Raw genomic sequence first — 71,926 nt, 5'->3', positions numbered from 1 at the left:
CTTTGTCAAGAAACCCCATCCAAAGGGTATGGTGGCACTTGAAGAGTACCCCTCCGATGATGATGATGATGATGATGATGATATGGTGGCAACTGCGACTGTCGCCATTGCCACTCCTTCTTCCAAGAAGGTGTCCCTCTTCAACGCCCCCAACGATAATCACATCGCCAAGTGCCTCATGGCTAAAGGTATCACTCAGCTAACACCCAACATTAAGACCAACATCACTAGTGCTCCCTCATTGTTGAACTGTGTTGATGATAGTGATGTTGTGGAACTTAATGAGCATGATCTTGACAAATTTCTGTGTACTATCAAAGGAGAAACCAAGAGGCACTTTGTTGCCCTTTTGGAGCAATTGGGTGAGGCTAATGACCTCATCGAGTCTCACGAGGAGACCATCTCCGAGATGCAAGGTCATAGTCGTGACTATGCCGATGAGATTGTTGAACTTTCTATTGCTCTAGAAACAGAGCGCACTCTTCGTTTGGCTCCTGAGGAGTCATACAACGATGACTGCGCTAAATTGCAAAAGAAACTAGATCATGCTACTGTTCTTACTCGTATGCTTAAGTCTGAAAAGGATGCTCTTGGGGTTGACCATGACAGACTCAAAATGGAGTTTGACACACTTGACAAGGCTCACAAGGCCTTGAAAGGTAGTCATTTCTCCCTGAAAGAGTCTCATGATCAACTTCAAGCAAAGCTTACCAAGGAAATCTCTACTTGTCCTCCTTTTGTTCTAATTGATAATGCTTGTACAACTAACCCTTGTTGTGAGCATGTACATCTTGTGGAGGAAAATGCCAAGTTGAAGGCTAAACTTGAGAAGGGCCTTGTGTCATGCATCCAAGGCAAGAAGAGCCTGGACGACCTTTTGAGCAATCAAAAGGGTGTGGTAGGAAAGGAGGGGCTTGGACTTACATCTAAGTCTAAGAGAAAAAGAAAGAACAGGAACAACAGATCCCCCACCCTCATGGACATCTTTGTCAAACAGGGCGAAGGGACTCAGGAGGTGAACAGGAACAAGGTGGAAAATGGGAGCATCAAGAAGGGCAAAACCATTCCTACCAACACGGCCGGCAAACTAAATCCTTCCTATGTTTTATGTCATGCTAGTGATGGGCATGTTTATGCCAGATTTATTGGTTCTTACTATGAGTACATTGAATGTGCTATTTGGGTTCCTAATACCCTTGTCTCTAACATTAAAGGACCCATTCAAAAATGGGTACCTGAAACCAAGCCTTGATCTATTGCAGGAGTTTGCTTCCGGAGGGGTGTCATGGTTGCTCGATAGTGGAGCAACAAATCATATGACCGAAAGCAAGGACTTAGTAGTGGATGTGCATCCTTCCCCATCTATGCCCACCCATGTCCAATTCGCCGATGCATCATTGTCAAAGGTATTGGGATTTGGTAAGGTGGTCATCTCTCAAGAGTTATCTATTGAGAAGGTCATGCTTGTTGAGTCCCTTGCTTATAATTTACTTTCGGTTCGTCAACTTGCAATCATGGGCTTCTCCACGTTCTTTAATCTTGATACTGTGCTCCTTTTGTGGAGCAAGACTCTTAAAGTAGCCTATGTTGGACATGTCAAAAATGGTCTCTATGTGGTGAACTTTTCAAAGCGACCCACTAAGACTGTGACATGTCTAATGGCTAAAGTTGATGTGGGCTGGCTTTGGCATCGCCGACTAGCCCATGTCAATATGAGATCTTTGCAAAGTCTCCTTAAAGGGGACCATATTCGTGGACTAACAAATGTGAGTTTTGCCAAAGATCGTGCTTGCAGTGCCTGCATTGAAGGAAAAATCCATGAGACTGCTCATCGTCCAACGACTCTCATTTACACTAAGAGACCGTTGGAGCTCCTTCACATGGATCTCTTCGGTCCTCCATCATTTGATAGCCTTGGGGGCAGAAAGTACTGCTTGGTGATTGTTGATGATTACTCAAGATACACTTGGGTATATTTCTTCAAGAGGAAGAGTGAGACTCAACAGACTGTTATCAACTTTGCTAATGAAGCTCAACGTCAACATGAAGCAAAGATTTTGATGATCAGAAGTGACAACGGCACTGAGTTCAAGAACTACACCTTGGATGAGTTTCTAGGTGATGAGGGAATAAAACATCAATATTCGGCACCATATACCCCTCAACAAAATGGTGTGGCGGAAAGGAAGAACCGGACACTGATAGACGCTGCAAGAACTATGATGGCAGAATACAAATCTCCATATAACTTTTGGGCCGAAGCCATCAACACAGCATGTCATGCGTCAAATCGGCTCTATATCTGCAAAGGCTTGAACAAGACCCCATATGAGATTCTCACCGGAAACAAACCCAATCTCAAGTACTTCCCGGTATTCGGGTGTACGTGTTTCATTCTCAAGAAAGGTGCACGTTTAGCTAAATTTGATTCTAGAGCACATGAGGGCATCTTTGTTGGTTATGCTACAAACTCTCATGCTTACCGTGTCCTCAACAAGTCCAGCGGACTCATTGAGGAGACGTGTAACGTGGAGTTTGATGAAAATAATGGCTCCCAAGTGGAGAAAAGTGGTCTATGTGATGTAGGTGATGAAATTCCTCCCCAAGCCATAAGAAGAATGGGGATTGGTCAAATACTCCCCATTGAGGAACCCCTTGTGGCCGAAGGAGAAGGACAATGCTCTACTCAAGTGGAGCCATCATCCTCACAAGTCCCACACGCTTCCGATGAACAAAGAGAAGACCCTCAACAAGTTTAACAAACTCAAGATCAAGACCAAGTGCCTAAAGATGGTGATGTGCCTCATGAAGTACAAGCACTCACCCAAGGTTCCAACCCGGCTCAAGATCAAGATCAAGTGCAACCACATGATCCAGACCAAATAGAAGCACAAGATCAAGATCAAGAGCAACCACAAGAACAAGGACAAACTAGTGAACCTGCTCAAGACGAAGATCAAGTTGATCAGGATGTTGTCTCTCAATTCCCTTCTGTGGCACCTAAACGGGGTACTGGTGGCAAGGGAAGATCAAAACGCAAGGGCATGCAAAGCAATCAAGTCGATGTTCCCCAGTTATCCAATGAAGAACTCTTGGAGCGTCGCGCAGCCAAGATTGCGAACAAACTGAGAGTCAAGTCACATCTTATGAAGAATGTACTTGGTAGTTTGAAAAAGGGAGTATCCACTCGTCAACAAATTTGGAATTATTGTGAGCATCACGCGTTTGTTTCGTATTGTGAACCTCAACAGGTACAGGAAACGCTCGATGATGAGGATTGGCTTATGGCCATGCATGAAGAACTCAACAATTTCGAGCGCAATCAAGTCTGGGATTTAGTGCCAAGGCCAAAGGAGAAATGTCATCGGGACCAAATGGATCTTCAAAAACAAGCAAGATGCCAATGGTATTGTGATTCGAAACAAGGCAAGATTGGTGGCTCAAGGCTACTCCCAAGTCGAGGGTATCGACTACGGTGAAACCTTTGCCCCTGTTGCTCGTTTAGAATCTATTCGCATGATGCTTACATTTGCTTCTCATCATAATTTCAAATTACAACAAATGGTTGTGAAAAGTGCCTTTCTTAATGGTCCTTTAAATGAGTTGGTATATGTCAAACAACCCCCGGGGTTCGAACATCCCAAGCTCCCCAATCATGTGTACAAACTTAATAAGGCACTCTATGGCCTTAAACAAGCCCCACGTGTGTGGTGTGAGTATCTTACTGAGTTATTACAAGATCGTGGGTTTGAAATTGGGAAGATTGATCCTACTCTTTTTACTAAGAGGGTCAAAGGGGATTTGTTCATATGCCAACTATATGTTGATGACATCATTTTTGGTTCTCCTAACGAATCTTTCAATGAAGAATTTGTTGCACTGATGACCGAGAAATTTGAGATGTCTATGATGGGTGAGTTGAAGTTCTTCCTCGGGTTCGAGATCAAACAAGGCTTAGAAGGGACTTTCATTAAACAAGCCAAGTACACTCAAGACATGCTCAAGAGGTTTGAGCTAGAGGATGTCAAGCCGGTCAAGTTTCCCATGCCAACACGATGCAAGCTTGACAGTGATCCCAATGGTAAAGCAGTGGATCAAAAGGTATATCGCTCCATGATTGGATCCCTCCTTTATCTTTGTGCATCTAGACCTGATATCATGTTGAGTGTAGGGATTTGTGCGCGGTTTCAATCCGCACCAAAGGAAAGTCATTACATGGCTGTCAAACGAATCTTTCGATATTTGGCTCATACCCCAAACTTTGGTCTATGGTATCCCGAAGGAGCAAACTTTAACCTAGTGGGCTATTCTGACTCAGATTGGGCAGGCGACTGTGTGGAGAGGAAGCCAACCTATGGAGGATGCCAAATCCTTGGTCGTTCACTGGTAAGTTGGTCTTCCAAGAAGCAGAATTGTGTATCACTATCCTCCACCGAAGCTGAGTATGTAGCAGCTGCAAGTTGTTGTGCCCAGTTGCTATGGACGAGGCAAACTTTAAAGGACTACGGTGTCACCTGTGACAAAGTGCCTCTCCTATGTGACAATCAAAGTGCTATCAAGATTTCTCTCAATCCGGTTCAACACAACAAGACCAAGCACATTGATATTCACCGTCACTTCATTCATGAACATATCAAGCTAGGTGATATTGAGATTCACTTCATCAACACTGAAGAGCAACTTGCAGATATTCTCACTAAGCCCCTAGATGAAGCAAGGTTCCGGGAGTTAAGGCATGAGCTAAATATCATTGATTCAAGTAATGTGGATTGAAACTAGGCACTTTGCACCTCACTCGACATTACATCTTGCTCTAGATGTAGGCATGGACATAGGGGGAGTGTTGTTCTCTCAATGAACTTTCCCTCCCCCCATTATGCATAAATCGATCAAGTCTTTCACTTTGGCCATCACCAAATGGCACTTGTGCTTCAAAGACGAGATATGGTCATGAACCCAAGGATAATTCTTCGCGGTGTCATACCATTTGTCTCAAACATTGGTGGCCTAGGCCACAGCCCTCTCCCCTGGAGTCTTTGTGTTGTTTCTCTCTCTTCGGTGTGTCTTTCTTGTTTCCGGGTTTTGTTTTCTCTTGGCTTGATCAAGTTTTTTCACCACCCAAGGAGTAGAGAGCTCTTTTTGGCCATTTTTGTGACTTCAAGCACGGGACTACCGCCCCCAGCACGGTAGTAAAATTTTACTACCGCTGGGGGAGCGGTACTACCGCTCACCATGCGGTACTACCACCCCCAGCACGGTACTAATTTTTTACTACCGTTGTGGGCGCGGTACTACCGCACGTAGAGCGGTACTGCCGCGATGACTGTGGTACTACCGCGCTGCCTCGCCCAGGGGACTATTTAGAGGCCCGGGAGGCCTTTCTTTTTTCCCATCTGCCCTGAGTTCTTCCCTGTCTCTCTCTCTCCTCTCCTCAAAAAATGCCCTAGGGCATCGCCGGATCTCCCTATCCGGCCATCGTCCTCCGATTCCGACCGGAGGGACTCTTCCCCACGCGCCATGGACACCGGTACTGCCCCTCATCTGCAATCTTATGCTTTGTTCGTTGATTCCTTCTAGGGATAGGGCATATGGTCTCATGGCATCGTGATTGGGAGTTCATGGTAGCTTTTTGGGTAATATGATTCCTTGCATAGGTGGTGTGTGTGCCTAGGCCTGCTTAGGATCCAGATCTATGGTTTTCAATGTCTACTCCACAAGTTTTTCCCTGTCAAATTTGATTAGATCTGAGATTAGGCCGTCCCATGCGGTACCACCGCCCCTCGTGGCGCGGTACTACCGCTCGAGGAGCGGTACTACCGCTTGTAGAGCAGTAGTAAAATTTTACTACCGCTCCCGAAGCGGTACTACCGCTCCACCTGCGGTACTACCGCTCCCCTTTGTGCACACACACTGATCTATTGTGTTTTATGAGGTTTTGCGTCGTTCTTGATCATTGCCTTGACTTGTTTCTCCCTTCTTTCGTGTTTTGTGTGTTGTTTTGCGTATCCCAGGTGGTGGTTCCCGTCGTTCCAACCCGTCTCGCACTGCCAGCTCCAAGCGTCCTTCCTTTGATCCGTCTGAAGGCTCCAATGCCCCCAAGCGCTCGTTCAAGAAGCCTGCTCCAAAGAAGCCCTCAGTCAACTGGAACACTATGCCGCTTGCCGAGTTCCAACACCGTCGCAAGCTCAACCCATATGCCAGCAATAGGGAGGAGTTCCCTGGCGGTGAACAGTTTTGGACTCGCGATCAATTCTTAATCTATGAAGACGTGCTCAGATCAAAGAAGAAGCTTTATGTCCTGGTGCAGTGGATAGATCTTGAACATTTGAGGAAGGACATGACTTATTTTGGGGAGGCCATTGCTATGGTGGAGCAACTTCAGATTGCAGACCTCATCTCGTTCCACCAGGATTTTGATATTTCCATTGTAGCTCACTTCTTTGCTACAGTGCACTTTCACCATGATGACGCTCGTACTATGACTTGGATGACAAATGGAATGCAGCTGACTGCTACCTGGAAAGACTTCATGGATCTTCTTCAGGTCAGGGATGAGGGCCTCACTACTGTTGTTGGCTTGTGCCCCCATGCCAAGGCCCAAGCCGCTCCCAAGGAGAAGATGCTCCCGTACCTCTCTATGAAGCACACCCCCACTGGCGAGGTATCCTATGTAATGAACCCCTTCTTGGATGTGATGCACCGAAACTTTCGCAACACACTGTTTCCCAGGGTTGGCAACAAGGACCAGGTGCACTCCTACCTGGTAGACATGCTCCTCTTGTGTCAGAAAGCGAAGAATCGTCAGTGTCAGCCCCTTGATGTGTCTCATGTCATGTGGACTGAACTCTACTCTGCAGTCATTAACCGTAAGGTCCCAATCTACGGTCCCTACCTATTCTACTTTATCAAGGCCACTTGGTCCAAGCTCTTCCCCGGGGCTGAGTTTGTTGCTCCTGATTGGGTCCGCCATGAGCCCATCAAGCTGCGTCAGAAAGACAAATGGGCCAACACCTCCTCTCGTCAGGCTGCCCCCAGGGATTCTGATGACGATCTGTCAGGCGTTGAGGATGAGGCCCCTCCAGAGGCTCCTCGACAGGGTGAGGGTTCCCACACATCTGCGGCACCGTCTTGGGCCACACGGCTCACTGATAGGATGAAGACCCTGTTTTGTATGCAGGCCAAGGGCCAGTATAGCACACATGTTGCTCAGAAGGAGAGTTGCCAGCGCGACAAGTTGATCATGAGGAAGCTTGACACTTCAGCGGTTCTGAGACTGAGATCACCCCCGAGGCGGCATGGATGGAGAAGCATCATCTTCAGTGGGCTGCATCTGAGGAGGAGGAGGACACCGACGATGGCTCCGATGAGGAGTATCGTGATGAGGAGGACACCAACTGATGTTTCTACCACCTGGGTGTTAGGGATCCTCTCTGCCTTTTTGGTGTTTCGATGCTAAAGGGGGAGAGAGTGTAGGATTTGCTCGTTCTCTAGTTTTTCTGGTCTGTTGGTTTGAGAAAACTTTGTTGCTTTCGTTTGCTACTTTTGCTTTATGGTTGAGACTGAGTCGTCAGATCCTATCTTATTGTGAGATATATGTTTTATCTTGCTTATCTTCTATCTCAGTATTATCAGTTTTATCATTTTATTTTTAACCTGTGAGACATAGTATCTTGTGCCAATATTCCTTTGCTCACATGCTTTGCCATGCTTCAATATTTTTCATCTCTCGTACGTATGTAGTAAGGATGGCTTAGTCTATATAATCTAGGGGGAGTGTTCTCTCTTTGGTTAGTTGTTGGTATGCACATACCCAGAGGAAACTAGCCCCCTTGTGATACCTTTGAAGTTTGTGTTGGGTAACGTCGCATGGGAAACAAAAATTTTCCTACGCGCACGAAGACCTATCATGGTGATGTCCATCTACGAGAGGGGATGAGTGATCTACGTACCCTTGTAGATCGTACAGCAGAAGCGTTAGTGAACGCGGTTGATGTAGTGGAACGTCCTCACGTCCCTCGATCCGCCCCGCGAACAATCCCGCGATCAGTCCCACGATCTAGTACCGAACGGACGGCACCTCCGCGTTCAGCACACGTACAGCTCGACGATGATCTCGGCCTTCTTGATCCAGCAAGAGAGACGGAGAGGTAGAAGAGTTCTCCGGCAGCGTGACGGCGCTCCGGAGGTTGGTGATGACCTTGTCTCAGCAGGGCTCCGCCCGAGCTCCGCAGAAACGCGATCTAGAGGAAAAACCGTGGAGGTATGTGGTCGGGCTGCCGTGGAAAAGTCGTCTCAAATCAGCCCTAAAACCTCCGTATATATAGGTGGGAGGGAGGGGAGGAGGCAGCCTCAAAACCCAAAGGTTTGGCCGAAATTGGAGGTGGAGGAGTCCTACTCCAATCCTACTTGGAGTAGGATTCCACCTTCCCACTTGGAAACTCTTTCCACCTTGTGTTTTTTCCTTCTCAAACCTTATGGGCCTTAGTGGGAACTTATTCCAGCCCACTAGGGGATGGTTTATCTCTTCCCATAGCCCATGAGACCCCTTGGGGCGTGACACCCCTCCCGATGGTCCCCGGCACCCCTCCCGGCACTCCCGGTACACTACCGATGAGCCCGAAACTTTTCCGGTAATGCACGAAAACCTTCCGGTAACCAAATGAGGTCATCCTATATATCAATCTTTGTTTCCGGACCATTCCGGAAACCCTCGTGATGTCCATGATCTCATCCGGGACTCCGAACAACATTCGGTAACCAACCATATAACTCAAATACGCATAAAACAACGTCGAACCTTAAGTGTGCAGACCCTGCGGGTTCGAGAACTATGTAGACATGACCCGAGAGACTCCTCGGTCAATATCCAATAGCGGGACCTGGATGCCCATATTGGATCCTACATATTCTACGAAGATCTTATCGTTTGAACCTCAGTGCCAAGGATTCATATAATCCCGTATGTCATTCCCTTTGTCCTTCGGTATGTTACTTGCCCGAGATTCGATCGTTAGTATCCGCATACCTATTTCAATCTCGTTTACCGGCAAGTCTCTTTACTCGTTCCGTAATACAAGATCCCGCAACTTACATTAAGTTACATTGCTTGCAAGGCTTGTGTGTGATGTTGTATTACCGAGTGGGCCCCGAGATACCTCTCCGTCACACGGAGTGACAAATCCCAGTCTCGATCTATACTAACTCAACGAACACCTTCGGAGATACCTGTAGAGCATCTTTATAGTCACCCAGTTACGTTGCGACGTTTGATACACACAAAGCATTCCTCTGGTGTCCGTGAGTTATATGATCTCATGGTCATAGGAACAAATACTTGACACGCAGAAAACAGTAGCAACAAAATGACACGATCAACATGCTACGTCTATTAGTTTGGGTCTAGTCCATCACATGATTCTCCTAATGATGTGATCCCGTTATCAAGTGACAACACTTGCCTATGGCCAGGAAACCTTGACCATCTTTGATCAACGAGCTAGTCAACTAGAGGCTTACTAGGGACAGTGTTTTGTCTATGTATCCACACAAGTATTGTGTTTCCAATCAATACAATTATAGCATGGATAATAAACGATTATCATGAACTAAGAAATATAATAATAACTAATTTATTATTGCCTCTAGGGCATATTTCCAACAGTCTCCCACTTGCACTAGAGTCAATAATCTAGTTCACATCACCATGTGATTCCAACGAATCCAACACCCATATAGTTATGGGGTCTGATCACGTCTTGCTCGTGAGAGAGGTTTTAGTCAACGGTTCTGAAACTTTCAGATTCGTGCGTTCTTTACAAATCTTTATGTCATCTTATAGATGCTGCTACTACGTGCTATTCGGAAATGCTCCAAATATCTACTCTACTATACGAATCCGTTTCACTACTCATAGTTATCCGGATTAGTGTCAAAGCTTGCATTGACGTAACCCTTTACGACAAACTCTTTAACCACCTCCATAATCGAGAAAAATTCCTTAGTCCATTAGTTACTAAGGATAAATTTCGACCGCTGCTAGTGATTCAATCATGGATCACTCTCTGTACCTCTCAACATACTTTGAGTCAAGGCACACTTCAGGTGCGGTACACAGCATGGCATACTTTAGATTCTACGGCTAAGGCATAGAAGACGACCTTCGTCTATTCTCTTTATTCTGCCGTGGTCGGGTTTTGAGTCTTACTCAAATTCACACCTCACAACGCAACCAAGAACTCCTTCTTTGCTGGTCTATTTTGAACTCTTTCAAAAACTTGTCAAGGCATGCATCTTGTTGAAACTTCTATTAAGCGCTTTCGATCTATCTCCATAGATCTTTGATGCTCAACGTTCAAGTAGCGTAATCCAGGTACTCCTTTGAAAACTTCTTTCAAACAACCTTGTATGCTTTACAGAAATTCTACATTACTTCTGATCCACAATATGTCAACCACATATACCTATCAGAAATTCTATAGTGCTCCCACTCACTTCTTTGGAAATACAAGTTTCTCATAAACCTTGTACAAACCCAAAATCTTTGATCATCTCATCAAAGTGTATATTCCAACTCCGAGATGCTTGCACCAGTCCATTGAAGGATCACTGGAGCTTGCATACTTGCTAGTATCTTTAGGATCGACAAAACCTTCTGGTTGTATCACATACAATGTTTGCTCAAGGAAACCGTCGAGAAAACAATGTTTTGACATCCTACGTGCAATATTTCATAAATAATGCATCAACAACTAACATAATTCTAACAGACTTTTAGCATCGCTACGAGTGAGAAAGTCTCATCATAGTCAACTGTTTGATCTTATCGAAAACATCTTTGCGACAAGTCGAGCTTTTCTTAATAGTGACTTATCACCATCATCGTCTGTCTTCTTTTAAAGATCCATTTTTACTCAATGGTCCTATGACGATCAAGTAGTTCTACCAAAGTCTACACTTTGTTTTCACACATGGATCCTCTCTCGGATTTCATGGATTCCAGCCATTTGTCGGAATCTGGGCCCACCATCGCTTTCTCCATAACTCGTAGGTTCACTGTTGCTCAACAACATGACCTCCAAGACAGGGTTACCGTACTACTCTACAGCAGTACGCGACCTTGTCGACCTACGAGGTTTGTAGTAACTTGATTCAAAGCTCAACGATCATCATCATCAGCTTCCACTTCAATTGGTGTAGGCGCCACATGAACAACTTCCTGCACCCTGCTACACACTGGTTGAAGTGATGGTTCAATAACCTCATCAAGTTCTACTACCCTCCCACTCAATTCTTTCGAGAGAACCCTTTCCTCGAGAAAGGATCCGTTTCTAGAAACAAACACTTTGCTTTCGGATCTGAGATAGGAGATGTACCCAACTGTTTTGGATATCCTATGAAGATGCATTTATCCGCTTTGGGTTCGAGCTTATCAGACTGAAACTTTTTCACATAAGTGTCGAAACCCCAAACTTTCAAGAAACGACAGTTTAGATTTCTCTAAACCTCAGTATATACTGTGTCATCTCAACGGAAATACGCGGTGCCCTATTTAAAGTGAGTGCGGTTGTCTCTAATGCATAACCCATAAACGATAGTGGTAATTCGATAAGAGACATCATAGTATGCACCATACCAAATAGTGCGTGGCTATGACGTTCAGACACATCATCACACTATGATGTTCCAGGTGGCATGAACTGCGAAACAATTTCCACATTGTCTTAACTGTGTACCAAAACTCGTAACTCAGATATTCATTTCCATGATCATATCGTAGACAGTTTATCCTCTTGTTACGACGAACTTCACTCTGAAACGGAATTGAACTTTTCAACATTTTAGACTTGTGATTCATTAAGTAAATACTCCTGTATCTACTCAAATCGTCAGTGAAGTAAGAACATAATGATATCCACTGCGTGCCTCAGCACCCATTGGACTGCATACATGAAAATGTATCACTTCCAACAAGTTACTATCTTATTTCATCTCAATGAAAACAAGGCCTTGCTCATGTGGTATGATTCGCATGTCACTAGTGATTCGAAATCAGGTGAGTACAAAGATCCATCAGCATGGAGCCTCTTCATGCAATTTATACTAACATGACTCAAGCGGCAGTGCCACAAGTAAGTGGTACTATCATCATCAACTCGTATCTTTTGGCACCAATATCATGAACATGTGTAACACTACGATCGAGATTCAATAAACCATTGAAGGTGATTATTCAAGAAAGTAGAGTAACCATTATTATCTTTAAATGAATAATCATATTGCAATAAACACGATCCAATCATGTTCATGCTTAACGCAAGCACCAAATAACAATTATTTAGGTTTAACACCAATCCCGATGGTAGAGGGAGCGTGCGACGTTTGATCATATCAATCTTGGAAAAACTTCCAACACGTATCGTCACCTCGCCTTTAGCTAGTCTCCGTTTATGCCGTAGCTTTCATTTCGCGTCACTAATCACTTAGCAACCGAACCGGTATCCAATACCCTCGTGCTACTAGGAGTACTAGTAAAGTACACATCAACATCATGTATATCAAATACACTTCTTTCGACTTCTGCCAGCCTTCTTATCTACCAAGTATCTTGAGTTGCTCCGCCTCAGTGATTGTTCCCCTCATTACAGAAGCACTTAGTCTCGGGTTTGGGTTTAATCTTGGGTCTCTTCATTAGTGCAGCAACTGTTTTGCCGTTTCACGAAGTATCCCTTCTAGCCCTTGCCTTTCTTGAAACTTAGTGGTTTTACAAACCATCAACTATTGATGCTCCTTCTTTATTTCTACTTTCGCAGTGTCAAACATCGCGAATCGCTCAAGGATCATTGTATGTATCCTTGATATGTTATAGTTCATCACGAAGCTCTCACAGCTTGGTGGCAGTGACTTTGGAGAACTATCACTATCTCATCTGGAAGATTAACTCCCACTTGATTCAAGCGATTGTCGTACTCAGACAATCTGAGCACATGCTCAACGATTGAGCCTTTTCTCCTGTGCTTTGTGGACAAAGAATCTTGTCGGAGGTCTCGTACCTCTTAACAAGGGCACAAGCATGAAATCACAATTTCATCTCTTTAGAACATCACTTATGTTCCGTGACGTTTTACAACGTTTTCGGCGCCTTGCTTCTAAGCCATTAAGTATTTTTGTATTGAACTATCGTGTAGTCATCAGAAACGTGTATGTCGGATGTTCACAGCATCCACAGACGACGCTCGAGGTGCAGCACACCGAGTGGTGCATTAAGGACATAAGCCTTCTGTGCAGCAACGCGGACAATCCTCGGTTTTACAGACTCAGTCTGCAAAGTTTGCTACTATCAACTTTCAACTAAATTTTCTCTAGGAACATATAAAACAGTAGAGCTATAGCGCAAGCTACATCGTAATTCGCAAAGACCATTAGACTATGTTCATGACAATTAGTTCAATTAATCATATTACTTAAGAACTCCCACTCAAAAAGTACATCTCTCTAGTCATTTGAGTGGTACATGATCCAAATCCACTATCTCAAGTCCGATCATCACGTGAGTCGAGAATAGTTTCAGTGGTAAGCATCTCTATGCTAATCATATCAACTATACGATTCATGCTCGACCTTTCGGCCTCATGTGTTCCGAGGCCATGTCTGCACATGCTAGGCTCGTCAAGCTTAACCCGAGTGTTCCGCGTGCGCAACTGTTTTGCACCCGTTGTATGTGAACGTTGAGTCTATCACACCCGATCATCACGTGGTGTCTCGAAACGACGAACTGTAGCAACGGTGCACAGTCGGGGAGAACACAATTTTGTCTTGAAATTTTAGTGAGAGATCACCTCATAATGCTACCGTCGTTCTAAGCAAAATAAGGTGCATAAAAGGATTAACATCACATGCAATTTATAAGTGACATGATATGGCCATCATCACGTGCTTCTTGATCTCCATCACCAAAGCACCAGCACGATCTTCTTGTCACCGGCGTCACACCATGATCTCCATCATCATGATCTCCATCAACGTGTCACCATCGGGGTTGTCGTGCTACTCATGCTATTACTACTAAAGCTACGTCCTAGCAAAATAGTAAACGCATCTGCAAGCACAAACGTTAGTTATAAAGACAACCCTATGGCTCCTGCCGGTTGCCGTACCATCGACGTGCAAGTCGATATTATCTATTACAACATGATCATCTCATACATCCAATATATCACATCACATCGTTGGCCATATCACATCACAAGCATACCCTGCAAAAACAAGTTAGACGTCCTCTAATTTTGTTGTTGCATGTTTTACGTGGTGACCATGGGTATCTAGTAGGATCGCATCTTACTTACGCAAACACCACAACGGAGATATATGAGTTGATTTTTAACCTCATCCAAGGACCTCCTCGGTCAAATCCGATTCAACTAAAGTTGGAGAAACCGACACTTGCCAGTCATCTTTGAGCAACGGGGTTACTCGTAGCGATGAAACCAGTCTCTCGTAAGCGTACGAGTAATGTCGGTCCAAGCCGCTTCAATCCAACAATACCGCGGAATCAAGAAAAGACTAAGGAGGGCAGCAAAACGCACATCACCGCCTACAAAAACTTTTGTGTTCTACTCGAGAAGACATCTACGCATGAACCTAGCTCATGATGCCACTGTTGGGTAACGTCGCATGGGAAACAAAAATTTTCCTACGCGCACGAAGACCTATCATGGTGATGTCCATCTACGAGAGGGGATGAGTGATCTACGTACCCTTGTAGATCGTACAGCAGAAGCGTTAGTGAACGCGGTTGATGTAGTGGAACGTCCTCACGTCCCTCGATCCGCCCCGCGAACAATCCCGCGATCAGTCCCACGATCTAGTACCGAACGGACGGCACCTCCGCGTTCAGCACACGTACAGCTCGACGATGATCTCGGCCTTCTTGATCCAGCAAGAGAGACGGAGAGGTAGAAGAGTTCTCCGGCAGCGTGACGGCGCTCCGGAGGTTGGTGATGACCTTGTCTCAGCAGGGCTCCGCCCGAGCTCCGCAGAAACGCGATCTAGAGGAAAAACCGTGGAGGTATGTGGTCGGGCTGCCGTGGAAAAGTCGTCTCAAATCAGCCCTAAAACCTCCGTATATATAGGTGGGAGGGAGGGGAGGAGGCAGCCTCAAAACCCAAAGGTTTGGCCGAAATTGGAGGTGGAGGAGTCCTACTCCAATCCTACTTGGAGTAGGATTCCACCTTCCCACTTGGAAACTCTTTCCACCTTGTGTTTTTTCCTTCTCAAACCTTATGGGCCTTAGTGGGAACTTATTCCAGCCCACTAGGGGATGGTTTATCTCTTCCCATAGCCCATGAGACCCCTTGGGGCGTGACACCCCTCCCGATGGTCCCCGGCACCCCTCCCGGCACTCCCGGTACACTACCGATGAGCCCGAAACTTTTCCGGTAATGCACGAAAACCTTCCGGTAACCAAATGAGGTCATCCTATATATCAATCTTCGTTTCCGGACCATTCCGGAAACCCTCGTGATGTCCATGATCTCATCCGGGACTCCGAACAACATTCGGTAACCAACCATATAACTCAAATACGCATAAAACAACGTCGAACCTTAAGTGTGCAGACCCTGCGGGTTCGAGAACTATGTAGACATGACCCGAGAGACTCCTCGGTCAATATCCAATAGCGGGACCTGGATGCCCATATTGGATCCTACATATTCTACGAAGATCTTATCGTTTGAACCTCAGTGCCAAGGATTCATATAATCCCGTATGTCATTCCCTTTGTCCTTCGGTATGTTACTTGCCCGAGATTCGATCGTTAGTATCCGCATACCTATTTCAATCTCGTTTACCGGCAAGTCTCTTTACTCGTTCCGTAATACAAGATCCCGCAACTTACATTAAGTTACATTGCTTGCAAGGCTTGTGTGTGATGTTGTATTACCGAGTGGGCCCCGAGATACCTCTCCGTCACACGGAGTGACAAATCCCAGTCTCGATCTATACTAACTCAACGAACACCTTCGGAGATACCTGTAGAGCATCTTTATAGTCACCCAGTTACGTTGCGACGTTTGATACACACAAAGCATTCCTCTGGTGTCCGTGAGTTATATGATCTCATGGTCATAGGAACAAATACTTGACACGCAGAAAACAGTAGCAACAAAATGACACGATCAACATGCTACGTCTATTAGTTTGGGTCTAGTCCATCACATGATTCTCCTAATGATGTGATCCCGTTATCAAGTGACAACACTTGCCTATGGCCAGGAAACCTTGACCATCTTTGATCAACGAGCTAGTCAACTAGAGGCTTACTAGGGACAGTGTTTTGTCTATGTATCCACACAAGTATTGTGTTTCCAATCAATACAATTATAGCATGGATAATAAACGATTATCATGAACTAAGAAATATAATAATAACTAATTTATTATTGCCTCTAGGGCATATTTCCAACAGTCTCCCACTTGCACTAGAGTCAATAATCTAGTTCACATCACCATGTGATTCCAACGAATCCAACACCCATATAGTTATGGGGTCTGATCACGTCTTGCTCGTGAGAGAGGTTTTAGTCAATGGTTCTGAAACTTTCAGATTCGTGCGTTCTTTACAAATCTTTATGTCATCTTATAGATGCTGCTACTACGTGCTATTCGGAAATGCTCCAAATATCTACTCTACTATACGAATCCGTTTCACTACTCATAGTTATCCGGATTAGTGTCAAAGCTTGCATTGACGTAACCCTTTACGACAAACTCTTTAACCACCTCCATAATCGAGAAAAATTCCTTAGTCCATTAGTTACTAAGGATAAATTTCGACCGCTGCTAGTGATTCAATCATGGATCACTCTCTGTACCTCTCAACATACTTTGAGTCAAGGCACACTTCAGGTGCGGTACACAGCATGGCATACTTTAGATTCTACGGCTAAGGCATAGAAGACGACCTTCGTCTATTCTCTTTATTCTGCCGTGGTCGGGTTTTGAGTCTTACTCAAATTCACACCTCACAACGCAACCAAGAACTCCTTCTTTGCTGGTCTATTTTGAACTCTTTCAAAAACTTGTCAAGGCATGCATCTTGTTGAAACTTCTATTAAGCGCTTTCGATCTATCTCCATAGATCTTTGATGCTCAACGTTCAAGTAGCGTAATCCAGGTACTCCTTTGAAAACTTCTTTCAAACAACCTTGTATGCTTTACAGAAATTCTACATTACTTCTGATCCACAATATGTCAACCACATATACCTATCAGAAATTCTATAGTGCTCCCACTCACTTCTTTGGAAATACAAGTTTCTCATAAACCTTGTACAAACCCAAAATCTTTGATCATCTCATCAAAGTGTATATTCCAACTCCGAGATGCTTGCACCAGTCCATTGAAGGATCACTGGAGCTTGCATACTTGCTAGTATCTTTAGGATCGACAAAACCTTCTGGTTGTATCACATACAATGTTTGCTCAAGGAAACCGTCGAGAAAACAATGTTTTGACATCCTACGTGCAATATTTCATAAATAATGCATCAACAACTAACATAATTCTAACAGACTTTTAGCATCGCTACGAGTGAGAAAGTCTCATCATAGTCAACTGTTTGATCTTATCGAAAACATCTTTGCGACAAGTCGAGCTTTTCTTAATAGTGACTTATCACCATCATCGTCTGTCTTCTTTTAAAGATCCATTTTTACTCAATGGTCCTATGACGATCAAGTAGTTCTACCAAAGTCTACACTTTGTTTTCACACATGGATCCTCTCTCGGATTTCATGGATTCCAGCCATTTGTCGGAATCTGGGCCCACCATCGCTTTCTCCATAACTCGTAGGTTCACTGTTGCTCAACAACATGACCTCCAAGACAGGGTTACCGTACTACTCTACAGCAGTACGCGACCTTGTCGACCTACGAGGTTTGTAGTAACTTGATTCAAAGCTCAACGATCATCATCATCAGCTTCCACTTCAATTGGTGTAGGCGCCACATGAACAACTTCCTGCACCCTGCTACACACTGGTTGAAGTGATGGTTCAATAACCTCATCAAGTTCTACTACCCTCCCACTCAATTCTTTCGAGAGAACCCTTTCCTCGAGAAAGGATCCGTTTCTAGAAACAAACACTTTGCTTTCGGATCTGAGATAGGAGATGTACCCAACTGTTTTGGATATCCTATGAAGATGCATTTATCCGCTTTGGGTTCGAGCTTATCAGACTGAAACTTTTTCACATAAGTGTCGAAACCCCAAACTTTCAAGAAACGACAGTTTAGATTTCTCTAAACCTCAGTATATACTGTGTCATCTCAACGGAAATACGCGGTGCCCTATTTAAAGTGAGTGCGGTTGTCTCTAATGCATAACCCATAAACGATAGTGGTAATTCGATAAGAGACATCATAGTATGCACCATACCAAATAGTGCGTGGCTATGACGTTCAGACACATCATCACACTATGATGTTCCAGGTGGCATGAACTGCGAAACAATTTCCACATTGTCTTAACTGTGTACCAAAACTCGTAACTCAGATATTCATTTCCATGATCATATCGTAGACAGTTTATCCTCTTGTTACGACGAACTTCACTCTGAAACGGAATTGAACTTTTCAACATTTTAGACTTGTGATTCATTAAGTAAATACTCCTGTATCTACTCAAATCGTCAGTGAAGTAAGAACATAATGATATCCACTGCGTGCCTCAGCACCCATTGGACTGCATACATGAAAATGTATCACTTCCAACAAGTTACTATCTTATTTCATCTCAATGAAAACAAGGCCTTGCTCATGTGGTATGATTCGCATGTCACTAGTGATTCGAAATCAGGTGAGTACAAAGATCCATCAGCATGGAGCCTCTTCATGCAATTTATACTAACATGACTCAAGCGGCAGTGCCACAAGTAAGTGGTACTATCATCATCAACTCGTATCTTTTGGCACCAATATCATGAACATGTGTAACACTACGATCGAGATTCAATAAACCATTGAAGGTGATTATTCAAGAAAGTAGAGTAACCATTATTATCTTTAAATGAATAATCATATTGCAATAAACACGATCCAATCATGTTCATGCTTAACGCAAGCACCAAATAACAATTATTTAGGTTTAACACCAATCCCGATGGTAGAGGGAGCGTGCGACGTTTGATCATATCAATCTTGGAAAAACTTCCAACACGTATCGTCACCTCGCCTTTAGCTAGTCTCCGTTTATGCCGTAGCTTTCATTTCGCGTCACTAATCACTTAGCAACCGAACCGGTATCCAATACCCTCGTGCTACTAGGAGTACTAGTAAAGTACACATCAACATCATGTATATCAAATACACTTCTTTCGACTTCTGCCAGCCTTCTTATCTACCAAGTATCTTGAGTTGCTCCGCCTCAGTGATTGTTCCCCTCATTACAGAAGCACTTAGTCTCGGGTTTGGGTTTAATCTTGGGTCTCTTCATTAGTGCAGCAACTGTTTTGCCGTTTCACGAAGTATCCCTTCTAGCCCTTGCCTTTCTTGAAACTTAGTGGTTTTACAAACCATCAACTATTGATGCTCCTTCTTTATTTCTACTTTCGCAGTGTCAAACATCGCGAATCGCTCAAGGATCATTGTATGTATCCTTGATATGTTATAGTTCATCACGAAGCTCTCACAGCTTGGTGGCAGTGACTTTGGAGAACTATCACTATCTCATCTGGAAGATTAACTCCCACTTGATTCAAGCGATTGTCGTACTCAGACAATCTGAGCACATGCTCAACGATTGAGCCTTTTCTCCTGTGCTTTGTGGACAAAGAATCTTGTCGGAGGTCTCGTACCTCTTAACAAGGGCACAAGCATGAAATCACAATTTCATCTCTTTAGAACATCACTTATGTTCCGTGACGTTTTACAACGTTTTCGGCGCCTTGCTTCTAAGCCATTAAGTATTTTTGTATTGAACTATCGTGTAGTCATCAGAAACGTGTATGTCGGATGTTCACAGCATCCACAGACGACGCTCGAGGTGCAGCACACCGAGTGGTGCATTAAGGACATAAGCCTTCTGTGCAGCAACGCGGACAATCCTCGGTTTTACAGACTCAGTCTGCAAAGTTTGCTACTATCAACTTTCAACTAAATTTTCTCTAGGAACATATAAAACAGTAGAGCTATAGCGCAAGCTACATCGTAATTCGCAAAGACCATTAGACTATGTTCATGACAATTAGTTCAATTAATCATATTACTTAAGAACTCCCACTCAAAAAGTACATCTCTCTAGTCATTTGAGTGGTACATGATCCAAATCCACTATCTCAAGTCCGATCATCACGTGAGTCGAGAATAGTTTCAGTGGTAAGCATCTCTATGCTAATCATATCAACTATACGATTCATGCTCGACCTTTCGGCCTCATGTGTTCCGAGGCCATGTCTGCACATGCTAGGCTCGTCAAGCTTAACCCGAGTGTTCCGCGTGCGCAACTGTTTTGCACCCGTTGTATGTGAACGTTGAGTCTATCACACCCGATCATCACGTGGTGTCTCGAAACGACGAACTGTAGCAACGGTGCACAGTCGGGGAGAACACAATTTTGTCTTGAAATTTTAGTGAGAGATCACCTCATAATGCTACCGTCGTTCTAAGCAAAATAAGGTGCATAAAAGGATTAACATCACATGCAATTTATAAGTGACATGATATGGCCATCATCACGTGCTTCTTGATCTCCATCACCAAAGCACCAGCACGATCTTCTTGTCACCGGCGTCACACCATGATCTCCATCATCATGATCTCCATCAACGTGTCACCATCGGGGTTGTCGTGCTACTCATGCTATTACTACTAAAGCTACGTCCTAGCAAAATAGTAAACGCATCTGCAAGCACAAACGTTAGTTATAAAGACAACCCTATGGCTCCTGCCGGTTGCCGTACCATCGACGTGCAAGTCGATATTATCTATTACAACATGATCATCTCATACATCCAATATATCACATCACATCGTTGGCCATATCACATCACAAGCATACCCTGCAAAAACAAGTTAGACGTCCTCTAATTTTGTTGTTGCATGTTTTACGTGGTGACCATGGGTATCTAGTAGGATCGCATCTTACTTACGCAAACACCACAACGGAGATATATGAGTTGCTTTTTAACCTCATCCAAGGACCTCCTCGGTCAAATCCGATTCAACTAAAGTTGGAGAAACCGACACTTGCCAGTCATCTTTGAGCAACGGGGTTACTCGTAGCGATGAAACCAGTCTCTCGTAAGCGTACGAGTAATGTCGGTCCAAGCCGCTTCAATCCAACAATACCGCGGAATCAAGAAAAGACTAAGGAGGGCAGCAAAACGCACATCACCGCCTACAAAAACTTTTGTGTTCTACTCGAGAAGACATCTACGCATGAACCTAGCTCATGATGCCACTGTTGGGTAACGTCGCATGGGAAACAAAAATTTTCCTACGCGCACGAAGACCTATCATGGTGATGTCCATCTACGAGAGGGGATGAGTGATCTACGTACCCTTGTAGATCGTACAGCAGAAGCGTTAGTGAACGCGGTTGATGTAGTGGAACGTCCTCACGTCCCTCGATCCGCCCCGCGAACAATCCCGCGATCAGTCCCACGATCTAGTACCGAACGGACGGCACCTCCGCGTTCAGCACACGTACAGCTCGACGATGATCTCGGCCTTCTTGATCCAGCAAGAGAGACGGAGAGGTAGAAGAGTTCTCCGGCAGCGTGACGGCGCTCCGGAGGTTGGTGATGACCTTGTCTCAGCAGGGCTCCGCCCGAGCTCCGCAGAAACGCGATCTAGAGGAAAAACCGTGGAGGTATGTGGTCGGGCTGCCGTGGAAAAGTCGTCTCAAATCAGCCCTAAAACCTCCGTATATATAGGTGGGAGGGAGGGGAGGAGGCAGCCTCAAAACCCAAAGGTTTGGCCGAAATTGGAGGTGGAGGAGTCCTACTCCAATCCTACTTGGAGTAGGATTCCACCTTCCCACTTGGAAACTCTTTCCACCTTGTGTTTTTTCCTTCTCAAACCTTATGGGCCTTAGTGGGAACTTATTCCAGCCCACTAGGGGATGGTTTATCTCTTCCCATAGCCCATGAGACCCCTTGGGGCGTGACACCCCTCCCGATGGTCCCCGGCACCCCTCCCGGCACTCCCGGTACACTACCGATGAGCCCGAAACTTTTCCGGTAATGCACGAAAACCTTCCGGTAACCAAATGAGGTCATCCTATATATCAATCTTCGTTTCCGGACCATTCCGGAAACCCTCGTGATGTCCATGATCTCATCCGGGACTCCGAACAACATTCGGTAACCAACCATATAACTCAAATACGCATAAAACAACGTCGAACCTTAAGTGTGCAGACCCTGCGGGTTCGAGAACTATGTAGACATGACCCGAGAGACTCCTCGGTCAATATCCAATAGCGGGACCTGGATGCCCATATTGGATCCTACATATTCTACGAAGATCTTATCGTTTGAACCTCAGTGCCAAGGATTCATATAATCCCGTATGTCATTCCCTTTGTCCTTCGGTATGTTACTTGCCCGAGATTCGATCGTTAGTATCCGCATACCTATTTCAATCTCGTTTACCGGCAAGTCTCTTTACTCGTTCCGTAATACAAGATCCCGCAACTTACATTAAGTTACATTGCTTGCAAGGCTTGTGTGTGATGTTGTATTACCGAGTGGGCCCCGAGATACCTCTCCGTCACACGGAGTGACAAATCCCAGTCTCGATCTATACTAACTCAACGAACACCTTCGGAGATACCTGTAGAGCATCTTTATAGTCACCCAGTTACGTTGCGACGTTTGATACACACAAAGCATTCCTCTGGTGTCCGTGAGTTATATGATCTCATGGTCATAGGAACAAATACTTGACACGCAGAAAACAGTAGCAACAAAATGACACGATCAACATGCTACGTCTATTAGTTTGGGTCTAGTCCATCACATGATTCTCCTAATGATGTGATCCCGTTATCAAGTGACAACACTTGCCTATGGCCAGGAAACCTTGACCATCTTTGATCAACGAGCTAGTCAACTAGAGGCTTACTAGGGACAGTGTTTTGTCTATGTATCCACACAAGTATTGTGTTTCCAATCAATACAATTATAGCATGGATAATAAACGATTATCATGAACTAAGAAATATAATAATAACTAATTTATTATTGCCTCTAGGGCATATTTCCAACAGTTTGCATATGCCTATCTCTATTTTTTTGTGCAAATCCAACATTGTCATCAATCCACCAAAAAGGGGGAGATTGTTAGGGCATATTTCTCCTAAGTGGTTTTAGTGATTGATGACAATTGTTGTGCGGACTAATCTTGTGTCCTGAGCATTTCAGAATATTCTCCTTTAGGCACAAGATGACTCGACACCCCTCGGAGGATCTCGAAGACGGATTTTCTTCTGCATTTCTCTTCCTAGTCTGAGTCATAGGAAAGTCTTTGTACCAAGAGGGGGTCCGCGTCGGAAAGGTTTGGGTGGAATCTTCACGCACACACCTCATGCACCCACCCATGTTTTAGCCTCAGTGGAGCACCATTGTGTTTTCCTTGCCTATGTGAAAAAGGGTAAGCGGTAGTACCGTTGTCCCAGCGGTAGTACCACTCTGGGAGCGGTACTACCGTCTGAGGTGCGGTAGTAAACTTTTACTACCGCTCCAGGAGCGGTACTACCGCCCGAAGAACGGCAGTAGTTTTTTACTACCGCTCCAAGGGCGGTACTACCGCCCTCAGTGCGGTAGTATTATTTTACTACCACATCGATGGGCCTTTTCTCGCATACTTTCCCTCGAAGGGGGTGGCGCGGTAGTACCCCCCGGTACTACCGTGGTTGGTGAGGAGCTGAGCGGTAGTACCGCTCGAGGAGCGGTAGTACCGCTCGTGCATTTATGTGGTAGGTGGGTAACGGTTGGATCTGCCCCACCTACTATATAAATGCATCTCCTTCTTCCTTGAGCCCACCTTTGACCTCTCTAAGCTCCATTGTTGCTCCACAAGCTCATTTTAGCCCGATCTCTCTCCCTAGCCAATCAACCTTGTTGATTTTCTAGGGATTGCTTGAGAAAGCCTTGATCCACACTTCCACAAAAGGATATTTGATTCCCCCTACTAATCCCTTGTGGATCTTGTTACTCTTGGGTGGTTGAGCACCCTAGACGGTTGAGGTCACCTCGGAGCCACATTCCATTGTGGTGAAGCTCCGTGGTCTTGTTGGGAGCCTCCAAGCTTTGTGTGGAGATTGCCCCAACCTTGTTTGTAAAGATTCGGTCGCCGCCTTCAAGAGCACCTATAGTGGAATCACGGTACCTTGCATTGTGCGAGGGCGTGAGGAGAATACGGTGGCCCTAGTGGCTTATTGGGGAGCATTGTGCCTCCACACCGCTCCAACGGAGACGTACTTCCTGTCAAAGGGAAGGAACTTCGGTAACACATCCTCGTCTCCATCGGTTCCACTTGTGGTTATCTCTTACCTTTACTTTGTATATGTTGGTGTTGTAGAGTATCTCCTACGTGCTTCGTTACTCGTTACTAAGTAGCATCATATAGGTTGTCCTCCTAGTGCCATGTTAGTGAACCTTTATGATTGCTACTCCATATTTATTTAGAAAAGCTAAAAATTGGTAGTTCCCTATTCACCCCCCCCCCCTCTAGTCAACCATATCGATCCTTTCAGCAATGATATGTCACACTCAATAATATTACTAACATGCCCAAAAGTGAAGAAAATAAAAAGAACTTCATCCAGTAGATTGAAGGATGAGGAAACTGGCGGACTATCAACGAAGGAGGAGTGGCGGCGCAGTGCACCCAGATCAACTCTCTAGGGTTTGGAAGATGAAATAAGTACATGTCTTCCTAATCTATCTGTATCAGCGTTAAATGTGTCACGTTTCAAGTCATCGGTAATGTGAAATATGAGCAGATTTCATGGTGTTATATATGTTTCACTTATACAATTCTAATGTATTTTAATAGGAAAATGATTAGAATCACGCATACACTTCCACCACATGCGCAACTGTCACATACGAGTTTGATCAGCCGATGCACAACCGACCAGGATTTCCACTACTGATGCGTGCATCTGCTGCTTACAGTTTTTCTGCAACATCATTTGCATTGCAGAAGCTACAACAACATCCATGCGGCAAGAAGATTAAGACAAAAAATATGAAACTTCATCTCTGTTGCAGAAGTCCTTCGGCAACAACATCCATGTTATAAAAATGGTTAAGATAGAAAAAAAATATGCAACATCATACATGTTGCAAAAGTTCTTCCGCAACGGCACTCATGATTCAAAAGAGCTCGTATGAAAAAAAATATGCAACGGAACCTCTATTGCAAATGTTTCTGCAACAAATGGTCTACTGCAAAAGATTATGCAACACTCTCTTTGTTGCAAGGATGAGAAAGGAGTCGGGTCGTTGGATGACTCCCATCAAATAACTACTAAGAAAAAGCCTACGAGAAACACCGCTTTTTGTACTAGCAGTAGCAGGGCTGCCCGCTGTACTGCTACGGCGCTACAGCTAAATTTTAGCAGTAGCGCGTGATCAACCCAGCGCTACTCGTAATATCCTATAGCAGTAGCGCTCCTCCAGCCAGCGCTATTGCTAACTATCTGCAACGTGTTTTGTAGTGGAGCACTATTGTTACAAGCGCGCTGCAGGTAATATTTTTCCAGCGCTAGTACTAATATTTTTATGTTTTTTTCATATTTTGCTCTATTTATTGATGTTGCATATTAATATGTAGTTGCTGGCACAATATGATCATATTTTCCTCTAGGTCAACATGATCACTTGCATCCATCCACTTTACTCAAATATATGTCATATAACTCATCATCATCTTACTCATCTAACAACTCATCATCATCTTAATTGTACCAAGTTATAATCTCATAAAACAGAACAACATCGTAATAATCATCATCCTAATCGATCATGCCAAATTAATATAAAACAGAAAAACTTCTCTTTCATAGGACCTAGTCCTCTCTCCTAGGTAAAATGTCATAAAACAGAATAACACCTATGACTCTGTGATGAAGCAGAGAGATACAATAGTCTCCAACTAGTGGCTTGCGATCCTTGTTTATTTCTCTCCATGCTTCAATTTGGAGCCTTCCTTGTGATTTGCGCTCACTCGAGTATGGAAAATTGAATTGAACCCTCATAGGTCTTTTAATTGTCATATGACATTTTCCATGCATCGACGAAGGCACAACATCATTTGACAGTTCTGTTGAAAAACATAATAGTAACCTAGTTAACAATGTAATCAACACCATTTACGCAATAGTAGTGTACATAATTAACAACTCTTACCAAGATATTTCAGTGAATGTCATCCGCCCTCAACCTATGCACTGGTGTCATGTAAAATGCATAATTTGGGTCAGTTTCCAAATTATATGAGAAGTTGTCCCTACCAACCAGGACACCAATAACAAAGTTGATAAGAACATCCTTCTCCTTCCAAGTTAAATGTGATCCATAAGTATAGTGTGTCGTGTCAATTAATTTCTGTGTTTCACTCGAAGAAACGAAATAAGCTGTAATTATAAATTAACAAATTTAGTATGGATGAACACCAACTATTTTTTAATATAGAATGCAAATTACTCGACAAATATGGTTGACAAACTCAAATGAAAGTAAAACAGGAAGCATATCGACATCCACCCAAATGTCGATGTTACCTTCAATATGATCTTCAGGACGAAGATCGAAGGTTATTTCCATATCCTCCTGAAATCCATATGCCTTGCAAAGAGCTTCCCAATTTGAGAATCTTAATTCTGTGTTATTAACTGCATTCATTACTTTGACCAGAAATGTGTGATCATGTTTAGTCCTCAGGTTAGCTCTTCTCGTCATCATACTCTTGTGGTCTTCGAAACCGAGCGTCTCCAACACATACCTTTTTGCATGACAAGGCAGGAACTAGTCGAGTTGTATAAAACATAAATTACACATTGAAACAAAGAAACAGAAGTCATGCTTAATTACGAAAAAACACTTGTCATCGTTGCGTACCGTACAAACATCGAAGGTCTCGTCAAGCTTGATGGTGAAGAACCAGCCGTCTCGCAGGTGAGGCGTGTCGCGCAAACCCCTATCATCGCCGCAGTAATCACACTCAGGGTTCCTATCGTCGTCACACATTTCTTGTGTTCATGATTCAGAAATTTGGCATGACCATTACTAAAATAAGACATATTGAGCGCCTGAAATTTGCCGGAACAGAAATGAATCAACATTCCGACAAAACATAGGCACTAAGAGGAGGGGGCGGCCCCACGACAACAGTTGAGATTCCTTCGTCAAGAACACGCACGAAAATCACACAAGGAGCAACGTCAGACCGAAAGTGGGGCCCCCCACGACAACAGTTGAGATTCCTTCATCAAGACCACACATGAAAATCACACAAGGAGCAACGACAGACCGAAAGTACCTGGTTCTTTACTAAAAATCTATAACTAATACATTATCTCGAATTATGAAATCGAATATAATATCACTAATACATTTATAATGAACTCGAATATAATATCAGTAACACATCATCTCGAATAATCCAAAGAGAATATTATCATATAATATCACTAATACAGATCAAATATTATCGAATAATCTAGTTGACTAGCGGTTCCTGAGTCGCGGGCGGTGGACACCCAAAGAGAAGAAACCATTAGAGGATCATAACTCGGGTGAGATCCCTGAAGAACCTGTCGTCCAACGCATCCATGTAGCGACGGACGTGCTCATCCTCCTCCCTGACACGACGACATACCACCTCCACTGGAGCGTGCTCCCTCTGCACCGATAGTGGCCCACGCGATCGCCACCAAAGAAGCTCCGGGTAGACAACGAGACCCGGGTTCCTCATCAAGCTGCGTGTCTCAGAAGGTAGCACCTCCAAGTGCCAGCCCGGCGGAGTCCAGTCCCGGACATGGCGCCTCTCAAGGATGTCGCCGCCAAGTCGATGACGAGGATGCAGGCCGGACATCGTCGACGTCAAGAATAAATTCCTATGAGAACACATTCCTATCGTTTAATGTTTTACTTTCTCGTTTCCTACGATTAAGTTTCCTCATTTAATTCTTAAACAATAATAAAATGAGTAATGACATAAAAAGGTCTATGAACATATCGAGCGCCTGAATTTTTGACTCATTTTTACGATTAAAACTCTTTTTTGACTCATTTTTGACACAGTTGTCTTATTAATTATCTAATTTCATTAACAATTTAACCCTGTCAATCCTAGCATGAACCCTAGAAATTATCCCTAGCAATGTCCTAGCCAACATTAGCCCTAGCAAGAACCCTAGAAATCAGCCCTAGCAATCATAGAAACTATCAATCAAACAGACAGAGGAGGCTGGAGAAGTCTCACCAGAGAAGGAGACGGTCGGCGTGCGGAGGAGACGGATGGAGGAGAAGAAGAGGGCACCAGGGGCGTGGGTCGGGGCCGGGGTGGACGCCGTCGGGGCAGGAGATTGGTCGGCGACGAGGTCAGGGTCGCCGAGGTTGGGGTCGGGGGCAGCAGCCGGTGGGAGGATAGGCGGTGGCGGAGGAGTCTAGAGGGAGGGTGGGGAGGGAGAGAGGGAGAGAATGATGGGCGTGCGCGGACGGATGATGGATAACTGCGGGTAAGAGTAGGAGTAGCGCGGGCCGTAAGAAAAGCGTTACTGCTAGGGCTTTAGCGGTAGCGTTGCTTTCTAGCAAACCCTACTACTATCAGTCGCCCCCATCGATCAGGATGGGACCAGCTAACCGTAGCGCGGGTTTAATTGCCAGCGCTACTGCTAAATGTATAGTAATAGCGCCTTCAGCCAACCGCGTTACTACTATTTAACAGTAGCGCTGCGAGTTTAACACACGCTACTGCTAAAGTCCTATCTATAAGCATTCTCCTAGTAGTGAATGAATGCGGAAGTGGTGGATATTTTATATTGATACGTCGGCTGACGCATAGCATCAGGCACTGCTAGGCGCCGGCGCGCCGGCCCAAGTAGTTGCGCCGGTCGTTCCCTAGCCGTCCGATGCAGCCAGCCCTACCGTTCGATCCGCGTTGACTCTTTTTTTCGAGTGCAGCCCCACCCTGCCCCGCACTAATGCAAGCCCCTCGTCCCCACCGTAGAGCTGCAAACCGCACGCCGCAGCGCCGGAAAGCCGTTCCGTCCTCGCCGCTGGTCGCCGTTCTTGCAGCTCCTGTTATGGTCGCTCCCCGTCATTTTTTACAAAAAGCTTCAACCGCAGAGCCTTCTGCCCCCACGTCGGCCCGTCCCCGATCCGCGGTTGCGGCGGCCGGATCCGCGGCGGTGGCAGGCAGGATTAGCTCGAGGAGGGTCTTCCCCATCTATCACGGGACCTAGGGTTTGCTTCAACCATGTTTACATCCAGAATCAACTACTTGCTGCCATGGATTTGGGCTCAAGCTCTGGGATGAGCTCCGTTGCCAGAATACGGTTGCAACAAAATAATACGATTGCAACAAAATAGAATGACGGATGTAGCAAATTTGTATAATGATTGTAGTATTTTGCCTCACGTGAAGAAAAAGAATGTGGGTGGAAGCAACAAAACAATACGGTTGCAACAAAACAGAACGAGGATGTAACAAAATATATAATGGTTGTAGCATTTCCCCATCACGGTTGCAGCTCGCCATGCCAACGGTTGTAGCAAAAAAACAATATGGTTGCAACAAAACAGAATGACTGATGTAGCAAATTTGTATAATGGTTGCAGCATTTTTTCATCATGGTTGCAACTCCGGCTACAAAACTCCGGCGAAGTTTGGTTGCAACTCTCACGGACGTGGTTGTAACTTTTTTTATCAACGGTTGTAGCTTTTTTTGGATGCTTGCAGCTTTTGTGATACGTGGTTGTAGCATTCGCGACATCATCCCTGTAGATCCTCGTGCAGCAACCTCACCTGCCGGCCATGGGATCACCCGCCCGCCGTCGCCATTCTGGTTGCAGCTCCTCCCGTCTGCCGGCTGAAGCTCCCGTGTAGCTGGATGTAACTTTTCCGTCCACCATGGATCTGACGGGAACGAACAAATAGATCTGACAGAGACGAGAGGAAGAATAGGTCGCTGGAGAACGTGCCCGCCGCCGCGGGCCCTATCGTCGGATCCGCCGGTCCTGTCGCCGGAGCAGCAGCCGGCCTTGTCGCCCTCCCAGTCGCCCCTGTCGTCCGAAAATGGTGTGGATGAGATACAAATGACCGGTTGAAGCAAGTCGATGGCAGGTGAAAAAAAACAGTCCACGTGACGCTGCGGGGTGTTTCAATCGCTGTAGATCGAACGGACCTAGCAAGTTCGACAGGACGTAACGTTTACCTTTCAATAATGTAAATCAAGATAAAAATTGTTTCTTATTCATCGCTTCACAGGGCCAAAAATCATCCTACCCTAGAAGTAAGTAAGGCGATAGAACATCCTACATATGAAGCCATCGTCACATCAAGCAGGTTTCTAGGTGGCCGATCATATCAGTTTATCAGCAACAAAACAACGATTCCATGTCGATCTCGAGAGAGAGAGAGAAAACGAAAGAAAAACCAAAAGTAAACGCAATAGCCATCTTTCGTGATCCGGATGAAACCCGACCGTTAGTTCCAAACCCTCCGTCCAACATAAAAGGACTTCCACCACGCAACGCAACGCAATGCAACGCTCTCCCACTCACGGAAGCCATACAAACACTTTGCCTCCGGCCGGCCGCCAGCGCCAGGTTATTTCCGGCTTGTTGCCCAGTTCCAGCAGGCCCAAGGGCAAGAAACCCGGCAACAATGCCTCACCACGGCGCGCTCGCCGACGAGGAGGCCCCGTCGCCGCGGCCCTCCGCCGCCGGCTGCTACACCTTCCTCCGCTCCGCCGCCTCCCGCCGCGGCCACGGCGGCGGGTACCGGCGCCTCGAGTCGGCGTCCATCGTCGACGTCGTGAGGGTGGAGGTCGGCACGACGGCGAAGGCGAGGAGCGTGTTCCACGTGGACCCGGCGGTGCTGGAGGCCGAGCCAGTGCGAAGGTTGGTGGCCGCGGCGGGGCGGCGCACGGCGGCTGGCGCGGTGGCCGTGGCCGTGGACGCGCTGCTGTTCGAGCACCTGCTCTGGCTGGCCGCCACCGACGGCTCGGCCGCCGACGACCTGTCGGAGATCGTCGAGTTCTACTCGGAGGAGGACGACGACGAAGAGGACCACCGTCACGATGGCCACGGGTTCAAGCTCAAGCGCTAGCTAGTCAAGCTTGTTCAAAGCTATAAACTTGATCCGTTTACTGGTGATGATTCTCATCGTAACGTATTACGCGCGTACTCCGTACACCATAGCATGTACCGCTACTCCGCGTAGTAATTCGATCATCCACTGGTACACTAATTAAGCTGCTAGCTAGGGATGCATGATCCACACATGTGTCTGTGGATGAGTGGATCGATTCAACTGGATCATGCAGGTTCATAGCGCGAACAACCGTGGAACACGGTTAATTACTTTATGTAATGTATGTAAGCTTATTATGAGGTTTTATAAATAATCTGATGATGGAAGAAACAATTGCTTACAAAACAAACACATGGTGGGACACCTGGCTGGCATGGCAATGGCACATCCACTGCAGATTCCCTTGCTCGCCTGCTACTTTTGGCCGTCGCGTAGGTAGAACCGCAACACCCGCGGTGGTGACGGATTTCTGAGCACGACGAGTGGATGGACCGGACGTGGCAACAACCGTGAAGCGTAACCCGTGTCCAATTTGATGCACGCTGTTGGAGATGCTCTTAGTCGTGGATGGCCTCACTGTCAATGATCAGTGTGGCCAGGAGGCCACATGGATGACCGACACACAGACGGTGTCGGCCAGCCGGAGCACCCCAGATGCCAAGGTGTCCCGCCCACCAGCACGGCGCCGGCACTCCCTCGCCGCCGGTAGCCTCCCCGTCCCCGGCCGGCGCGCGGGGGCGAAATTTGTTGTTCCCGGGTCAGTGTCGCCGAGCCGTACATATATCTGGGATGGATTGGAGCAGTCGCCTCTAGGCCCCAACCAAATCAAACAGAATGCAGGCGTTACATCCGTTGAGGCGACACGAGACGCGACAGCCACCGGATGCGACGAGAGATCGGTCGCTGCCTGAAACTATATACGTTAAGCCTGCGTGGTTGATCTTCCACGGAACCAGCATTACATATACGGCAGGCCTCGTCGCCATCCCTTCGTCTCTACGGATCAGCAGCTCACCCAACAGCCACCTTACGACGCCGATGCGCGAGCTAATAATAATCCAACATGCCAAAACGGTCCCAGCCGCGCGTGTCGCCAAGTCGTTGGTTCGCCTCCATCCCAAGTTCAACGCCCTCGACATGGAGTGCCATGGCTTCCCAGGCGGCTTCATCTGCTGCTACGTGAAAGGAACCCGACACCCGCCTACCGGCGTCGGCATGGCCAGCGATCCGGTTTCGTCAGCAGCAAACCAGAGGCGTTCCAGGCAAGGGCGAACCACAGCCATGGCCAGTCTCATACTTCTCTGAAAGAGGTGTCTTATCCCCAACAGGCAATAAAACTCCGAGATGGCCAAAACTGAAGAACCATACAAACAGGATTCTTTTTCCCCCATTTCTTTCATGATTTCTATTTCTAAAACATGTAACAGACTGGACCTGAATTCTCATCAAGATTACATACATCTCAACAATGGGCGCATAATGAATACCATCAAACCTGATTGATATGTGATTAATCAGACAGAAACTATACAGTGGTAGCCAAATACGGGTCCGAATGTCATAGTCATGCCCAAAGATTCAGCTACATAAATAATTGGATACATACAGAAGCGTGACTGATTTTCGAATACACTATCTGCACAGCGATGTAATCAAACGGCGGCCTTGCACAAGAAACCGGGAGTACTGGGATACCTTCATCATCTTACAAGAAGTTAGATGGCTCCTGTGAGCTACCAATCACACGATGGGAAGTGAAACAGCATCGTATATCCCGCTGAGTCACCGGAGTTCTATACACTTCGATGAGTTTCAAGCTAGTCTCGCAATGGCCTGGCTTCGAGCCCCCCTTCCTTGCGGCTCACTAGGTCGTAGGCCATGTGGGTTCCTAGGATTCTGTCCCATATGGAGAAGAACGGCTGAGAGTAATTGTACTTCGTGCCTTGGAGCTGATGGTGGATATCATGGTACGCCGTGTTATTTTGGAACAGGTGCTGGAAAATGTTATATGGCAACCAAAGTCCGCAGTGATCATCGACCGTCTTGAGCACAGCGAAACAGAAGAAGAATACGGCAGTCCTCGGCGTCATACCGGAGACCAAGAAGGACATAGCACCCCCTAAAGTGTCCAGAAGGAGCCCCTCCAGTGGGTGGTTGTAGAGAGCCCCGATAGCGTAAGGAACGATCAGCCGGTGATGTTGTGAGTGGATATGTCGGTAGAGGAATTTGTTCTGATGCATGTAGCGGTGCACAAAATATTGCCAGGTGTCCATCACCAGCATTGCAACCAAGAACTGAAACGACTGAACCACCATAGATGGTTGGACTAGAACAGTTGAACTATCTGAAGTAATCTGCAAATAATCCCACAGAATCGGGTTAGATAGGTTAAACGATGAATTAGTTTGTCCACTAAGAAAACTGAATAAAAAAGGGACGCCTATTGAAAGGCCTCATCAACCGGACATATGCAACATAAACAGACCAGCAAGCATACATCCGTTTTATTGTTGGGACCATCGACAAACAATTGCCTTGCTTTTCTTTGTGATTAGTAATCTTCAGGACAGTACAGATAACTAAAGTGAATGAAAGCCTGCCTGAATCTTTAGGATAATATCAATGCTGCGACTTTATTTTCAGTAATTTCAAGCCATCTGAACCAAGTTTGCTTTTAATTCTGCAAGCATGCAATGTTTATAAGCGATGGTCCATTCATTCGTTGGATGCAGGTAAAATCATCTAGAAGGAAATACCTTTCTGAGCAGATTGCATACAAACGCGGTGATGTGCTGACGTGTTACTCCTTCGGAGTTTACGAGCTGCTGTTCTTACTTGATGAATAATGTGAACTTTAGTGAATTAGGCCAGTGAAGAGTAATGCTAATTTTGAGAAATTATGGACTGGTATACCACATTCGGTAAATATGACATCTTTTAGGAGACAATGATTAGCCGCATTCATCGGTCAATGGATGGGTTATAAGTTTCACTCTGTAAGACAATGTTACATGGCATTATGGCTGGATAGAAGCCAGATTGAGCAGAGCTTTTGAGAGCGAAATGTTCTTAAAACAGAGATGTTAAATCAGGCGAAGCCAATCGATGGATAGGTGGTAGGTATTTAAGCAATCATAATTCAACTACAGACAATTTCTCCAAAAATTAACTAGTTAGCCAGAAAAAGGACTCTATTTGAGATCGTTAGAAATGTAAATCCACACAGAGCGAAGAATAGCAGACAATGAACATATACATTCATTGTATCAAGGACAGCAGTAATAATCTTTACCAAATGAAGTGGCTATGTGAAAAATGTTAAGAAACTGCCTCCGACTTTTAGCTGCGCAGTAATTATGTAAATCGTGTCAATTTTTACGTGTCCAGGCTCTCCCTCTAGTTCTCCCTAACTACAAGTATTTAGGTATAGAGGGAGTAAAACACGTCATATTATTTTTCCTGGCCTAACTCGAAAGAACTATCACTATCACCAGAAAGATAAGAGCTCGACGACGCCCGTTCTGAAGGTTTTCCATTAAAGTTTTTGAGTAACTTTTCATCAGAATATTTTTGAGTAATTAAATATTCATATAGTGATGGTAGCAACCTAATGTATACTCCCTCGGTGCCTAAATATAAGTCTTTTAAAATATTTTACTAGGTGGCTACACACGAAGCAAAATGAATGAATCTATACTTTAAAGTATGTCTATATACATCCATATGTAGTTCATTAGTTGAAACTCTAGAAAAACTTATATTTAGGAACGGAGGGAGTACATGGCAGCACAAGCCAAAATGTGAGGAATTAGTGATTAGCTCGGCTTTTTTTTTTGTTCATAATATCCATGGCAGCGTAAGTCACTGAAGAAACGAGAGCAGCAATGCGGCGGGGATAGTAGGCTTACCATGAAGAGGATCATGGCGACGATGGCCTGCACGAGCTGCTGCAGGAGCACCCCACGCACGACCGCGGGGAGGGTGACGAGGTTCTTGTCCTCCTCCTCTGCCCTTGTGTGGAGCCTGTAGCGCTGGAGCGGGCGGCGGTGCAGGACGAGCTGGTAGCCGCCGGCGTAGACCCAGTAGAGCAGGATGGGGGCGAAGGTGCCCATCGTCTCGTCGCTCGCGTAGCCTTCCCACGGCACCATCCTCCTCCTCCTCCTCCTCCTCCTCTTTCCCTTATCGCCCGCAACAGGACGCGGGAAGAAGAAGAAGAAGAAGAAGACCACGCGGAGCCAGCCGCCGCCAAGATTGGATTTTGACGGCGGGGGCGCGCGCGCCCTCCTGAGTCCTGACGGACTCGGCCTCTCGCCGCCTCCACGCGGATCTAGGAAACAGGTACGGATTGAGGAGGGTTCCACGGGGCCGAGACGAAATGGCAGGGCCGAGGAGGGCACGGATTGCGCAGGGAACACGGAGGAGAGGGGGGAGGGGGGGAAGGATCGGCTGATGATTAGCGGAAGAATCGAAAAGGAGTAGGAGACCGGATGACAGGAGGGAAGAGAAGATGACGCCGTCTCCTCCTCCTCCTCCTCGTCAAGAAAATTATTGCACGTGGGGTACGTACGTACTGTCCAACGATTAATTAATGGGAATTAATCGAGATCAACATGTGGATGGATCTTCTCGGAACAAAGTACTGTGGTAGGCGCCCAAGAGGAGACCTCGGGTCTAGGCTTGTCTGACAGCGCTAAGAGGCGATTCAGGATGTTTCCCATTCTGACCCTCACATGCAGCAGCAGCAGCATCGTGTCGTTTCTATCATCACTGGAAATAAAAATGCATAATGTATGATATGAACTTGTCCATCTAAAAACCATGTGAGTCCGCGTCTGCCACATCAAAGGGAAGAGGTTTCACGGTTGATTTCCTCCATCTATGCAATGCAACATGTCTTTCTTTCCCCTCCTGTATGGCGACTAGGGGAAAGTCTTTTGTATGTCGCTCCGACGGTCGGCTCGGCTGATAGATAGGTTAAGGTTTAAGCCTTTGTGGGCGGCGCTTGGACGGATGAGGACGCTCCTTCTTTAAATTAGTTTTTTGGTCTTTGATCTTTCTTAATTTCATCTGTCGGCATCAGGCGGAGCTTCGGCATAAATTCGTGCAAGCTTCTAGGAGTTCCACATTCTTTCTCAATTTCATTCGTCGGCATTAGGCGGAGCTTCGACGTAAAATCATGTTAGATTCTACAAGTTCCACAATTTTTTTCAATTTCATCAATCAACGTTAAACGGAGCTCCGACGTAAATTCATGCCAGCTTCTTGGAGTTTCGAGATCTTCTTTAATTTCATCCATCAGCACTAGATGGAGCTCCATCATAAATTCGTGTCAGCTTCTCAAAGTGGCGAGCTTAGGGGTTCTCGGTGTGCGTACACGATGGCAAGATTTGTCGTACAATACTTAAGATTGATCCAAAGGTTCAACGGTGACAACAACAGTTGCAGGATGTTGGTTTGTATATAAGGCACGTGTATGGAGACTTTTAGGGTGTGATCGACAAAGTCAGGTTGGCTGCAGCATTAGAGCGGCTCTTCTACAGCTCATTCTGACGGCGACATGGATCATTGTGTGGTTGTAATTTTTACTCCTTCCATTTACTTATGCAAGGTCATTAGAGCAAGTACAATAAGGTACAGTCAGCAGGCTGTAAGGATTAAAATACTATATTTTTGCTGAGTTGGATGAGAGAGAAGCGAAGCGAGCTCTTCGTGAAGAGCTGGCTCTAGCACGTACTCCTAGGTGTTTTGTGAGAATGAAAGATGGGTCATATATGATAAAAGTAGTACTCTTTTATAACTAAGTAGTGTACAAACTAGCTATAAGATGGGCTATAAGATGGCTTATAGCCAGCATGTGGCTATACTATTAACCATGCTCTTATGAGATATACATTTTGCATCTATACAAGGCCACCAACAAACAAAATTAATGATATTTTCTCGTACTAACAACTTATTTAATGCTTGCATGCATGCATCCATAATGACAGTGAGTTACTTCGTCCGCTGAGTTTCCTTCCGTTTCATTTTATAAGTCCGGCACGTGTATCTAGGTCGTCAATTTGACCAACTTAATAAAAGACATATATTACAAAAAATATATCATTAAAAACTTTAAATGTTCTATTTTCTAATGATATAATTTTTATGTTAATCAATATATTTTATATAAGTTAAATTGACGACCTAGGTAAACGTACATGCCTTATAAACTGTGATGGAGCGAGTAATTATAATCTGAGTTTGCGGCCTTGTATATAAAAATGAAGGGGTTATTATTCTGATGAAGATGTTTTATATTTCTCATGAACTTTCGAGTCATTTTCAAATTAAAAAAGAAAAAGGTTCCACATCGAACCGTGTAAACTGATCCGGACGAGATTCCTAGGAAACTTACTTGTTTGTACTGTCAAATGGAAACTGATGTGACGCGTCTGACCGATTTAGAGATGGATCAATGGTGACATTCCATGTCAAATCAACTGGTCCTGGTAGTGGATGCTCCGAGATCACAGGAAACATCAACAGATAAAGCCACATTCTCACGTCACAGGTAAATAAAGATGGACCTGGTAGTGGACGCTCCGGGATCACGGGAAAACATCAACAGATAAAGCCACATTCTCACAGGTAAATAAGGAAGGAGCGTCAAACGGAAAGGAGATCTACATGTCCCAATCATAGATACGCGAACATGCGTACAACCACAATTTGACAAGGCACCGTCACATGTTCCTACCACTGATTTGTCAGGGTCGCGCACGTTACAGGATAGATACATAATACACAAGGATGTTGACAGATGGTTAACGATGATAATTCAGATCGACAACCACCAGCGACAGAAAAATACACACAATCCGTACACATGCCATGTTCTCCAAAGTTTTTCCATCATCAAAATGACAAGGTAATGAGCAGTCCCATCATTAAGGAGATACGAAAACATAAACTAACCGATCTGATACACTTGCAATGTCATAAGAACCATCTTATCACCTTCTCAAGATAGACAAGCATCTTTCCATGTGTTCGGCGGTTGTGGCAAGACTCACAATTACATATGGCTACTCGGCACAAGTTCAAACAAAAACTGTCCACATTCTGTCTTTCGATGGAAACCGGGTTTTATGCAAACAGCGGCCCACCTATGGGCGTCAGAACTAGTGAAAGAAACACGCGAGTTCTACGGTAGCTGCTTCTCAAAAAGTTCCATAGCTGAGAGCTTCTTCCTGATCTGCAAAACAAAATCATTGCTCGCCCCAGGTGTATAGCTATATTTTCTTAATGATCTGAACAACATCCTCGTCTTCAAGCTCATGCTCCTGCAGACATATTGCAAATTAATGCTATGGAAGACACAAACACTGTAACATTACCATGGTTTAAGAATGCATGCATACCTTGCCGACTCTCTGAGGCTTGTGCTTCACGCTAGAACCCCACACCAGCGCACTGCAAGTTCACCGATCAATTAGTCGCACAGATTAATTATCACAAGGAAGCAAATAAGCCAGGAGATGTGCTGTGCTCACTATTTAAACTGTTTCGCCATGTCCTTGTGGATTTGGTTGCAGAAGTCTTCCACTGTTTTCCTCTTGGATGATAAGATGACAGGATCCTCGTAATCTGGGTTCAGCCCTTTGGGTTTTGTGTATAGCCTGACCAAATCTAGGTATTCCCAGACCATCTCTAGAAGTCCATCAAGGTTCCATTCCAGATGCGCACTGTCAGCAGGTAACAGACAGAAGAAAGTGCTTTAGTGGCCAAGGAAAAATTGACAAGAGAAAACACACATATCAAGACAAGCAAAAACTCACCTGATTGGGCAGTAATGGGGAAGTTTGTCCAAGATATCCAGCTCCTCAACTGTGATCTGGTCAATTTTGTTGACGACGTAGATGCAAGGCATGTAGATCCTACTTCCCTCAATGACATCTATAAGGTCATCTGCTGTTGCATCAAATCTCAGGGAGACATCAGCATTATGAATCCTGTACTCACTACAGATTGCTTTTACTGTGTCAAGGTCCAAGTGTGTGTTCGCTACTGTTGATGTAAAATTGATGCCACCCTTTTCCTTTCTCCTGAATGTCATATTGGGAGGTGTCTTGTTCAACCTAATACAGGAAAGCTCATACAGGTTAAACATCAACCTTGTCTCAACAACCAAGACATTCAGAGATGAAATCATTTCATGGGAAACAAACTGAGCAGGTAACCAAGAAGAGAAGGGAATAACACGGCCCACCATGGGAACACCTTAGTACAAGACTGTTTGAGAAAGAAACGCCTTACAAAGACAAATAGTATCACATGCAGAATCTGGAATTGCCAATGCCCACTGGACACGGTTGCCACTCATGTAACTGGATAATGCCAAATTCACAACAAAGCTAAACAAAACCATTTAGGTTGCTGACAAACAATTTCAGCGTGGAAGAGAAGGACAACAAGTGCTCAAGATGGTATCAACATATATAGACTTACCGGATGCCAAATCCCTCAAGCTCCTTCTCAATGAGACGTTTGTGAGTTATGGGTTTTATGGCGTCAAGAACAATCAGAATAACATTACATGTCCTGGCTGTGCTGATGACCTGAAAATCGTATCGATCATTGAAGATAAGAACAGGGGATAATTCAGGAAATTCTTAGACCATGGTGTGCATAAAGTGTCCCGAATAAAATAAAAAGTGTGCACAAGTTATAACACAGTGGCAAACCCCTTCATGGTATAATAATTTTTAGTCTTCTACAGTATTGAAAAGCATGAATTTTGGCTGAAATTATTTCGAAAGATGGTAAGCAGAGCATGTAGCAAACTTAATAATCCACAAATTAACTGGCTTTGAAAAGGTACAACACAAAGGAAATTTATTCTTACGATCTCACAAGATGTAAAAGAATATCCAAGTAACTTCCTGGCCATATGTATAACAATGTACAGTATGAGTTTGAAAGTGAAAGTGCAATATTAATTGCTACAATGACAATTAGCATGATTTATAAAGTGCACTATACCCATTTCCCCCCTAAATATAAAAAACATTATTAGGAGAGAGTGGCAATGCATTTTTGTACATACTGCTGCCACAGATGATTTCTATAATAGGTGGGTGCTCAAATAATTTGCACAAAAGATGAGTTCCAAATGTTCACATAAATATTAAACTAACAGTGCAACGAGAACTTGTAAATAATGTAACTATTCATGTATGATACATCTTGACATGTTTGTTGAAACCATGTGTACATGAATATTAACTGCACTGCAAAAATGGAGCTAAAGCTGGACATATTACCTGCCTCCCTCTACCCTTTCCATCTTTAGCACCTTCAATAATTCCCGGAAGATCTAGAAGCTGAATAAATAATGACTATTACAAACAAAGAAAAACATTCTCTAGCAAGAAACGCCAACTTGTAGCTTTCTTTGAAAGTAAAAGAATACCTGCACTTTAGCTCCTTTGTACATAATGACTCCAGGAATGCATGTTAAAGTTGTAAACTCGTAGGACGCAACCTTTTGAACCAGACAAGGAGCAGAAAGAATGTGTTACTATCAGTATTGAATAACATTATAGTCCAGAAAAGTGTAAAAAACATTAGTACAGCAAGACCAGACCTCTGAGAAAGTTCCGGTCAGCTTGTTCAACAATGTTGATTTCCCAACCGAAGGAAAGCCCACCAAACCAACACGTGCATCTCCACTTTTTGTCACGTCGAACCCCTCACCAGCACCACCACCACCTTTGGTTGTAGGAGTGAGCAACTCTCGCCGTAATTTTGCAAGTTTAGCCTGACCAAAGGAATAGCTCAGCGAAAACTTCCTAAAAGTAGCAATAATAGCTTAAACATAAAACATGCTCATAACTATCAAATCCTATAGAAGAATAAAATGATTCAGCTTGATGAGGGAATGGAGCCTGAGACCCCATTTCAAGCACTTCTCAGCACTACATGCAAGCTCTTACATAGTGCAGCATATAACCACAGTATTGCATTGCCAAGGCCCAGATGTAACCATTATGCATCAAGGTTCATCCACAACAACGGGACCATGCTATTGGATTTGATGAAGTCAATATCTACACAGTCAAGCTGATGATCGACATTAAAACTGACAGCACCGCCATATGGTTGGACATGAAGTAAGGCAAGTTATATGTAGCAACAGCAGCACAAACATTTAGGCATAAGTTTTTGTGAATGGCTAAACTATCTGTAAGCTAGTTTTTCAGATTCCTAGACAATAGCATGATCTATGATGGAATTGATCCCATTTAATTGAAATAAATAGATAGGGGCTTCAAATCACCTTGAGAAGACCAAGATGGTGTGCAGTTGCTTTGTTCTTCTGCGTCTTTGACATCTGTCACATGAAAGAGAAGCAAAAAACATAAGCACAGGGTTCGTAAAGTGGATAAATTTGCATTTGGCTAACTATATGAAACGTTCATGCTCACTTGTCCAGTCCTTCAAGAGCACTAAGAGCAGCTCAACATTATGCATATATAAATAACATTTTCTGTGTCTCCCTACTTGACAACGATTTAATTGTCGTCAAATGTTGACCACAAACCACAGCACCAACATATCATATCACTTCAGAAGCATATTAGTATTGAATTAAGTACCACCTGGACAATATCATCACCATGACATACAAGATGCCGGTGAGCACTCTATGTACTCGTATAGTAGAGTCCTAATAATAACAAAAAAAAACAGCTTCTTCTGACAGCCATAAACAAGCTAATTCAACAGTTACAGCTATCAAATGACGAACAAGCAGACGAAGGTAAACTAAGTGAATTACCATTGAACCCCAACACTCTAGTATAAATCACAACTAACCAATTCAATATCCTCTGCACCAGTTTCCGAGCATCTTTGATCATGACATGTGAGCATAACAAACACCCCTTCTCAGATAACATTCCACACACACTTACTTGGGCAGATGATAAAAAGCTATCAGCAACCTAAAGCCCACTATTTGATTAACTTATATATATTACGAAACAACAATATGCATCACAATCCAAAGAATCTTTTAGCCATATCATTTCAGTGTCTAACCAAAGAGTGAAGACCACCACGGAGACCGAATGCCACCAAAGCCTCACTAGCCCCCAACTAAGCATATGTCTAGAATCTGTGGGTATTGGGTTAGCATCCATCCTATCAAATCAAGTGTAGCAACCGCTAGACGCAGCTCCACTCCACCGCTATATGATACATGTAGCAAAGCGAGCTGAAAACAAACAGTTCTAAATCGACACTACAAGGAAAAAAACTAAGCCCCAGCTACTTTTTTTTCTAAACCTAATTAACATAGCCCCAAATCGAATCTGCCTACAGCTCAAATCGAAGCAGTGAGCCACGGCGAACCAGGATCGTGGAATTTCAATTCGAAACTGAGCAAAACCCGCGCAGAGTACATCTCTACCGGTAGCAATAACAAGCGTCAAATCCATCCGCCGTCGCGGTGGGTCACCGGAGGGCTGGAGGCCACGGGCAAGCAAGTACCTCGTCCTCGATGTCCTTGATCTTCTGCATGACGGTCGCCATGGCTGCGGGCCGCGGAGAGGGGCTCGGAGGGTGCTGGAAGGTTCGCCTGCTCTTCGCCGGCGCGGCTTCGTTCGGGTGGATGCGGAAGGGAGGTCGGGGGAGAGGAGGAGGAGGAAAATGTTCGCGAAGTGGCTTCTGAGGGTTTTGGTTCGGAGGCGGCGGAGCGGGCCACGACTCTCCGTGGGCTTACCTGCGAAATGGGCCTCCGGAGAAAAAAAAGAGTTGGGCCTCAGTTTGTTGTTTCGCTCGCCAAGGGCCCAAACGGCAAAAGTATTTGAGGAAAAAAAAGACCGGATATTATGTTCGGGGCATTGAACCCGACGTGAATCGAACACGCAACCTTCTGATCTGGAGTCAGACGCGCTACCATTGCGCCACGGATCCGGTTGTGTTACGTACGACACTAAAGTCTAAGGTCATGATTGGATTATCGTTTTTATTAGCAATACAACTGTAAACAATACGCGCCTCCGGCCGTGGTTTCGCTTTCGGCCGGAAATCGCTACTGGCCCGGTAAATTACACCTGTAGATTAAATACCTCTGTATTGAAATACACCGATACCAAGCGCGGCCTAAGTGTACACAAATAGCTCAATCAAATTAGCTAGTTTTTTTTCTGTATCTAATGTGAGCAGGGTTGTTCATTTTTTGCGGAGTTTTATTTCATGTTTTCCTTTATATTTTCATATATGTGAAGCTGTTATTCCATAGTTTGATTTGTCGAAGCACCAAACAAATCGAACCAAAAATTATCAGTCTATTAGATTTGGTTTGTTCTACTTAGCTGTTTTTTTCGGTTGTTGTCGCATGGCCGACTCTATGTAAGTATGTCCGGGGTTTTGAACCCATAACCATTTTAATCTCATATTCATACGCAAGAACCGTTCATACAAAAACATGACTTAAGTTTTTACCTCCACTGCAAGGGGCTTAAACATGTACTTTCTTCGTTTAAAAATATTTGTCATACGAATGAATGTATCTAAGGTGAGCAGGGTTGTTCATTTTTTGCGGAGTTTTATTTCATGTTTTCCTTTATATTTTCATATATGTGAAGCTGTTATTTCTAGTTTGGTTTGTCGAAGCACCAAACAAATCAAACAAAAATTTATCAATCTATTAGATTTGGTTTGTTCTACTTAGCTGTTCTTTTCGATTATTGTTGCATGGCCGACTCTATGTAAGTCCGCCCGGGATTTTGAGCCAAGGGTTCGCATAACCATTTTAATCTCATATTCATACGCAAGAATCGTTCACACACAGACATGACTTAAGTTTTTACCTCCACCGCAAGGGGCTTAAACATGTACTTTCTCCGTTTAAAAATATTTATCATACAAATGAATGTATCTAGATGTATTTTAGTTTTATATACATTCAGCTTATTTTATTTATGGACAAAGTAATTTCACACAAAGGAAGTGTATGATTTTATGATTTTGAAACCACGACAACCGGCGCCATGGGATTACTCGAAATGGTCCTCCAAAGTCTCGGGATTCAAGGCGTTGGGCCTGAGTTTGCTGTTGCGGTTTGCCAAGGGCCTAAGAGCATCTCTAACAGACCTCGTATAACGTCGATCCACAAAACGCGTTTACTGTTCACAGAGAAATGACTTTGCGGGTCGACACGGGCGTGGGCAGAGTCACACCCCGTAAAATGAACCCGTAAAAAAGAATATTCTCTGAACATACCGTTTTTAGCCCATTTTTTGGTCGTCCTCTTCCTCACATCAATTTTAAAATCGACACATGCTCTAGGACAGGATGGCCACCGTCAAACGAACGAACAAGAAAGACGCGGGACAGCCATCGACGGACAGACGGCCGGCAACGGGACAAGCGCGGCCGGACTCCTACGTGGACTAGAGCTAGCTAGAGCTCGTTCGAATCGATTCAGCCAGAGCTAGCTAGCTAGCTCCGTTGGAATCGAATCGATTCAGCTAGAGCTATCTAGCTAGCTAGCGTCGTTCGAATCGAATCGATTTAGTTAGCTAGCTAGCTAGCGCCGTTTGAATCGAATCGATTCAGCTAGCTAGCTAGCTTCTTCATCGGGAGAGCCACAGACGAGCGGCCAGGGCAGACGGTCAGCGGACGCGACGGTCGGGGTGGACGACCAGCGGGGGCAGCGGCCGAGGACGGGAGAACGGGAGCAAGCCATGAAGGTTTCGATGGCAGTTGGACTCCTGCCAACGGTCTTTCGCGTATACAGATCGCCCTCGGGTTGCCTTCAAAATTCTTATTTTTACGAATTTGATGGAAAAGTATTTAGTGCCCCTCGAAAAAAATTACAGGTCACACTTCGATACGGGTTCTGATCTGGCAGCTTTTTTCGCGTAAAATGACGATTATTTTACGAGTCTAGACATTATAAGGAATCTGCTAGAGATGCTCTAGCACATAAAAATATGTCCCAAAAAAAGTAGAGAAGATAAAAAGAAAGACGGTTTGCTGTTGCGGTTTGTCAAGGATCACACATCAAAAAAGTATGCCCTAAAAAAAAGTGAAGAAGATAAAAAAAAAAAGACAGTTTGCTGTTACGGTTTCTGATCTGGCAGCTTTTTTCGCGTAAAATGACGATTATTTTACGAGTCTAGACATTATAAGGAATCTGCTAGCGATGCTCTAGCACATAAAAATATGTCCCAAAAAAAGTAGAGAAGATAAAAAAGAAAGACGGTTTGCTGTTGCGGTTTGTCAAGGATCACACATCAAAAAAGTATGCCCCAAAAAAAAGTGAAGAAGATAAAAAAAAAGACAGTTTGCTGTTACGGTTTGCCAAGGGCCACACACAAAAAAAAAGATAATAAGAAAAAGGACCGGATTATATGTTCGGGGTATTGAACCCGACGTGAATCGAACACGCAACCTTCTGATCTGGAGTCAGACGCGCTACCATTGCGCCACGGATCCGGTTGTTATACCGTTGACTCTACAACCTACAAATACAAATGTTTAAACTCTAGAATCATGATCCAACATCGAGCCATGTGCGTCATTGGCAGTTTGACACTTCTGATCGGCGCAACGTTGTCGCCGATTGGCGTCTGCCGGCGAACCGACCGCCACGGTGTCTGGCTCCCGTCCGAGACAGTCGACCACCGGACCTGCTGGAGCAGCTGATACGACTACTCGAGTGCTCGTCCCTCAGTGAGATGCATCCTTGGTCGCTGGTGGCGTTCGTCGAAAAGTCAAAAGATGGAGGTTTCTTCCGTAGCACTAGCACCACAGCGGATGCCAATCAACCGTGAGTGGCCAGTGTGAGGAAAAACTAACACGTTTTTGTCTGCTTCGTAGTCAATCGTTGGTCAACTGACGGTAGTGGTAAATGTGTAAAAGAAAGCAAATTGATAATGATTTTTTAAACGGTTTTGCTAAAACTCATCTAGATGAGAAATAGTTTGGTCTCATTCACAAGCTTGACTGTTTGATTACTGTGTTGAGATTTATGCTTGTACTCGCTTCGTCTTAAAATAAATATTGTTGTTTTAGTACAAAATGTATATTAACTTAATACTAAATTTGCGTCGCTTATTTTGAGACAGAGGGAGTACATTTTTTTTTGTCTCACACTAGCTTTTCTTTTTTAGGGGTGTCTCACGCTAGCTTTTTTTTTGTCTCAGGCTAGCTAAGAGAGAGCACCACCTGATAGGTTTTGTTGTGGGCTTGGGTCGTTCTTCACGAATCTCTTTTGGTCCTGGGCTACAGGGTTGCACGGGAGAGAATAAGAGCTGACGTTTTTGTCTTCTACATTCTGTTTTCTTTTGTTGTTTCGTTGTTTTTTTATTATTTATTTATTTTTATCTTTTATTCCTATTAACTTCAATTTTACCTTCCTTTATTTATTTTCAGTTTTTTACTCCAATTTTTTGGTGTCGAGGGAATATGCACACTTTTTTTAAACTAATTTCTACACATATGAGATTTGTTAATTTTTAATATACTATGATATTTTTTTAACATTTAATTTGTATTCCCTTATTTCTTTTATTTATGTTTTCCGTTTATGCTTATTATTATTCATGTTTTCCACTCACAAAGAGGATGACAGCTATACATCCATTCATGAATCGAAGAGCGCGTCAAAGAGAGTAGTGGTTCACTCGATTGCTTTGTCTCCTCCGACTACAGTATAGTGGGACGATTAGTGGTTCTAGATTTGTTTTCCTGTTTTTCATTGAAATTTTGGTCTTCTACTATTTCTTTTAAATGCAAGTTCAGATTTTTACTCATTCTTCTCTTTCTCCTTTTGTTTTTTATTTCTCATATTGTAATATTTCTTCTTGTTATTCCTATGCTTCGTCTATTAAAAAGTTCATTTGTTTTCCTACTATTTTTAAGGACATGTATACAACTGCAAGCGTCACACCTTAAGAACAACAAGCCTTGCAACATGCAAACAACTATAATCATCATGCCTCGGGCACAACTGTAAACGTTGTAACATGCACACAATTGCATGCAATGTCACATGTGTGTAAACCGAATGAATTATTATTTATTTTATTATCATTAGACGTACAACCGCAAGTCTTGTAACTCGATTGCAATTGTACTAGCACAAAGCCAATGCAACTGGGACCTAGAGGGGGGGGTGTCGTTGCGAGTTGCATGCCCACCACTAAACATGCAATTGCAAGTTGTTGTAACCCGACTGCAACTGAATAGGTGCAAAGTGATTGCAACTGGCCTCAAGAGGGGGGGGGAGGGGGGGGACCAATTGCATGTTCATCACTAGATATGCAATTGTAAGTCTTGTAATTTGACTCCAACCAACTGCAACTAGAGGCGTATGGAGGTTTATTTGATCCATTTGCATGTGCCCCACTAGGCATGCAACTGCAAATGTTGAAACAAAACTTCAGCTACACGGGCACAAAATGTCTTTAACTAGCGTATAGAGAGGGTTGTTCGGTCAGCTGGATGTCCAAAATAAAACATGAAACTGCAAGCATTGCAACTCGACTGCAACTAAGGTCGAGACGGGAGTTGTGAGGGCCAGTTGCATGTTCATCGGTAGAAATGCAATTGCAAGCATTGTAACCTGAGTAGAATTGCACGGGCACAAAATGTTTGCAATTAGGGTTGGAAGTGGAGTTGCTAGGGCCAGTTGCATGTCCATCACTAGACATGCAACTTTAAGCGTTCTAACTCGGTTGCAACTGCACAATCACAAAGTGACTGCAACTAAGGTCGAAAGGAAAGTTGTTTGGGCCAGTTGCATGTCCACCATTAGACATGCAACTTCAAGCATTGCAACCCAACTATAACTGCACAAAGCGATTATAATTGGGATCGAAAGGGAAATTGTCGCAACTAGTTGCATCTTTAATACTAGACATGCATCTGCAAGCGTTGTAACACAATTGCAAATGCACGGGCACAAAGCGGACAAAAGGGAAGTTGTCAAGGCAAGTTGCATGTACACCACTAGACATGAAACCACAAGCATTTTAACCCATCTGCAACTACACCGGGAACAAAGCGATTGCAACTAGTGTCGGAAAGGAAGTTGTCGGGGTTGTAACTAGGATGGGCAAGAAAGTTGTCGGGTCAGCTGCATATCCATCACTAGATATGTAATTGCAAACGTTGTAATTCGACCGTAACTACATGGACATAAATCGACTACATTTGAGGTGGGTTGATTTTTTCCTACTAGTCGCATGGGTGTGAATTGCATGCGACACACACGTGCGCAGTTGCAACCGCCCCAACATCGGTGCAATTAGTGTCAACTTGATTTTTTTTCTTTCTTTTTAAAATTATTATTTCTAAAATATTCTATTAGCATTACTTGTGTTTTTTCTAGTAGGGCCCGTCATTGTATTATGTTTTCTTTTTTTTAGCTTAAAAATATTAGAACAACAAGACCCAGCTAAAAAGGTTACATATATTGTCTTTTTACCTTTTCTCTGCAATACACACCACTACGTAAAACAAGTTCAAAGCCACGAACTAAGAAGCCCACAATTGAATTCTAAAAAAAAACGAACTAGCCCCATCAAACAAAGGAAAAATGAAAAACGTAACACAACTGTTAGGATTAATTAAATTCTCAAATTAAGGGTAATCCTCCCTAGTACAAACCGCTCGTGCGGTTGCCACGCAACCGACGCGGCAGTTCTCCCACGCCCCCACGACGGACGCGTCCTTTCTGTCGCGTCCCTCTGCTTGTTTATAAACTGTAATCCTTAATGAAATAGATGAAGTTTGATTAAATCATACTTTCATACGTTATCAGCATTTCAACTCTGTCGAAAGAGCAAGATTACGCCGTCGATAGTCGCAGGGAAAAAAGCAAAGTAGAAGGGAAGAAAGGAGAAGGTAAGAGGATGACTCGTGGTCTCCCATCCTTCTTCCCGCACCTTGTTCGTGACGGAGGTCGACGTTGATAGAACCGTCGTCGTTGCCATGGTGTTGACGGACTTCGCCGCCACAACAGCAATGCCCGCGATCTTCGCCAGTTTGGAGGCCGTCGGAACGGTTTTCGTCGCCCTGGACCACGTCTTGGACATGGCGCCCAAGGTCGCGACGGTGCTTGGTCTTCTGGTGCTTTGCGTGAACCGGTCATGCCTACAGCGGCGCCGCTCCCGGCCTGGATTCTTGCCAGACCGGCTGCTCCAAACCTGTACGCGGACAAAGTAATGGAGCCCGTGGACGAAGCAATGGACGTCGTCACCGTCAACGTTGAGCCGGAACTTGCGGCTCCTCCACCACCACATCCATGCCCGGTGCACTAATGGGGGTCATGCATGACTCCGCCACGGTCTCCACCGCTGGACTACGCGGTCGGGGAGGAAGCCGAGCCCGTGTTGCCCGTGGAACCCGCACAACCGGACTCCCCGCGTCTTCCGTCTTCGACGCCGACACATGAGGCTGTAGCCGCTGGTGCTTCGTCGTCAAGCGCTAGTCTTGGGCTGCGCCTCCCCGTGCGGACTGCTGTCCTCGGGGACGTCTTCGACAACGGGGCGAGCAGCTCCACCGGTCCGTCGACGCCCGGCCGCTGGCACATAGTGTTGCGCGCCGTGTTGCAGCACGCCGGCCGTCGGCCAGGAGAGTGGAGCCCGATGAATCTGGGGCTGGCCAATGGCCACTCCAATGGCGTCGCGCTAGGGACACACCTCCCTGGAGGATCTTCTTTAGAGGAGGAGGAGGACCCCGTGCCGGGGCAGTCTACTTCGCGCCGGTGAGGCAGCCACCGGTGGCGAAGGTTGGTGGTGCTGGTGAAAAAGCTCGCCGCTCGCGCTGGATCTGGCTCGGGGATGACTTATGGATGGGAACGATACGTTCCGTGCCTCCCTTATCCTCCTGTGTCGGTGTGTACATGCTCTTTGACATGCACCAGCCCACCACGCTAACCACTGGGCACTAGCTCATGCGCGGTGTGTACAAACTAGCTCATGCGCGGTGTGTACAAACTGTTTGACATGCACGAGACCACCACGCTAGCCACTGGGCACTGGCTCATGCGTACGAGCAGAAGAAAAAAAACGAAAAGCACAAGTGATCGGCATGGGTAGTAGGCTGCCTGTGTTGGCATATTGCCATTATTTGTTTTGTTTTCTGAATAGCTTCTAGCATTCAGTTTTTGTACATAAGTATGTAATATTTGCTTAATGTATGTCAACATGTGTATGAATGTAATTTTTAATTGCTACATGTTAATTATGCTTCAAAATTATATGACTACTTTTAGTTTTTACACATATCTTATGGATTGCATTTAAAGCAATATATACTTTGTTCATAACAGTGAGGTCTACATCAAATGATGATTACCTTCAAAGAGTTTCATATAACATAAGGTTGTGCAAAGTACCATAAGAATAATGTCTACACTACTTAGTAGTGATTACCTCAAAGCAAAAAATGAAAGCACACATATTATAACATGAAAATAGCCATCTAGGTATCTACGCCACTTCGTGGTGATTATCTCTATGTGTTCTACAAAACAAAGATCTACGCCATTTTATTGTGATTATCTTTTGTAGAAAGTCATATATTGGGTCGTTTAGGCTTTTCCTAGACCTTTATATTTGAATCAAACATTTTATTTTACACACAATTAATTTCATGAGTGTAAATTAATATGCATGGTATGGCTGGCATACCCAAGAAGGAATTTGTTGAGGTTGCCATTGATGGCAGAAATTATCTGACCTAGGCCATGGATGTCAAGATTAACTTGATGGCCAGGAATCTAATCAGCACTATAACCACACCTACTCAAGGTACTCCTGCTATCGCAGATACGACAAAGTATGCTTGTTTGCACTTCATTCGACACCACCTTGATCATGCTATGAAAGAAGAGTACATGATGGAGGAAAATCATCTATCACTGTAGAACTCCTTAAAGGAGCGTTATGATCAACAAAGGTCGGTGATGTTGCCTGAAGCGCAAAGAGAATGGACACTTATCCGTTTCCAGGATTTTAAGTCCGTTGCAGCGTACAATACTTGCCATGCATCAAATCAATTTTAAGTTGAGATTCTGCAATAGTGCAGTTTCGGATGCGGATCTCATTGAAAATACACTCTCTACTTTCCATCATAATATGAGGGTTCTTGCTGAACAACATCGTCAACAGAAATACACGAAGCATTCTGAGTTGATATATGCACTCCTTCAGACAAAACAGCACAATGAAATTCTCGATAAGAATAATATGTCCCGTCCAACGGGAACACTGCCGCTGCCTGAAGCACATTTTAATTCTCAGAATACTCAAAAGTCCCGTGGTCCCAAAAGGAACCATAGGAAGTTTAAAGGAAAGTGGAGACGCAATGAGAATTAGAATAATAATGGAGTATAAAAGAGTAAGAATCATTTTAAGAAAAATGATAAGGGTGGCAGCTCTCAAGCTTGCTACACATGTGGTTGTACTACTCATCATGCAAGGAAGTGTACAACTTCTAAGCATTTTGTGATGCTGTATCAACAATCAATTGGCAAGGGCAAAAAGGCTTAAGGGAACCAATAGGAAGCTCACTTCAGTGGTCCAATGATTGAAAGTTCTCAAGACGTTCATCTGAACGGAGTTCATGACAACATGGAGAACCAAGATCAGGCTCAGCAAAAGGAAGGACGCCACTTAATGTCGATGACATATTGGTGGATTTCACTTCTACTAATGACATATATGGATATATTCTTTGATCTTCCAATCATGTCATAAGTATTGTGATGATGTCCTTAGTTATATTGTGTGTTGTAAAATAATTATGTCCTCAGACATATGGTATTGTAATAATTATGTCCTTAAACATAATGTATTATAATATGTAAGCAGACATACATAGTATGTTGTGTATGTGTTAATTCGATATGAGATTGGATAAATAATGAATTTTATTATTTTACTCTATATAAAACTTCGAGAAACAATCCAATGGAGGAGGAAATTTGTTTAGTGGACAGTGGTGCGTCTAACACAATTCTACGGGAGGTTAAATACTTCCAAAGTCTCAAAAAGAGTAAGAGAAGTGTTATGACAATTGGTGGTCATGACACGGTAATTGTTGGTTCTGGTCAAGTCACATTTACACTCCCGAATGGTACAGAACTTGAAATCCAGGAGGCTTTATTGTATCCGAACTCAACTCATACCGTGTTGAGTTTTAAGGATGTCCGCATGAATGGATACCACATTAAAACTCATGAAGACAATGTGGTTGAAAGCCTCCTCATAACTCAGCAGAAGGGATCCAACAAGGAAACCCTTGAGAGACTGCCTGCTCTATCTTCTGGACTGACAACATTTGGCATATAAAATATTTTTTCAAAATCTTGACAAGTTCAAGATATGGCATGATCGCCTGGGTCATCGTGGTGTGGGGATGATGAGAAAAAAATATTGATGGTTCAACTCGACACAACATAAACGGTTGCTAATTTCCCCCAAATCCTCGGATTTCGTATGCACTGCATGTGCAACTGGGAAATTAATCACAAGACTTTCATATCTGAAGATCAAGAATGAACCACTTATTTTTTTTGAACACATTCAAAGAGATATATGTGGTCCAATTCAACCGTTATCAGAACCATTTAGATATTTTATGGTGCTCATTGATGCATCAACAAGATGGTCTAATGTGTGTCTATTATCAACAAGGAACCATGCTTTTGCAAAGTTGATCGCTCAAATTAAGTTGATAGCAAGACCACTCCTACAAAATTGTAATCTTCCAACATCTTGTTGGGGACATGCGGTATTGCATGCCGCAGAGTTGATACAAATTCGACCAACCGCATATCATACAACCTCCCCAGTGTAGTTAGTATGTGGAAATCAACCAAGTATTTCCCATCTTTGAAGATTCGGTTGGGCTGTGTACGTACCGATATCACCACCTCAACATACATCGATGGGTCCACATAGAAAAATGGGAATCTATGTGGGGTAGAATTCTCTGTTGATTATAAAGTACCTGGAACCTCTAACACGGGATCTATTTACAGCCCGGTAGGCTGATTGTATCTTCGATGAGGACAATTTTTCGGCATTAGGGGGACAAAAGAACCACAAAGAATGCCAGGAAATAGATTTGAATGTTAAAGACATTCAGTCCTTAGATCAACGTACGAATGAATCTGAACTGGAAGTTTAGAAGATTATTAATTTGCAAAATATTGCAAATAATCTGCCACATGCATTTACTGATTATAAAGGTGTCACCAAATCCCATGTTCCCACTATGAATGTTCGAGAGAGAGTTGAGATATCTCATAAGACCACTCAACCGCCCAAGAGGGGGAGAAACTCGACAAAAAGGATAAGGCTTCTCAGAAGCATCCGCGGGAACATGGGATAGTTGAATATCAACTATTTGAGGGATCCTCGCTTCTAATGTTTTCCCCGTGGGGGCAAGATGGGTTTTGTTCGTAAAAGGAACGAAAACAATGAGGTGGTGAGATATAAAGCGAGGCTTGTTGTGACAGCCCGAGACCGACGCTCCAGAAGATTCCCCTTTATTTCCGTTTCCGTCGTGTGCTTATTTTTATTTGTTGCATCTTCATTTAGTTTGCATCATCGCATCATGCATCATCTCCATCTTCTCTGGTGTGATTGCTTCCCGTGTTGTGTTCATTTGTTTTTTCCCTCTTCTCCTAGCCACTCCTTGATCCTCTCTGATTTCCCTTTGCTTTCATCTATTTGAGCTGCAGATGTAGATGCTCAAATATATGTTTCTGTTGAGCCCATAAATTATATCTATAGTATAGGGTCACCATCTAAAATCTCAGTCCAATTGGGGTTGGTTTGGTTATGGATTGAATTTAGGCAAGTTTGATTTAATTCAAAACTTGTCCGAATTTATATTCGGTAAAAATCCCCAAACCAATTTTATTAAATCCTCCATATTTTTCTGGCTCCGAGAAAATATATCTCTTGTTGGAATTATAACTATATCCTTTGTTTTATTTCTTTGCAATTTGTTGTAAAAGAAAAAAAAAGGTAAAGAGAGAAGCCCAACCTATGCAAGCTGGATCAAGGCCCACCGGGCTCCTCCCAACCCTAGCGACAGCGAGTCAGGGAGAGCTCCTCCCGACAGCACCGTCTCGTTCCCCTTTGTCGCTCGATCCCCTCCTCCCTGTTCCCCTGGCCTCGATCCCGTCACCCCCGCCATGGCCGCCGCCTCCCGCGAGGTTCCCCGCCGCCGCCTCCTTCTCCCCGTGTGCTCCTCCGCCGCCTCGCCATCCCCTGCACCCGCGCTGCCGCAGCTGCTCGCCGCCCGCGCCCTTGCCTCGCCTCCCTCTGTTTGCCTCTCCCCTGCCAGCGCCGAGCCCCCTGGTCGCCGGCCTCCCCTGGTCGTCCTCGCCGCCTCCCCGCGCTGCATCGCCCTAGCCCCGGTCGCTGCCGTCCCTCGCGCCTCCTCATGGCTCCCCCTCAGCCACCGCGCGCCGCCCTCGGCCTCGGCCGCTCCTCCCTCGAGCTCGCCGAACCCGCGTGCCTCCCCTCGTCCCGCTCGACGGCCCTGCGCGCCGCCCCGCCGTGCTGCGCCCCGTCACGCTCGACCTCGCCTGCGACGCCGCCCCTTGCTGTGCTCCCCTGCCGCAGGTGCTCGCCGCCCGAACCGCCTTGGCCTCCTCCTGCTGTTGCTGATTGCGTGTTGCTGCTGTGCTGTTCCTGGCCTTGCCGAGCTAGCTTGATGTGTTGTTGCCACTGTTGCTAGTGCTGCTGCTTGCGTGTCTGGCTCTTGCTGCTTGCCGTGTTAGCTGCTGCGAGTTGCTGTTGGATGTCGTCGTGGTTGATGCATGCTGTAGCTGCTGCTTGCTACCTGCCGCCGCCTGCTGTTAGCTGATGTTGCTGTCGTGTTGCCGCTTGCCGCTGGTGGCTGATGTTGTTTGTTGTCGCTTAGCCGCCGTGTTGCTTGCTGCTAATTAGTTGTTTCTCTTGCTGCTGTCGTTGCTGCTGCCACGTGCTTGCCGTGCCTAATGCTAGCTTGCTTTGCTTGCTTGCGTGTTGCTGTATTTAGTTGCTGCTGCTAGGCTAGGTTGCTAGCTGCTGTGCCGAGTGTTGCTGCTAGCGCTAGATGCCGTAGCTTGCTATTTGTTGTTGCCGCTTGTAGCCGTGGCCTCCGCTCGCATTTGCTCGTGCTGTCGCCTGCGTTGCCGCGTACACCATCCCTGCCGTGAGTCATCGACTAATTCGCCGAGCACCACGACGTCCTCGACGACCCCCGGAAACCGTGTTCGACTCCCGACGCCGAAGATCGTCTACCGACAAGAGAACGACTACCGTCGACGAGACCGAGTACAACTACTTCCACGACGTCCGCTTCGACCGAACCCCTCCGATTCGCATGCGTCGAAGGTATACCGATGGGACGTGTCGTGAACCGTATACATGTGTTGTATGAGATGTATTGTTTGTTTGCACCTTATGTTGCCCGTTGCACGTGTACCTCTTTTGTTGTGCCTCGACACATGGGAACCCGGTAACCGGGATCACCCCATTCCTTATTTAGCGTTCCCGCACGCGCTCCCTATTCGTTGGCATGATATCTCGTCGAGTTATCGGGATAAGAACGTTGCCGTGGCTTCGTTTTTGTTTTTCCGCCATGGTTCGCTCTCGCTCGCCGTGGCGACACCTGTTTCTTTCTCTTCTTGCCCTGATGTTTGAACTCGCATGCATGACGCATTCATGGCATATACAACTTGTGTTGCATGTTCTTGTGCCGTAGCTCCGTTCTATGCTCCGCGAGTTAACTGTCTAGGATGCCAGGTAGAATCACCCGCTTCACCCCTTGCCATGTTAACAACAATTTAATATTGTTGTGTAAATTAACGGGAGTGAACTAATAATTAAACATGGAGTTTCATCGATATGCAACCCGTTGCATATCGAGCTTCACTTAATGTGTAGTGTTTGCGTGAGGTGAATTGTCATGCCATCCCTTGCATCAATGAACTGATCATGCATCATAGTAGGTTATGCATCATGTTGTGCATCGTGTGGTGAATATCTGTGTTGATGTTTGATTCCGGTTTGCTCCGTCTCGATAGAGTTCCGCAAGCGAGTCGGAATGTGAGGACCCGTTCGACTACGTTGGTTCGCCGACTTCTCGGAGTTGTTCTTCTTCCAAGCGGGATCTCAGGCAAGATGATCATTTCCCCAGATACCATTACTATCATTGCCATGCTAGTTTAATCGTTTCTATCGATTATGTCTCGTTGCCTACCACATGTTAAATATCAGCCTCTCAATCATGCCATGATAACCTTCAACCTGTTCAACCTAGCAAACCACTGATTGGCTATGTTACCGCTTGCTTAACCCTGTGTTAGTGTTGCTAGTTGCAGGTGCAGTTGCTTCCATGTGCAAACATGGGTTCCTTGTTATATCACCCTATTAAAATCTATTTAATTTAATGCACCTATATACTTGGTAAAAGGTGGAAGACTCGGCCTTTCTAGCCTGGTGTTTTGTTCCACCTTTGCCCCCTTAGTTCTCGGCTACCGGTGTTATGTTCCATAAATGAGCGCTCCTAACACGATCGGGGTTGTTATGGGGACCCCCTCGATAATTCGTTTTAGATTAAAGCTGGTCTGGCAAGGCCCAACATTGGTACTATTTGCCCAACATAATAATTTGATAAAACAGAAATGCATAGGGAGTTAGCGCTACCCGAGGAGTAATTCTACATAATACAGGGAGGGCCAGTGCTGATGGTGTTGGTCCAAAACAGAGCACTGTGCGGGGCCACCGCGAGGAAACTCGAGGTTTGGCACTCGTACGCGTCGCTTATCCGTCGTGTCCTGAGAACGAGATACGCGGCTCCTATCGGGATCGTCGACACGCCGGGCGGCCTTGCTGGATTAGTTTTACCTTTGACGAGATATCTTGTGCATCGGGATTCCGGTGATGCTTTGGGTAATCTCAGAGTTGAGGTTTTCCACTAAGGAATCCGACGAGATCGCGAGAGTCGTGATCGAGGATTGCTATGCGGCTTGTGGTAATTTGTGATGGACTAGTTGGAGCACCCCTGCAGGGTTAAATCTTTTCGGAAAGCCGTGCCCGCGGTTATGTGGCAACGTGGAAACTTTGTTTAACACTGGTTCTAGATAACTTGAAGTTAACTTAATTAAAACATGCCAACTGTGTGCGTAACCGTGATTGTCTTTTTCGTGAGTTCTTCTCCGATCGAGGACACGGTGGGGTTATGTCTGACGTAGGTAGGTGTTCAGGATCATTCATTTGATCATCAGTAGTTCACGTCCGTTATGCGTAGATCTTTCCCCTCTTATTTCTTGTACTCGTAAGTTAGCCACCTCATATATGCTTAGTCGCTGCTGCAACCTCACCACTTAACCATGTCTCACCCATTAAGCTTTGCTAGTCTTGATACCTTTGGAAATGAGATTGCTGAGTCCCCTGTGGCTCACAGATTACTACAACACCAGTTGCAGGTACAGGTAAAGGTTACTTGACGCGAGCGCGTTGATTGTTCATTTGGAGTTGCTTCTTCTTCTTCATCATCGATCTAGGATGGGTTCCAGGCTGGCAGCCTGGGATAGCAAGGATGGACGTCGTTCTTATTTTTCTCGTTTGTTTTCGTCCGTAGTCGGACCCTGCTCTTACTCTTGATGATTATGTAATGTACTGATGTAACTCTGATGTAGCTTGTGGCGAGTGTAAGCCAACTCTGTATATATAATCTCATCTTTTCAGTACATGTACTTGTAACGATATCCATTCTTGCGACACGACGAGATGCGCTTCTATCCCTAACGAGGCCTTCGTGTCAAGTTGAGGATAGGGTCGCATCTTGGGCGTGACACTTGTAGCACAAGGGTTTATACAGAGACCCCGCATCGATTATGATGAAACATATTCTCCTGTGATGAGTGGAATCACGTACCGATACTTGATATCACTCGTAGTGCAAATGAATTTGTATATCCAATTGATGGATGTTGTGAGTGCCTATTTATATGGGTCACTTAAGATGGATATCTATATGAAATTTCCCGAGGGACTGAAGATTCTGGATCCGAAAGCTAACCGCAACATGTATTGCGTAAAGCTACTAAAGTCGTTATATGGCTTGAAACAGTCAGGTAGAATGTGGTATAACCGACTAAGTGAGTTCCTTCTGGAGAAGGGTTACTCAAACAATAATGATTGCCAATGTGTGTTCATCAAGAAATCCACTCATGGATTTTGTATAATTTCCGTGTATGTTGATGACTTGAACATCATTGGGACTATACGTGAAATACATGAGGCAAGTAATCATCTCAAGACGGAATTTGAGATGAAAAATTTGGGTAAAACCAAATTTTGTCTTGGTTTGCAACTTTAACATTTTCTTCAGGAATACTTGTTAATTAGTCTGCTTACATCCAAAAGATAGTGGAAACATTCAATATGGATAAAGCATACCCGTCAAAAACACCTATGGTCGTCAGGTCGCTTGATAAAGACAAGGACCCATTTAGGCCTAAGGGTGATGATGAAGATATATTGGGACCAAAGTTTCCATATCTCAGTGCCATTGGTGCACTAATGTATCTAGCAAACTACACTAGACCTCACATAGCATTTGTAGTTAATTTACTGGCTAGATAGAGCGCATCACTAACAAAAAGGCATTGGGTTGGTGTGAAGAATATTTTCAGATATCTTCAGGGCACCCAACATCTTGGCTTATTCTATGAGAAAAATCAAGAAAGAACCATGGTGGGGTATTGCGATGCTGGATACTTGTCAGTTCCCCATGATGCCAGATTGCACACTGATTTTGTCTTCTTACATGGAGGTACGACCTTCTCTTGGAAGTCAACAAAGCAAACCTTAGTGGCAACGTCCACCAATCATTCTGAGATAATTGCTTTGTTCGAAGCAATCACGTGAATGTGTATGGCTTCGTGGAATGATGAACTTTGTTCAAAGTTCAAGTGGGATTGGTTCGCTGAAATCGTCCACCATTATCTATGAAGATAATGCTGCTTGTATTGCACAAATGCAAACAAGTTATATTAAGAGCAATGTTGCAAATCATATTTCTCCTAAATTATTTTATCCCCATGATCTGCAAGAAAAGGGGGAGATGAGTATTTTGCAAACGAAGTCATGCGATAATCTCGTTGATTTGTTTACTAAGTCCTTACCAAGTTCTTTGTTCCATAAGTATATAAATGGAATTGGTATGAGACGACTTCGAGACTTGCAAAATTCGAGGGGGGGGGGAGAAATCTCCTAGGATATAACCTGTTAAGATCATGAGATCTTTTATATATCACTCTTTTCCTTTGTGAGTTTTTTCAGATGGTTTCCTACGTAAGGTTTTTAATGAGGCAATATCAATACAAGTATGAACAATATATGCCATTTTCTTCTTATTTTCCCACTAGGTTTTAGAAGGAGTTTTTCATGGCATATTGTATGCTTTCTTCTCATTTTTCCCACAGGGTTTTGGAGAAGAGTATTTCAAGGATGATCACAGAATATCCCAAGGGTGACCAGTCTCAAAGACAAGTGAGGATTAGGAGCAGTCTTAGGATTAATTAAATTCCGTAACTAAGGGTAATCCTTCTGTTGGAATTATGCCCTAGAGGCAATAATAAATATAGTTATTATTATAATTCCTGTATCAAGATAATCGTTTATTATCCATGCTATAATTGTATTGAATGAAGACTTATATACATGTGTGGATACATAGACAAAACACTGTCCCTAGCAAGCCTCTAGTTGGCTAGCCAATTCATCAAAGATAGTCAGCGTCTTCTGATTATGAACAAGGTGTTGTTGCTTGATAACTGGATCACGTCATTAGGAGAATCACGTGATGGACTAGACCCAAACTAATAGACGTAGCATGTTGATCGTGTCATTTTGTTGCTACTGTTTTCTACGTGTCAAGTATTTGTTCCTATGACCATGAGATCATATAACTCACTGACACCGGAGGAATACTTTGTGTGTATCAAACGTCGCAACGTAACTGGGTGACTATAAAGATGCTCTACAGGTATCTCCGAAGGTGTTCGTTGAGTTAGTATGGATTGAGACTGGGATTTGTCACTCCGTGTGACGGAGAGGTATCTCGGGGCCCACTCGGTAATACAACATCACACACAAGCCTTGCAAGCAATGTGACTTAGTGTAAGTTGCGGGATCTTGTATTACGGAACGAGTAAAGAGACTTGCCGGTAAATGAGATTGAAATAGGTATGCGGATACTGACGATCGAATCTCGGGCAAGTAACATACCGAAGGACAAAGGGAATGACATACGGGATTATATGAATCCTTGGCACTGAGGTTCAAATGATAAGATCTTCGTAGAATATGTAGGATCCAATATGGGCATCCAGGTCCCGCTATTTGATATTGACCGAGGAGTCTCTCGGGTCATGTCTACATAGTTCTCGAACCCGCAGGGTCTGCACACTTAAGGTTAGACGTTGTTTTATGCGTATTTGAGTTATATGGTTGGTTACCGAATGTTGTTCAGAGTCCCGGATGAGATCACGGACGTCACGAGGGTTTACGGAATGGTCCATAAACGAAGATTGATATATAGGATGACCTCATTTGATTACCGGAAGGTTTTCGGAGTTACCGGGAATGACGAATGGGTTCCGGGTGTTCACCGGGGGGGGGGCAACCCACCCCGGGGAAGCCCATTGGCCTTGGGGGTGGTGCACCAGCCCTTAGTGGGCTGGTGGAACAGCCCAAGAAGGCCCTATGCGCCATAGGAAGAAAATCAAAGAGAAAAGAGAAAAAAAAGAGGAGGTGGGAAAAGGGGGAAGGACTCCTCCTTCCAAACCTAGTTGTACTCGGTTTGGAAGGGGAGGGTTGCCCCCCTTGGCTCGGCCGAAGTCCTTGGGGGTCCTTTGTGGCAGCCCGATGCCGACGTTCCAGAAGCTTCCCCTTTTCTTTCCGTTTTCGTCGTATGCGTATTTTTCAGTTGTCGTGTCATCATCGCATCATGCGCATCATCAGCATTGCATCGGCATCTCCGTTGCCGCCGTTTTTCAAACTTGCATTCGTTAGTAGTTGCCGGTTCACGTCGTTGTTCGTTCTGAGCCCGACCGCACACGCACGCGTCCGCGGCACTGTCGAAACCCTGTTTTTAAAGTGCGTTTAAAACTTTCTCTGATCGGGTTGAGATTTGACGTGCGGTCGTGATTAGTTATAGCGAGGCCGCCCGTCGAATTTCGTCGCGATCGGAGACCGTCTGGTACCCGAACGGTCGCCCATAGCGGCACCGTCTTCGGTTATTCGTCGGACGTTTGTCGATGTTTTAAAAATTCGTGCCGCATCGCCCGTTCTCCCTCTCGTCTCCGGATACCGCTCTACACGGCCGCGTACCCTTATCTGGGTTCGGAATCGTCCGAATCCGACCCCGCGGTTGGATCCGGGGCGCGATTCCGGTTAACCGAGCCCCCCATTTGTCTATAAATAGACCCTCCTATTATTTTGGGACAACCTCCCCCTAATCCCTCCTCGTTTTCCGCGCCACCCCACCAAACCCTAGCCACTCTCTCTCCCCTGTCTCCCACCTCCAGCCGCCGGGCCCGGGTCAAGCCCGTCGAAGCCCATCGGGCCCGAGGCAAACCCTAGCCGAGCCCCATGGATCTCCCTGCGCCCGAGCTCCTCTCTCCCTGCCCCGAGCGCCGCCCCTGCCGGAGGTCTGCGCCGCCCTGCCGGAGGAGCCGGCCCGACCCTGCCGCAGCTCGGCCAGCCCGCGCAGCCTCCCCGCTGCCGCCAGATCCGGCGAAGCAGCGCCGCCGCCGTCAAGGAGTCGCCGCCCCGCGCCTTCCCCGTCGTCCTCAAGGCCATCGCCGGCCGCCGCCTTGCGCCGCAACCGCCGCCGCCGGGATCCAGTCAGCCTTCGCCGGAGACCTCGGCCGTGCCGGATTCGTGCCGGACTTCTTCAGCCGCCGCCATGGCTTGCGCCTCGGCCAGAAGAGCGACGGCGCCCAGCGCCAGGAACGGGAGCCCTCGCCAGCGCGCTTGGGCCGCGGCGCCCCAGGCCGGCTCGGCCTCGTCCTGGCCACGTGGGCCAGCTCGCCCCGGCCCGGCAGCACGCAGCGCCTGGGCCTCCCTCTGCGTCGCCCCGAGGCCCAGGTCAGCTGCCGCCTGGCCCAGCTCCACCAGCGGCCCGAGAGCCACCCCAAGGTGAGCTATTCCCCGCCTTTTTTTTTATTTTTGCTATTTATCGCTGCCCTTTTGGCCCATGTAGGTTTTTAGGAATTAATTAATTCCAGAATATAGACGTATATTTAAACGTCCGTAGTTTAATATCCGTAAGTCCGCTCGCGATGTATCGTATATCGTTTTGGTGTAGAATTTCACGTAGAATCTGATTTTGAAACTTGCATATTTGTTTAACGCTGTTTAGAGTGCCTAATGCCTCGTTTTACGTGCTGTTTAACTAGGATCCATTCCGTAGTTAATTTCCGTGCGTATCCGGTTTGCCCGTATGCCATAGAGTTAATGTCCATGTTTTAGGGACCATATTTCTACGTATTTTAGAGCGGTCACTCGTATTTTTCCGTGAAGGGTTTTGCCGGTAGTTTATTTTCCCGTTTAGAGGTATTATCTCGCATTATTGTGTGGCGTTATTTCGTGTTGCAAACCCCACATATTATATATGTTTCCGGGGTAGAAATATCCCATGGATTTTTCTGTGCAATTAGTTTTAGCTTTTGAGGAAGTTAGTTCGCGAGATATTTTGTCGTGAAGCCCTTTTGTTTAATCTGTAGGTTTTATTCCGGGCCTCGTTTGAGTTAGTTGTCAACTAGTGATTTGATCTTGGATGTTTTGTATAGCCTCTGGTATTTTTGGTTGCAATAGAAATGCATGTTTAGGTGTTGTTTGACTGCCCTCGAGTTGCTTGAATAGTGCTGTTTCAGAGGGGCTGAAATATTTCTAAGTCTGGAATCTGTTATTATTTTGTTGCTGTCTTTCCTTGCTTGTATCTTGAGATCTGTAGCTCTTATGAGGTTGGCCCAATGGAGTTAGTTGTTCCCCTCATGTTTCTCTAGCATGCTGTTAAGTTTCATGCCATTTGGAGACCTGTAGCTATAGGTTTTGCTGCTGTAAATATGCCTTCAGGCTGAAAACTGCACTTTCAGGAGGTGTTATTTTCACTAAGTCTGAAATAGTGTGTGAGATGCCATTTTGTGTCTTCTTTTCCTAGTGATCCATGATGCCATGCTAGTTGTTGTTAGTTGTTTGTAGTAGTGCTTATTGCCCTCTTTCGTGACATGCCTTGCTTGAGCTTATCGGAGTTGGGTAGCCGAAGTTGTGAGGCGTAGAAAATGCTATGTGGCTGATTTTGGCAGATTGTAGAGTTTTCTTGTTTTGCTCGTCGTTTTCGAACCGTAGCTCCGTTTAGATCGTGTCCTACACGAGACTTGCTTATAATATCGGGTAGTTTCATTTTCTCTTGCTGGTTGTTTGTCTTGAAGTGCTCGTATCCTCCGTTGCACACATATTGCATTCATGTCATCATATCTTGCGGTGCTTGTATCTTTTGATCCGTAGCTCCGTTGGAGATGTTCTTTACGTGTAGATTGCTTGCCTTGACGCGTAGAATCACGTGAACCTATTTGTTTTGCTGTTTAACAACCAATTAAATGCATTAGTTCAGATCTGGACATAATTGTAAATTAACATGTGAGGTAGTCTCGGAGATGCTATAGGACATTTCCGACCTCATTTAAAATGTCTAGGTAGGTAGTTTAATCCCCGCTTCACCTCTTGCATGTTTAACAACATTAACATTGCCGGGTAAATAATCGGGAGTGAACTAAATAATCAACGTGGAGTTTCATCAATATGTAACTCGTGCATATTGAACTTCACTTAATGTGTAGTGTTTGATTGTGTGAATTGTCATGCCGTGACTTGCATGTATTCAGTAGCTCATGCATCATATGTGTTATGCATCGTGTGGTGAATTCCGTGTGATGATTTGTGTTTCCGGTTTGCTTCGTCTCGATAGAGTCCGCAAGCGTGTCGGATGTGAGGACCCGTTCGACTACGTCGGTTCGTCTGCTTCACGGAGACATTCTTCTTCCAAGCGGGATCTCAGGCAAGATGATCATTTCCCCAGATACCATTACTATCATTGCCATGCTAGTTATTTCGATGCTGTCGTTTATGTCTCGTTGCCTACCACTTGTTAAATATCAGCCTCTCAACAAGGCCATGAAACCTTCAACATGTTCAACCTAGCAAACCACTGATTGGCTATGTTACTGCTTGCTTAACCCTGTTGATAGCGTTGCTAGTTGCAGGGCAGTTGCTTCCATGCAAAGCATGGGTTCCTTGTTATATCACCATATTTTATGATATTTAATTTAATGCACCTATATACTTGGTAAAAGGTGGAAGGCTCGGCCTTTCTAGCCTGGTGTTTTGTTCCACCTTTGCCCCCTTAGTTTCGGCTACCGGTGTTATGTTCCATAAATGAGCGCTCCTAACACGATCGGGGTTGTTATGGGGACCCCCTTGATAATTCGTTTTAGATTAAAGCTGGTCTGGCAAGGCCCAACTTTGGTACTACATTTGCCTAATCACCTAATAAAATTGCATCGGGACTTTCCGGACCCCGAGGATAATTTAATCAACCCCCGGGCCAGTGCTCCTCATGAGTGTTGGTCCAAAACAGAGCAGCTTATTAACGCTACCCGGGGCAACTCGGCGTTTGGCGTGGTAACCATCGCTCATCCGTCGTGTCCTGAGAACGAGGTACGCGACTCCTATCGGGATCGTCGACACGTCGGGCGGCCTTGCTGGATTAGTTTTACCTTTGACGAGATATCTTGTGCATCGGGATTCCGGTGATGCTTTGGGTAATCTCAGAGTTGAGGTTTTCCCCTAGGGAATCCGACGAGATCGCGAGCTTCGTGGTTGAGGATTTCTATGTGGCTTGTGGTAATTTGTGATGGACTAGTTGGAGCACCCGTGCAGGGTTAAATCTTTCGGAAAGCCGTGCCCGCGGTTATGTGGCAACGTGGAAGCTTTGTTTAACACTTGTTCTAGATAACTTGAAGTTAATTAATTAAAATATGCCAACCGTGTGCGTAACCGTGACTGACTCTTTCGTGAGTTCCTTCTCCGATCGAGGACACGGTGGGGTGATGTCTGACGTAGGCAGGTGTTCAGGATCATTCATTTGATCATCAGTAGTTCACGTCCGTTATGCGTAGATCTTCCCCCTCTTATTCCTTGTACTCGTAAGTTTAGCCACCAAATATATGCTTAGCCGCTGCTGCAACCTCTCCACTTAACCATGCCTTACCCATTAAGCTTTTCTAGTCTTGATACCTTTGGAAATGAGATTGCTGAGTCCCCTGTGGCTCACAGATTACTACAACACCAGTTGCAGGTACAGGTAAAGGTTACTTGACGCGAGCGCGTTGATTGTTCATTTGGAGTTGCTTCTTCTTCTTCTTCTTCATCGATCTAGGATGGGTTCCAGGCCGGCAGCCTGGGATAGCAAGGATGGACGTCGTTCTTCTTTTGTCGTTTGTTTTCGTCCGTAGACGGACCCTGCTCTTACTCTTGATGATTATGTAATGTACTGATGTGACTCTGATGTAGCTTGTGGCGGGTGTAAGCCAACCCTTTATATCTCTCTCCTTTTCAGTACATGTACTTGTAACGATATCCATTCTTTCGACACGACGAGATGCGCTTCTATCCCTGACGAGGCCCTCGTGCCAAATTGAGGATAGGGTCGCATCTTGGCGTGACATCCTTGGACCCCAAGGCAAGGCTCCCCCTCTTCCCCCTATATATACGGAGGTTTTAGGGCTGATTTGACACAACTTTTGCCACGGCAGCCCGACCACATATCTCCACGGTTTTACCTCTAGATCGCGTTTCTGCGGAGCTCGGGCGGAGCCCTGCTCAGATAAGATCATCACCAACCTCCGGAGCGCCGTCACGCTGCTCGAGAACTCATCTACCTCTCCGTCTCTCTTGCTGGATCAAGAAGGCCGACATCATCGTCGAGCTGTACGTGTGCTGAACGCGGAGGTGCTGTCCGTTCGGCACTAGATCGTGGGACTGATCGCGGGACGGTTCGCGGGGCGGATCGAGGGACGTGAGGACGTTCCACTACATCAACCGCGTTTCTTAACGCTTCTGCTGTGCGGTCTACAAGGGTACGTAGATCGAATATCCCCTCTCGTAGATGGACATCACCATGATAGGTCTTCGTGCGCGTAGGAAATTTTTTGTTTCCCATGCGACGTTCCCCAACAGTGGCATCATGAGCTAGGTTCATGCGTAGATGTCTTCTCGAGTAGAACACAAAAGTTTTTGTAGGCGGTGATGTGCGTTTTGCTGCCCTCCTTAGTCTTTTCTTGATTCCGCGGTATTGTTGGATTGAAGCGGCTTGGACCGACATTACTCGTACGCTTACGAGAGACTGGTTTCATCGCTACGAGTAACCCCGTTGCTCAAAGATGACTGGCAAGTGTCAGTTTCTCCAACTTTAGTTGAATCGGATTTGACTGAGGAGGTCCTTGGATGAGGTTAAATAGCAACTCATATATCTTCGTTGTGGTGTTTGCGTAAGTAAGATGCGATCCTACTAGATACCCATGGTCACCACGTAAAACGTGCAACAACAAAATTAGAGGACGTCTAACTTGTTTTTGCAGGGTATGCTTGTGATATGATATGGCCAACGATGTGATGTGATATATTGGATGTATGAGATGATCATGTTGTAATAGATAATATCGACTTGCACGTCGATGGTACGGCAACCGGCAGGAGCCATAGGGTTGTCTTTATACTAACGTTTATGCTTGCAGATGCGTTTACTATTTTGCTAGGATGTAGCTTTAGTAGTAATAGCATGAGTAGCACGACAACCCCGATGGCGACACGTTGATGGAGATCATGGTGTGGCGCCGGTGACAAGAAGATCGTACCGGTGCTTTGGTGATGGAGATTAAGGAGCACGTGATGATGGTCATATCATGTCACTTATGAATTGCATGTGATGTTAATCCTTTTATGCACCTTATTTTGCTTAGAACGACGGTAGCATTATGAGGTGATCTCTCACTAAAATTTCAAGACGAAATTGTGTTCTCCCCGACTGTGCACCGTTGCTACAGTTCGTCGTTTCGAGACACCACGTGATGATCGGGTGTGATAGACTCAACGTTCACATACAACGGGTGCAAAACAGTTGCGCACGCGGAACACTCGGGTTAAGCTTGACGAGCCTAGCATGTGCAGACATGGCCTCGGAACACATGAGACCGAAAGGTCGATCATGAATCATATAGATGATATGATTAGCATAGGGATGCTTACCACTGAAACTATACTCAACTCACGTGATGATCGGACTTGAGCTAGTGTAAGTGGATCATGAACCACTCAAATGACTAGAGAGATGTACTTTTTGAGTGGGAGTTTAGCAAGTAATTTGATTAAGTTAAACTCTAATTATCTTGAACATAGTCTAAGTCCACTTTGAATATATTTGTGTTGTAGATCATGGCTCACGCGACAGTCACCCTGAATTTTAATACGTTCCTAGAGAAAGCTAAGTTGAAAGATGATGGAAGCAACTTTGTAGACCGAGCTCGTAATCTTAAGCTAATCTTACAAGCTGGGAAGAAGGATTATGTCCTTAATGCTGCGCTAGGAGATGAACCACCCGCTACGGCTGACCAGGATGTTAAGAACGCTTGGTTAGCACGTAAGGAGGACTACTCAGTAGTTCAATGTGCAGTCTTGTATGGCTTAGAACCGGGACTTCAACGTCGCTTTGAGCGTCATAGAGCATTTGAGATGTTCCAGGAGTTGAAGTTTATCTTTCAGAAGAACGCCCGGATCGAGAGGTATGAGACCTCCGATAAATTCTATGATGGCAAAATGGAGGAGAACTCGTCTGTCAGTGAACATGTGCTCAAAATGTCTGGGTACTCAAACCGTCTAGCTGAGCTGGGGATTGAACTCCCGCAAGAGGCTATCACTGACAGAATCCTTCAATCACTGCCGCCAAGCTATAAAGGCTTTGTGTTGAACTACAACATGCAAGGGATGAACAAGTCACCCGACGAGTTGTTTGCGATGCTGAAAGTCGCAGAGTCTGAACTCCGTAAATAACATCTAGTGTTGATGGTGAATAAGACCACTAGTTTCAAGAGAAACGACAAAGGCAAGAAGGGTAATTCAAAGAAGAGCGGCAAGCCTGTTGCCAATCCGATGAAGAAACCCAAAGCTGGACCTAAGCCTGAAACAGAGTGTTACTATTGCAAGGGTATGGGTCACTGGAAGCGCAATTGCCCCAAGTATCTGGCTGATAAAATGATATAGTGTAAAAGAGATGCATATATGTGCATGTAACTCGTGTCTATATTTTATAAATATGCTCGACAAAGCACGACGGATGAGATAGTGTAATATATTCGTGACGATGTGCAATATAGTTGTTCCTTTATTGTTGTGTATGTACCATCCAATTTAGTGAAAACAAAAATTAAAAAAATGCCCAAAACAAATAAATGGGAAAATAGGGGCAGCAAAATAGTCCCATCCAATTTAGTGCAAAACCCTAAACCCTAAAAATTGCTCAAATAAAACAGCGAGAAATAGCCCCGGTTCATAATACGAACCGGGACTAATGCCCCTCCCCCCTCACTCCCAGCCCCGCCACGTGGAAGGTCATTAGCCCCAGTTCGGGGCCGAGCCGGGGCTAATGGCCCAACCGAACCGGGTTAAAAGCCCTTTTTTTTACAAGTGACTGTATACTGCCTCCAAAACTATACATATAAGGTTTCGCGGATGAATTTACTGTGCCCCTTCAAAAGTTTACAGATCGAACAAATTTTACGGAGTTTGCTCCGCGTCGAATTTTTTTCGACCGAAATTGTAAACACCTCTTTTTTACGGGTTTGACCAATCTACGGGGTGTGTTAGAGATGCTCTAATAGCACTATATCATCTCGACATGGCAACTCTCACTTGCAGAAACTAATGCATATGATCCCAGCAATTCAAACTAGTTTCCGGACCAACTTTACAGTTGTCAAACTATTGTATAATTTCATCAGTACGTGCACCCTCCTACCACATTTAAGTTTAACACCCCAATTGCTAATGCTTTTTTATTGTATTTTTTTGTTGATAGCTTACCAAGCTGACCACTTGATCAATTGCTAATGCATTTTACCATGATAATTGTCCAAATTTTCCATCCAGAAATCGGTTTGGACAAGAACCATCAACCGAGGCCTATCTTAGCCAAACTAGCCTAATCTTGGCAAAGATGGACTGTACGTGACGGAGCCGTCAAGTTATTCACAATCCAAATTTAATTAAAATCTAAATTTAAATTATTCTAAAAATAACCAAATAAATCTTACTGTGATAACAATTTAACAGATGACTAGGAGAAAAAAAAATTAAAAACTATTTGTAAACTTAAGTTATTCACAATTTGGGTTTGAAGCAAATTTGAACAAATTCAAATTTAAAAACTAATTGCATAAACAGAAACTAGACAAAATTTTAATCTAATGCAAAAAAGAATCACTAAAAAAATTAAATATCCTAAAAGATATAAGCAATTTAAAACAGAAACTACAAACAGAAATAAAATTTAAAAACAGGAAAAAAATAAAAATACAAAACCCCTTTAGTCCCGATTCAAGACACGAAACCCTTTAGTCCCGGTTCGAGACACGGACTAAAGGTCCGTTTTGAACCGGGACTAATGACCGACGGACGTCCTTGCCGTTCGTAATGGAACCAGAACTAATGTATAAATTAAGCTGGGACGGAAGCCCCTTTTTCTACTAGTGAAAGAAATAAAATTAAAACCACACATTGACTTCACCAGGCTCACTGCTGATGTATCCACGGTCAAATAAGAACGTTAAGCACGGATCCACGCATCCACCAGCCCCGCCAACGTCGCCTCTGACTCCCCACCCTCGAGTAGAGCCTCTTCCGCCCGCCTCATCACCGTCAAAGTCCGCTCTCGGAGCACCCTCCCGCCGTCCGAGTCCATCATCCACCTGACCTTCTTAGCAACCTCCTCGGCCTCCACCATCTCCCTGTCATACCCTTCCATGGCAACGGCCAGCTCCATCTCTTTCTCCAGAAACACCGCGTTCATCCGCTGCTCCGCGTACAACGGCCACGCCAGCATGGGCACGCCCGCCATGACCGACTCGAGCACCGAGTTCCATCCGCAGTGCGTCACGAAACAGCCCACCGCGTCGTGCGCCAGCACGTCGCGCTGCGGCGCCCACGACTTCACGACGAGGCCCCTGCCCTTGGTCCGGTCCAGGAAACCCTCCGGGAGGAGGTCATCCAAGTCCGGCTCCGGCGGCTTCTCGGAATTCTTCTTCGACGAGGAGTCGTCGCTTGGCGGGCTCCGCACGACCCACAAGAACCTCTGCCCACTGGCTTCTAGCCCGGCGGCCACCTCCCTGGTCTGCTTGGCGCTGAACCGACCAAGGCTGCCGAAGGAGAGGAAGACGACGCTGCCCTTGGGCTGCGCGTCCAGCCACGCCAGGCACCCGTCACCGCGCTTCACGCCCACCTCCTCCGACTTGATCAGTGGCCCAATACAGTATACCGGGGGCGTCCGGAGGCCGGATGGCGCGCAGAGTCCGGCCACGATGGTGTCCATGGCACGCGGCTCCAGCGAGCGGAAGGTGTTGACGATGATGCCCTGGGACCGGAACAGGTCGGTGCTCATGCTTAGAAATGCCTTGTAGGGCGCGCTGTCGCGATCCATAAGCCGCTGAACGGCGTGCGTCGCCGGGAACGAGGAGATTCCCGGAGCGTGCACGAGCTCCTGGCCCATCTCCCCGAAGCTCCTCGCGCTCTTGCCGTGCAGAACCGCGAGGTGCAAGAAGAAAGCCAGGATCTGCGCCCCGGAGGTGCAGAAGAAGTAGGCGGGGATGCCGAGCTCCGCGGCCACGTCGATGGCGGCGCTGCAGAAGAAGTCCAGCACGATGACGGCCGGGGCGTCGCCGGCGAGGAAGTCACGGAGGTGCGGGTTGGAGAGGCGGGCGACCTCGAAGGTCAGCATCTCGGGCGGCTCGGACCCGAGGAGCTCGACCTGTGGCAGACGGTGGAAGGAGATGGCGGGGTTGGCCGCGGAGACGCCCGCGAGGAAGGGGCCCGTGGCGCTGGTGTCGTGCGGCGAGTCCATGAGGGCGACCGTGACGGCCAGCCCACGGGCGGCGAAGAGCTTGCCGAGCTCGATCATGGAGACCAGATGCCCCATGCCCGGCGACGGGTAGAGCACCACCCGCGGCTTCCTGGAACCCATGGTGGTGTTTGTTCCTGCGCCGACCATGATGGAACGATTTCTTGAACTCCTGATCGTTGGTGCGGATTTCTGGAGAGTGTGCTTCCGTTTGGAATGTGCGTGTAAGACAGCGAGGAAGAGAGAGAGAAAGTGAATGTGCGTGTGAGACAGCGAGGAAGAGAGAGAGAGAGAGTAGGATGATTTGAGATGGAGATGATGAAGACGAAGCAGAGATTTATAGGGGGGC

General features: G+C 45.3%; 5 protein-coding genes and 2 non-coding genes across 7 annotated transcripts in view; 1 reads left to right on the top strand and 6 right to left on the bottom strand.

Moving 5' to 3' along the window:
• The first annotated feature begins 30,790 nt into the window (after window positions 1–30,790).
• Window positions 30,791–31,659, top strand: LOC123425205. Its single transcript, XM_045108879.1, has one exon. It carries the CDS (start codon window positions 30,901–30,903, stop codon window positions 31,342–31,344), a length of 444 nt encoding a protein of 147 aa, XP_044964814.1. The 5' UTR covers window positions 30,791–30,900; the 3' UTR covers window positions 31,345–31,659.
• Window positions 31,660–32,708: 1,049 nt separating this feature from the next.
• On the bottom strand, window positions 32,709–35,890 carry LOC123425204 (very-long-chain aldehyde decarbonylase GL1-9). The gene is made up of 2 exons (XM_045108878.1): window positions 35,238–35,890; window positions 32,709–33,683 (listed from the first exon to the last, which is right to left on the bottom strand). Exons 1-2 carry the CDS (start codon window positions 35,475–35,477, stop codon window positions 33,147–33,149), a joined length of 777 nt encoding a protein of 258 aa, XP_044964813.1. The 5' UTR covers window positions 35,478–35,890; the 3' UTR covers window positions 32,709–33,146.
• A 2,313-nt stretch (window positions 35,891–38,203) lies between these two features.
• Window positions 38,204–43,033, bottom strand: LOC123425203 (developmentally-regulated G-protein 3). Its single transcript, XM_045108877.1, has 10 exons — window positions 42,865–43,033; window positions 41,651–41,704; window positions 40,958–41,131; window positions 40,784–40,855; window positions 40,635–40,694; window positions 39,820–39,929; window positions 39,150–39,449; window positions 38,865–39,056; window positions 38,733–38,784; window positions 38,204–38,654 (listed from the first exon to the last, which is right to left on the bottom strand). Exons 1-10 carry the CDS (start codon window positions 42,904–42,906, stop codon window positions 38,604–38,606), a joined length of 1,107 nt encoding a protein of 368 aa, XP_044964812.1. The 5' UTR covers window positions 42,907–43,033; the 3' UTR covers window positions 38,204–38,603.
• Window positions 43,034–43,218: 185 nt separating this feature from the next.
• Window positions 43,219–43,290, bottom strand: TRNAW-CCA. The gene has a single exon. It is a non-coding gene; the product is annotated as a tRNA-Trp (tRNA).
• Window positions 43,291–45,747: 2,457 nt separating this feature from the next.
• TRNAW-CCA lies at window positions 45,748–45,819 on the bottom strand. Its single transcript has one exon. It is a non-coding gene; the product is annotated as a tRNA-Trp (tRNA).
• Window positions 45,820–49,154: 3,335 nt separating this feature from the next.
• On the bottom strand, window positions 49,155–49,631 carry LOC123429658. The gene has a single exon (XM_045113670.1). It carries the CDS (start codon window positions 49,629–49,631, stop codon window positions 49,155–49,157), a length of 477 nt encoding a protein of 158 aa, XP_044969605.1.
• Window positions 49,632–70,162: 20,531 nt separating this feature from the next.
• Window positions 70,163–71,926, bottom strand: part of LOC123429657 (UDP-glycosyltransferase 1-like) — a 1,774-nt gene continuing 10 nt past the window's right edge. The window contains exon 1 of the mRNA XM_045113669.1: window positions 70,163–71,926. This exon is cut by the window's right edge and continues 10 nt beyond it. Within this exon, the coding sequence (XP_044969604.1) occupies window positions 70,291–71,727 (1,437 nt within the window). The 5' untranslated portion in view covers window positions 71,728–71,926 and the 3' untranslated portion in view covers window positions 70,163–70,290.

The sequence above is a fragment of the Hordeum vulgare genome, chromosome 2H (assembly GCF_904849725.1).
Source record: "Hordeum vulgare subsp. vulgare chromosome 2H, MorexV3_pseudomolecules_assembly, whole genome shotgun sequence".
Taxonomy (NCBI): Eukaryota; Viridiplantae; Streptophyta; class Magnoliopsida; order Poales; family Poaceae; genus Hordeum; species Hordeum vulgare.
This window is presented reverse-complemented; position numbering and strand designations above follow the sequence as displayed.

Coding starts and splice junctions, on each gene's coding strand:
- LOC123425205 (XM_045108879.1), top strand. CDS start 30,901: ATGCCTCACCACGGCGCGCTCGCCGACGAGGAGGCCCCGTCGCCGCGG.
- LOC123425204 (XM_045108878.1), bottom strand. CDS start 35,477: ATGGTGCCGTGGGAAGGCTACGCGAGCGACGAGACGATGGGCACCTTC. Junction 33,684..35,237: donor TCGCCATGATCCTCTTCATG/GTAAGCCTACTA, acceptor GATTATTTGCAG/ATTACTTCAGATAGTTCAAC.
- LOC123425203 (XM_045108877.1), bottom strand. CDS start 42,906: ATGGCGACCGTCATGCAGAAGATCAAGGACATCGAGGACGAG. Junction 40,695..40,783: donor ACAAAGGAGCTAAAGTGCAG/GTATTCTTTTAC, acceptor TTATTTATTCAG/CTTCTAGATCTTCCGGGAAT. Junction 38,655..38,732: donor AGCCTCAGAGAGTCGGCAAG/GTATGCATGCAT, acceptor ATATGTCTGCAG/GAGCATGAGCTTGAAGACGA.
- LOC123429658 (XM_045113670.1), bottom strand. CDS start 49,631: ATGTGGTGGTGGAGGAGCCGCAAGTTCCGGCTCAACGTTGACGGTGAC.